This window comes from Ochotona princeps, chromosome 2, assembly GCF_030435755.1.
Source record: "Ochotona princeps isolate mOchPri1 chromosome 2, mOchPri1.hap1, whole genome shotgun sequence".
Taxonomy (NCBI): Eukaryota; Metazoa; Chordata; class Mammalia; order Lagomorpha; family Ochotonidae; genus Ochotona; species Ochotona princeps.
This window is the reverse complement of record NC_080833.1, coordinates 61,063,944-61,136,032: the sequence shown is the minus strand read 5'-3', so window position 1 is coordinate 61,136,032 and position 72,089 is coordinate 61,063,944. Positions and strand designations below refer to the sequence as shown.

Here is a 72,089-nt window from a genome sequence, read left to right as displayed (position 1 = left end):
CTTCTTGGAGCTTGTTATACACATCATTTAACATGTTTTACTTATGTCAAAGACATAAATTCTTTGATTCAAAAATAATATAAAGAGAATAGTTTTTGTGTATCCCATAGGTACAGTTCTGAGAAGAAGGAAGTCATACTTAGTCATGTAGGTGAGGTAATGTCTTACTAGGCTTTTGCACTGCACTGATACATTATTATTTGTTCTTTTAATATTTGAGAATATTTTTTCTTTTAATCTTTGAAATTGCTTAGAATCATACAAGTATCATTGATGTGCTGTACAGAGCAGCTATGTTATGTAACCATTTGCTTCTGAGCCCCTTTTCACTCGGGCATGCCTCTTTTTGAAGATTTAAGTGAGGCAACCCTTCCAAAATTTTTTCCATGAAGCCAAAACCTATCAAAGATAGATAGAGACAAAACACAGAAACTGAGCTACACGTTTAACTAGATGCAAAAATCCTCAACATAGCCAACAGAATCCAATAATACAATGCAGAGATCATTCATCTCAACCAGGTAGGATTTATGACTCACAAGTAGGGATGATTTCACCTATGCCAATCAATCAGTGTTAAATATCTCATCAATAAATTGAAGAATAAAAACTATATGATCATCTGAATAGATGCAGAGAAGGAATTTGATAAAATCCAACACCACTTCATGCTAAAAATCCTAAGCAAGATAGGCATAGAAGGAACATTCTGCGACACAAAGCAACATCAGCATCATACAGAATTGGAAAGACTGGAAGTTTTTCCACTAAGATCTGGAACTAAATAAGGATGTGCAGCCTATACGAAAGTTAGTATGAAGGGCACTAACAACTGAAAATTGTCCTACTATATGACTCAGCTATTCCAATTCTGGGACTCTATCCGAAAGAAATATAATCTGCATATTAGAAGGTGATGATAATCATATTTTTACTGTAGCAAAATATACAAGTATTGAGGACATGGAAACAACCCAGATGTCTGTTGAAAGATAAATGGATAAAGAAACAGAAGTATATCTACTCTATGGAATACTACTCAGTCATTAAAAAGAATGACATTCTACCATTTGGAACAAAATAGTCTCAGAGACAATTATGCTAAGTGAAATAAGTCAACCCCACAAGGGCAAATATCCTATGTTCTCTCTGATATAAAGCAACCTTCATTCAAAATACAAGGCCATTATATGTGTAGAGGTAAACATGCATATACACATATTCACCTAGTTGAATTGAATAATGGAGACTACCATGCCAAAAAGTGAAGATATGTCACAGATTTAATATCTAATCCCCTAAAAAAGAAGGACTCTTAATGTAACTGCTAAATATATTTTGATCATATGATGCTGGAATTTCTACAATTGCCTATACCTACAATGTCTTTGTATATATATACATATTTTTTTTACTTCTTTTTATAATACAGTTCCATAGGCCCTGGGTTTTCCCTTATCCCATCCCCAATTCCCTTCCTCCTCACTGAATTCCCCTAAATATTACTATAGTATAGTTCTTCATACACAGTCATGTGTCCATTATTGCGGGATTGCACAGTGGAAGAGATTCCAGCACCCTATTGTCATATAGTAAACAGTTTCATTGGGAGTCCATCTTTGTCTGGAAGTAGAGATACATACTGCATTGTATCCTCGCATCTGGATATGCTTGTCTCCATTACACAGTTACTGTGCATCCCCTTAAATGAAAAGCCATAAAACAAAATCAACAAGAGGAAGAAAAATACAAATTTGCAACACCATGAAGTTAAATAATATGCTACTAGATATGATAGTTTCCTTTACACAGTTACTATACATCCCTTAAATGAAAAGCCACAAAACAAAATAAACAATAGGAAGAAAAAAGGAAATCAACAACACCATGAAGTTAAATAACATGCTGCTAGATATGATAGTCTCCATTACACAATTAGTATTACATCCCCTTAAATGAAAAGCCATAAAACAAAATCCACATATACTTTAAAAGTAGAATGATAGACTTGAGAATGTTGTTGAAGGATTATACTATTGTAATAAAATGGGGGAAACTAGTGGGGGGAGCGGGGAGGGGATGGAAGAAGAAATCCCTGTGTCTAAAGAATTGTAAGATGAAAACTTAAAGAGAGGGGTAGGGGAGAGAGAGAGAGAGAGAATGAAACATTTGCTTGAAAGCACAAAAGCAGAAACAGTAGGAGAGGGGAATGTGTGAGGGAAACAGGGAGATGACAGACAGTAAGTTATTGAATCTTCTTTCCTCTGGCTTGGTCTCTTGATGATTGCAACAGTCAGGACTTGGCTTGGCCTGTGTCAAATGCACTGATTTCCAAACCACTTTCTCACATGGATAGTGCAAGTTCAAGTACATAATCCACCTTCCACTGCCTAAAAGTTCAATAAATGGGACTCATACCTGGACTATTGTATGAAATGCACATCCACACCTGACTTTCGGTCAGGCCTCCTAAGTTTTTGACAATAACTGATCAGTCATTCACTGTTCTAATTTTGCCATTTCCTATGTGCTGTATAAATTTAATCATTAATATGTAACCTTTTGACTCTGGCTTTTTTTAAGCCACAAAATGTGTTAATGAAAATTCTTACTGTGTGAACAAACAGCTCACTTCTTCAATCTAATTAGTTATTCATTATAAGAATGGGTAGTAATTCATGTATTTATTTCATATATTGAAGAGTATCTTACTATTCTCTTTGTGATCACTATCAATAAAGGTGTGACACAATCAAGGGCTGATTTTTTTATGAACAGTAAATTTTAATTCACTTCAGAAAATATCTATAAAGAAGAACATGGACATGCTTGGTAAATGCATGTTTAACGTAACAATAACTTGTGAATCTGTTTACCAAGATACATGTGCCATATTGATTTGATTTGCATAACCAGTAAGTGAGGATTCCACTACTCCAGATTATTGTTTTCATTTTTTCTTAACTTTTTTCAATCATTATAATATGCAGTTTGTGTTTAATCATTATTATGTAAATTTGCTTTTAAAGAATGATAAATACTGTCAAGCATTTTTAATTCATTTATGTACCTGTTTTTTAGGACAAGTGTTTCAGGATTTTTTCTTGACTTGTTTCTTTTTGGCTGTTAATCTCCACAAATTCGTAACTGTCATATACGTCTCTTACAGATGATTTGCAAATATTACCTCCAAACATTTGAATTGTGGGGCCCGGCAGCGTGGCCTAACAGCTAAAGTCCTCGCCTTGAACTCACCGGGATCCCATATGGTCACTGGTTCTAATCCCGGCAGCTCCACTTCCCATCCAGCTCCCTGCTTGTGGCCTGGGAAAGCAGTTGAGGATGGCCCAATGCATTGGGACACTGCACCCATGTGGGAGACCTGGAAGAGGTTCCAGGTTCCCGGCTTCGGATCGGCGCACATCCGCCTGTTGCGGCTCACTTGGGGAGTGAATCATCGGACGGAAGATCTTCCTCTCTGTCTCTCCTCCTCTGTGTATATCTGGCTGTAATAAAATGAATAAGTCTTAAAAAAATATATTTGAATTGTGCTTTTAATTACTTAAATGTTTATTTTGCACAAAATATGTTTTAATGTAATAAAATCTAATGTTATTTTGTCTTAATGAATAATGATTTTATTGTTAAATCTGAAAACCTATTACCTAGCTTTTGAACCCTAATTTTTGTTCTTCTCCTTTAAGTAGTTGTATACCTTTATATTTTATAATAAGAACTAATATTTGATTTGAACTATTATTATAGTAAAATATGGGACACATTTCAAGTTAATATTTTTGAATAGTCACTTGATGCATATAGTTTTAAAAATTCTTTTCTATATTGAAACACTCTGGATTCTTGGTCAGAAATAAATTTCCTTTATCTACTGTGCCTGTTTATGGACACGCAATCTGTTTCACTAATGCATATATCTATGTCCACCTAGACCAGTAAAGTTATGATTATTGTGATTTTACAGTAAGGCTTTAGATCAGATAATGTGAATCCGACAAATGCGGTATTTTCCCTCAAAATCCTTTTCCTCTTCCATGTCCTTCATACTTCGTTTCAGTTTTAGAACCAAAGTGCAAGTTTCTATGTAGGAAAATGTTTCTGTTTAAAATAAATCATTGAGCAAAGTGAGAGAATTGACATATTGACAACATTGTTTTCCAATCAATACCATTTAATGTAACTGTACTTATTTGTCTTTTTTTTACATTTTATTATTATTATTCATTTTATGATACTGTTCCATATTCCCTTATCCCCTATCCAATCCCTCCCCCCATCCTAGTTCCTCTATATCATTACTAACATATAGTTCTTCATACATGGTCATACGTCCATCATTGCGGGCATGGACAATGGCAGAGTCCAGCATCCTATTGATAAGATATAGTGAACAGTTTCATTGTAAGTCCATCTTTGTTGGAAGCAGACATGCATACTACACTGCATCCTCACATCTGCATGTTAGTCTCCATTTCACAGCTACTGTACATCCCCTCAAATGAAAAGTCATAACACAAAATCAACAATAGAAAGAAAAATAGGAATTTATAATGCCATGAAGTTAAACGACACATTATTAGATATGACAGTCTCCATTACACAGCTACTATACATCCGCTTAAATGAAGAGCCACAAAACAAAATCAACATCAGGAAGAAAAAAGAGATTAAAAACACTAATAACATAAATATCATACTATTAAATGACTAACGTGTAGCTGAAGAAATAAAAATCAAGAACCTTCTTGAAGAACATGATGCCACTGCATGATCTAGGAGTCATTGAATGATTTAATTATAAGAAAGTGTTTTGAGGAGATGAAACCAACAGAAAACAACAAAATCCATGCGATATAGTTTCCACTGATCTTTGTTGGTGAAGTGTGTGTCATCCAAACAATAAACAGATGGGGTTTGTTTTTTAATCCAGTCTACTAATCTACAACGTTTGATTGAGCTTATGCCATTTACATTCAGAGTTTAATATTTATGGATGGTACTTTGGTCCTGTCATTTTAGGAATGGGTTGTTCATTGGTTTAGTCTTCTGTTGTCATTTTACTGGGATCTTCTTTCCATTTGCCTTTGATTTTGGTAGGTGCTATTCCTCTTCTCTGCCAAGAGAACATCTTGAAGTGTCATTTGTAGGGCAGGTTTGGAAGAGGCAAATTCTTATAACTTTTCTTTACTGTGGAAGAATTTTATTTCATTTTCAAAGACAAAAGAAAGCTTTTCTGGATATGTTATCCTAGGCTGACAAGTTTTTTCTTTTAGAATCTGGAATATGTCACTCCATTCTCTTCTTGCCTGTAGAGTTTCCTGTGAGAGATCTCCTGTGAGTTTAATTGGCATTCCTTTATATGTCAATTGATATATTTCATGTGCACATTAAAGGATCTTTTCCTTATGTTCAATAGAAGAGAACTTGAAGATCATATGTCGTGGTGAAGATCACTTTTGATCAAGCCTGCTGGGAGTTCTGTGCCCCTCCTGGATCTTGTTTCCCAATTCTTTCTCCAGATTAGGGAAATTGTCCTTTATTATTTCATTAAATACATTTGCAAACTCAGCTTCTTTTTCTGCACCTTCTGGGATTCCCATAACTCTGTGTGTGTGTGTGTGTGTGTGTGTGTGTGTTATTGATTACATTGCATTATGTGACACAGCTTTTTAAATTAATTTATTCATTAATTACATTGTATTACGTGACACAGTTTCATAGGTACTGGGATTCCCCTCACCCCTCCCCAAACCCTCCCACCAAGGTGGATTCCTTCACCTTGTTGCAAGCATTTACGAAGCATAAAGTCCAGCATCTTACTGTCCAGACAAGTTCAACGGTTTCTTGGGGAGACCATCACTGGTCTGAAGGTAGAGCTGGCAGAGTATCATCCCAATCAACTAAAAGCCCCGACATAACATCAGTAACAATTTATAACATTAGAATTCCTATAACTCTTATATTTGGCCTTTTAACAGTGTCTTTCAATTCCTGAATACTTTTTTTTGGCCTGATCCAGCTCTGCTTCCAGCTTTTTGTTTGTTTCCCCCTGATGACAGGAACTATCGTCCAGTTCTGAGATTCTTTCTTCTGCTTGCTTCATTCTATTTTGGAGACTTTCCATTGTACTTATAATTTGCTCTACTGTGTTCTTAATTTCTGATATAGCAGCCTTGATTTGCTTTATTGCTTCCGTAAATTCTTTGAACTCTTGTATGAGCTTTTCATTTTTGATCAGAAGCTTTAAAATGAGTATTATGGATTCTGTGTGCCCCATTTTCTCCATGTCTTCCTCAGTTAACTCTGAAGTTGGCATAGGGTTTTGCTCTTTTGCAGAGGAATTTTCAGTCATATTCATTGTGTTTTTGTCTTTACTTTTGCTCCTGATCATTGTACTTCTGGTTAGCACAGTCTTCTCCTTGGAGCAGGTTTCTAAGCTGTGTCACCCACAGGTTTACAATGCGATTTTACTTATTGCAGTTGGTACACAACTCTGCTTGCAGCCACTTGTGCCACAACCTCCAGCGAATTCTATGTCTGGGTTCTTATGTCAGATTTCCACCATTGTCTCCACAGTCCCGGCTCCTGGCTCACCACTCTCCAGCTCCTGTGATACCGTGCTGAGGCTGCACCATTGTCTCTGCAACCTTTCTCCCACTTCTGGTTGGAGCAGGTCCCAGGATTAGAGAGACACCAGGTGACATATATAATTAGGTTGTTGGTGGCACTGATCTTGCTGGAACCTGTTGGACATTAGGTCTGGATGCCACATGGACCTATTTTGACCTGCACGATACCACAGTCAGTATTATTTCCCTGTGGGACCAGTGCAATCCATGGAACTCAGTGAGTTCTCAGGAGCTCAGCACATGCACAGTTCACGGTTGTCCCCTGCAGTCCTAAAGCTATTGCCACAGTGTACAAAATGGCGCCTGATGTACCACTACTATAGTTCTTGATCTGCTGGCTGTCAGATCTGAGGGCTACCCAGACCTGTCTTAGGTGGAACCTGTAGAATGCCATGTTGCTGCAGTTCACTGAGTCAGAAATGAGCTCAATCCCAACCCAGCGTATGCTCAGTCCTTTCCCTTGCCTTTGCCTCCTTACACAAAATGGCGCCCAATTCAACTCTAGGGGGCTGACTCTGTTATGAAATCTGTACTGTTCTGGCACTGTCCATCTGGGATCTGCTGCTCTGTCTCTGCTCCTGGTCAAATCAAGCGGACCAGCAGGACGTACACACAGTTCTTTGTGTGGGTTCACATCCCAAGTTCCCAGTGAAAGTCCCTTCCCACCTGGTTGCTGTTGGAGATTCGGCTGCTGGTGGAGTTCAGATCGCTGTTAGCTGAATGCCGCTGGAGTATCAGTTACTGCAACACCACACCATTGTGTCCGCTGCTTTCCTGTGTCTGTCAGTTTCCAGTTACCCCTCAGCTGTTGTTCTGTCCTTTCCTGTTTCCCGAAATGTGTCCTCTCTGCTTCATCCTGTTTAAATGTTTTTCCTTACCCTATTCTGCCATCTTGATTCTCCACTTATATCTCTTTTGTTTCAACTTTTCTTCAGAATATTGCCATTTTAAACACACTGATCTTGCAGACATTTAGTTTGGAATATCTGAATCTTTTGCTTTGATATTATAACACAGAATCGATGATCTGCTCATGTGGGTTTTGTAATGTATGGCCTGGTATCCCAAGCTCCTTAAAGCATCAGTGCTTGTCTGTATGAAAAGTCATGTCCTCTGAAAATAGAGATAGCTTTATTTATTCACTTTCTAAAGGTATGTATTTTCTTCTTAACTTATTCCATTACCTAGGAATTGCAGTGTCATGTTTAATAGAAGTTATAAGAGAGAATATGTTTATCCTTGGAGGTAACATTTAATATATTATCATTAAATTCAATCTTATCCATAAGTTTTATAGATGACTATTTTTAAAGCACTTTTATTTGGGTTTAGATTTCTAAAAGCAATTATGTAGCTTTTTTGCCTCATGAGCATATTCATGTAATTTTATCTTGGTGATCATTATCTTTCTTTGTTTACTTCAATGTGTTATTAGGGTAATCCACCTGGACTATGAGATTATGAGAGTTGCCTTTGCACAAAATACAGGCTGTGAGACAGTAGAATTTACTTTCTTACAGTTCCAGCACCAGAAGTCCAAAACAAAGTGGTGTCAGGTTTAGCTACTCAATAGCTGTCATGTTGCTGCATTCTTTTGTGTGTGTATGTGTGTATATTTGTGTCCGGGGGTGGTGGTGATGATATGTATCTATAGGTTCATTTATTTAACTCATAAGCTCATAAGCAAAATGGTCATTTTTGGAATAGGTTATTAATATCATTGTATCATTTAACCTTAATGACCATTTTAAAAGTCCTTCTTATATGTCCACATACATTCACATTGGGGTTTAGGGCTACAACATGTAGGTTTTGCGGCATAAAGTTTAATAGGACCCGACATGGTAGCCTAGTGGCCAAAGTCCTATCCTTGCATGTTCTAGGATCACATATGGGCACTGATTCATATCCTGGCTGTTCCACTTCCCATTTCAGCTCCCTGCTGTGAACTGGGAGAGCAGTCAGGATGATCCAAAGCTTTGGGGCCCTGTAACTACCTGGGAGGCCTTGAAGAAGCTCTGGGCTCCTGGGTTCAAACCTGTTCAGCACTGGCTAGTGGTCACTTTGGGAGTGGAACTAGCAGATGGATATCCATCTGTCCTTCTCTTTATAAATCTGGTTTTGCATTAAAAATAAAGAAATTATAAAAATATTATTAGCACATAATCTGATTATCAAACATTAAGCTAGCCTTACTATCTTGCAATTAAAGCACTTGATTAGCTTGCTTCATTATTTTCAAAATATGTTATTGATTTGATTTATTTCTATTCTACTGAGGATTATATACATCCAGGTTCATAATATGTACTGTTAATTAATTTATTCCCCTTTGGTTTAATATTAAGGTAAATCTGAAATTTTTTTTTTTAAATAAATTGCATTGGTAAGCATTCTTTTCCATTCTCCATTCTGGACAAGATTTCACAAAACTGATATTTCTTATTTTAAAATTACATATAATACTGCAAAAATATGGCCCTACATTTACCATATTTTCAAACACTTTTTAATTCATCAATGGTTATTGGCATTTCTGATTTTCATGTAAATTTTCAAAGTTATATGCACAAAGCTCCCTATGGCACTTTTTACTGTATTTTCAATGCCTATAAAATAATACTGAAATTTCATCTTTTATTACTAGCACTATTATTTATGCTTTCTTCCATTATTTTGTGAACTAGTCTGACAAGAGTTTCATTAACTTCATTAGCTTTTTTTTAATAATGTCATTTTGGTATAATTGTTTCTATTATTTCTCAATTATCACTTCTCTATTGCATCACAATTCTTGGCTATTCCTTTTACTTTTTCTTGTGTTCAATATTTTTTCCTTGTATGTTTCAGTTGAATAATTTATATTGATCTGTCTTTGGATTCATTGATTCATGTGTGAGTCAATTTCATTGTTGAACTTCTTGAAGCTATTGCCTACTCTCTCTTTTTAAAATTTTTTAAAAAGATTTGTTTATTTTTATTACAAAGTCAGACATATAGAGAAGAGGAGAGACAAAGAGGAAGATCTTCTGTCTGATGATTCACTTCCCAAGTGAGCGCAATGGCCGGTGCTGTGCCGATCTGGAGCCAGGAGCCAGGAACCTCCTCCAGGTCTCCCACATGGGTGCAGTGCCCCAAAGCATTGGTCTGTGGGCTGTCCTCGACTACTTTCCCAGGCCACAGGCAGAGAGCTGGGTGGGAAGTGGAGCTGCTGGGATTACAACCAGTGTCCCTATGGGATTCCGACGCTTTCAAGGCGAGGCCTTCAGCTGCTAGGCCACGCCGCCGGGCCCTATTGCCTACTCTCTTACTAGTTTTCATAGTCCAATCATTCCAGTTTACTTTTCACATAGGTTTTGGTTTTGTTGACATTGCCTATATCACTATCATATTGTGTTTATTGTGTATTCAAATGGTGACATATTTATCAACATTATTCTATGTTTTTTCTGTTGTGGTATATTAATTCAAGTGAAATATGTGGCTACCAAATCTCCAAACTGCTTTCTGTGTGTCTCCAGTTTATATGTTTTATTGTTACTGTAATGTGCACATTACATATTACTACCAGAAATGTTAAGTTTGTGCTTTCCTCAGCTTAATTCAGAAATAAAAAGCTGGGAACTAGTTGTGGACAGAGAATTTCATTTGTGAAGGGACTAGGAGGGCATGAAAAGAAGAGGGAAGAAGAAAATACCTCCAGAGAAAAAGCCTCCAGGAGGTGGGGAGAGAAGGAGAGACACAAAACGGGTCTTTGGAAGGATCTTGGGATGTAAGGCCTCCCCTACCCCTCCTTTTTGTGTGATGACCTACAAATAAAAGGTTCCTCATTGGTGGCTCTTAAACAGAAAATGGGTGGGCAATGCTTCTGCCACCCACATGAAGGTGTGGCCGAAGTTTCAGGGGACTCGGACTGTTCCACATATGGATACTGAATTACTTTCTCTTTCAGTTAGGTAGTCAAGATAGGAGTTTACTTTGGTCTGGTAGAGAATTAGAATATATTTCAAGTTTATTGTTGCTGTAATGTTCCTTCGTGCACCAGAAACGGTTTGCCAATATAATGCTGACATGAATTTATACCTTCCCTTCTGCTTCCCAAAGCAAATCAACTTTTCTAGTATTGTTTTATTATAAGTTTTAGCTCATTAATTTGCCATACACCTGGTAGTTACAAATGAAATTTTTGCTTAAGCTGTGATTCTAGGAAATGACTTTAAACTAGATATTCCTGACAGCTTACAAATGTAATTGTGGCAAGAATTCCTGTTCATCCCTCAGAGTAGATTTTCTACCATTTTCCCTGTTTCCAGCCAAAAACGACATGAGGATGTAAGTACAAGTTTACACATTTGGTTTTTTAAATTCATTTGCTTTTCATTTTCTTGGCTTTTCAGACTCAGATTCTATTCCACAGGGAAGATAGCTGAGTGATCACAGGAAGGATGTTAATAGTGTCTACCGATCCCCTTCCTCCTATCAGGACCAAGCAGCTTTTCTCTGATTCCACTTCTCTTCCCGATGGTTGTAGCAACTTTCAGAAAACTTCTTCAATGAGAAACATGGAAGTAATGGTGGATTGACTAGCTGCAACTAGCAGAATTTTAACATTATTATGTTAAGACTTTCTTAAGATTTCAATACAAATCTAACTAGCATATGTGGTGCTTTTTGGCCAGGGCTGTAGAGAGGCACATAGCCTCATCATTCTAGTCTCCTAGCACCCTGAAGATGGCTATTTGTTTTAATATTTCTGATTTTTCTCAGTTTTCTACTGGAAACAAACAAAAAAGAGGTTTCATTTACTTGCTTGGTATGATTTGAAAGCCATAATAAAGAGATGAACATACACACAGAGTGAGTAAAACAGAACACTTGAAATCGATAGCATTTGTTCAGGTCAGAATCATAAACCAGGAATCACTGTATATATTCTAAGTGGATGTCAGGCACTCAGTTCTGGGAACCATACTTTCTACCCCAAATATACATTAAATGGAGCTGCAGTCAGGAACCAAAGCCTGGTATCAGCTCTGAGGTTACTTCCCTCTCTCTCTTTCCCAAGTTTTCTTTTTATTAAATGACAGGATGACATTATATGAGGACTGTTAACAAGAATGAAAATGGTGTGCAGTATTCGAGAACTGGTGTTAGTGACTGAATAAAGCTCTCTTCCAACATGAGTCTTCATATTAATTTGCTTCCATGCTGTTCTTTCCTAAAGGTTTTCTTCTAATGAAATAATTTCTGTCTTTTTTGAATAACCATAGCTTCTTGACTATTTATTAAACTCTAGAAACTTATCATGTATGATTTACATGTTTTTGCTTTTTTGGATTATAAACATATTATGCAAATATTGCAAAGTTTTAAGATTTATTGAATTATTTTGCCATGTATTTTTATCATCATACATTGAGCAAAAACACTCTCCCTTTCATATATACATTATATTATCATATTATATATGCATATGTAATTTCATGACATATATTCCAAAATATGACATCCCATATAGGTTTATACATTGTATTATATTGTATTATGCTCTGTTATAAGTAGCAACCTATATATATATACACACATATAATTTCATAATGTAATACTAAATATTTTCTGATTTTAAGAAAAATATTAAACAAAAAAGGTGAAATTATATTGTGAATGCTAAGGATAATGGAAGAAGCTAACATCACCAAGTGAACACTTTGATGAACAACTCTGAAAAAAAGGAACTGAGAAAGTATGAACATGTATTCTCATAGAAAGAATCCTTAAGTAGTTAACTTTCTATAAATGCAGAAGACAACAGTAAAGTAAATGTTTCTGACCCACAACATTTTAAAGTGCTATTTTAAATTTTCCCCAATTTTGTAAAATGGTGTCATTTAAAGGTTTCAGAAACCATTTTCAATAAATAATAGAAAGACAGCTATGTATCACTGATAAAGACTGACAAGGATAGAATGTGATAGATGCATTCTTAGTTCCAATCCTATGATAACATCATGGAGATCATAGAGTACATATACAGTGTCATCAGAAAATGTATTTTTTTCTAAATATTTATTTATTTATTTATTTTGAAGGACAGATTTCACCCAGGGAGAAGAAAAGATAGTGATCAACCACTTTTGGGTTTATTTCCCAAATGGTTGTCATGCTGGCTGAACCAGACTGAGCCAGGAGCACCTCAGGTGCTCCCACATGTTTGTAAAGGCCCAAGCACTTGAGCGACCTTCAGCTGCATTCCCATGTTATAAACAGGGAGCTGGATTGGAAGCGGAGCAGCCAGTACTCAAACCAGCATCCATGTGCAGTGCTGATCCTGCAAGCAGAGGCTTACGCTACTACTTCACTGCACTGGTGCCAGGAAATGTAGTTTTATTAAACTACAGTTTTGTACATTGTTGATCATTCACTGAAACATTTTTATGTGTTGCATTATTATAAATGTCAAGGCACGTTATTATCAAGCATCTAGTTGCAACAGATAAAGAATATTCAAAGTCTCCATGCCCCAAAGAAATAACATATCATCTACATGGAAAAAATATTTGAATGGAACAAGCTTGTCATCAGAAACCATAAATATGGGAAGGACGATTGACATAGTCTCTGTAAGAGAAAAACTGTCAACTCAGAATTCTGTATTTAAAATATCTGCCAGGGTAGAAATAGAATCAACACACTGTCAGATGAAGGTAAAATACGAGCAATTGTTGACAGCAAATGTACCCTAAAAGTATGGCAACATGAATTTCTCCAACCACAAAGGAAATAATAGAAGAAGAAAACTTGCATTATCAAGGATAAACAAACAAACAAAAAAAATCAGTAGGTAGATGGCTCATGTGCATAGTTTTGAAATCAAGACCAGAACGGCCAGTTTAAAATGGAATCAAATAATCTCATAATACATTCTCTAAAAATACAATGGATATTTTTACTGAGTAAAATATTGAATAAAATATCAAAGACCACCAGAAAAAAAAAGGATAAACAAATAAGAGTGGAATGAGCACATATATAGAAAACACAATAGACAGTTCTTCCTGGAGAACCCATTTGGTGGCAGAGGGAAAAATATGTATATAATTATTAAGGGTAGCATTCAATTCATGTAGAATAAACTTTCAAGGTGGTCATCACAATAGGAGAGTATAAACAACATAAAGTAAGGTATTATTTCCGTATCTGAAATTAAAGAATGTTGATACAGATGATTTTAAGTTTCACAAGATAATATTTAGAATAGTCATTAAGTAATTATGTTAAGGTGTATACTCAAAATCACTATACGTACTGTCAAAGAATAGTATTACATGACTGTCTTATAAAAGAGTTTTTAAATAGCTTAACTCAGAGGAAAACATTAAACAGTGGTCTTTCATGGTAGAAAAATGGAGAAACAATTCTTCAGTGAAGATTCTTTTATTTATGGTTGAAGAATAACGTCTAGATATCTGCTGAGTAGCACAGTACTTATAATTAAAAATATATTGTACACCTCATATTTTATAAATATCGTGGTGGTCTAGGTCAGGCAGGCTGTACCACTCATCAGCTTATGTGTGGGGGCTGCTTTGAAGGGGAAGGGGAGAGGCTTCGTGCTGGCCCAAGGCTTAGCATCCACTGACATGCATGTAAGTCAGGATGGGGTGTGGGCCATGTATTCTAGGTTACTTCACCTGCTGGTTCATACAAAAGCCAAGGGCATGGCTAGGCTGCAGAATCCAACCCTTTGAATTGAACCTGGGGACATGCTGGGCCAGGCCAGATGGCAGCATCTACTGGCAAATGCTGAGACGGGATGGGCCATGCCAAGTTGGATTAAAATACCACTGACATGCACAAGGGAGCAGGCTCTGGGAGACTGGGAGCAGGCCTGGCACAGCAACTAAGGGGATATCCCTGCTAGGCTGTAATTTCCACTGATGAACGTAAGAGCTGGGACTGGAGAAGAACTGGTTTGAACATGGCCACAGTGCCCCTTAACATAAATTGGGCTGAGTTCTGGAATGCCCCAGACAAAGCCAGACTGCAGAACCAGCTGGCATGTGCCAAAAATCAGGGCTAAGGGTGAGACTGTCAGGTAAACTTCAGGGAGTTCCCTGGTAGGCCACGGTTCCCACTAATGAATGTGAGATCTAGGACTGGGGAGCAAAACACCCTGGACAGGATTGCAACACCTTTTTGGCATGCATTTGAGCTAGATTTGTGGGAGGGCTGTGCTAAGCTAAGCCACCATATCCGCTGGCACATATAAGAACCAGAAGAAGTATAGGGTAGCTGGACTTTGCTGGACCACGGTATCCCCCGCAGTGAGTACAAGATCTGGAGCTGAGAATAGGCCTGGCAGGGGAACTGTGGGCACTCCTCTGCTGAATGCAGCTCCTGCTGTGAACATGAGAGTCAGGTCTGGGATCAGGCCAGACTGAACATTGGAAACACTCATTAAAATATGTTCTCTGCCTTGGGGTGTGACAGGCTGAGCTAAGCCTATGAATGCATGCAAGAGCTGGATTGTATGTGGGAAAGGACATACTGAACCGCAGCTCAATTTGGCATGTTCAGAAACTGGGTCTGGGACTGAGTGTATTGGGCATTACTATACTGACTACACTGATGTGTATAAGGGCTGAGTTATCACAGGCTGCCCTGAGCTAGACCACGGTACACTCTGGTTTGTATGGTAGATAGAGCTGGAAGAAGAAAACCAGGAAACTGCATAAATCAGCTTGCTCAAAGGATAATGCAGGCAGACTGGAGCTTGTTCTATGTGTTGCATATGAAAGTCAGGTGTGGGGTCATCCCATATGAGGTTCTTGAGGATCTTCCCTAACTAGGTCCCTGGACTCAGACCCACAGTGACAGGGAAAATCACAGCATATGTGCTCTGTCCCTGGAGTGCATCTGTGGTCCTGGGCCTCTTCAGTTGCTGATGCCTATCAAGAGGGCAGCATGCCCTGATGAACATGAAAGGCATGACAGTCAAACATCAAGGACAGTGGAGAGTGACAAGTGTCTCATCAGAAAATGCAAGGCAGAACAGGTTGGACAACTCTCCTGGCCAATCTTTGCAGCAATTATCTGTGGATGAATTAAAATGGACATCGTCAACCAATAGACCTTGGAAAGCTTTTCTCAATCCTGAGACAATGAAATTAACAACATCTCAGAACTATCAGCTCCCATTAGAACATTCTGCTCCCCACTGGAGACTCTATGATGGCATCAAATGACCATGCTCAATTACCAGGTGCTGATGTAGAGCAGCAGCCAGGAGCAGCCTTGTCTCCTTCCTTGCCCCTGAAGATAAAAGAGATAAAAAAAAATTGAAATATTTTTTCCCAATCTTCTTCTTCCATATTTTGACCTTCCCATCCTAATCAGTGGCTCACATGCATCTTTATCAATTATGCAAACAAAATTTAAAATAAAACATATGAAACAAAGGAGAATGTGTAAATCAAGTTTGTATTTAAACACATGTGTAAAACACAAGCAAACAAAAAAAAGCTGAAAAATTGGAGACGAGGAAGAAAATGTAAGTGAGGGTTTATGGCCTAAGATAGCTGTAGCAACATATAACTACAAATGGTGTGCACACATTCTTCTAAAGACATATTACCAATTTGGGACAAAAACATGTACAATTACTTCACATCTAGTTTCTGTTTCAATCTTTTAGTTACATATGTAAAAGCACAGAGTGAAAAGATAAATGAGGAACCCCATATATAGCTGTTTATATTTTAAATAAATTTTATCATGATATATGATCATACTTTTTTGTTGTTATTATCATTTGCTGTTTCTACCTTTTAAATTAATTTTTGTCACGTATGCATGCAGATAGCAATGTTAGCTCAACAAGCTTGTTGAAAATTGGGAACAAACGATACATTTATTTGGACACACACACACAGAAAAATCTTGGGTCAAGCATTGCAGTGCAACAGCTTAATAGGTCAAGTGGTGTACACACATCCCCTATCCAGATGTCCAGGTTCAAGTCAGGGTTACATTATGCCAGATTATTTCCTGCTAACGAACATTCTAGGAGGTAGCAGAAAATAGGAAATAGTCAGTTGCTCTCAGATAAATAAAAATAAATGATAAACTTTAAAATCACATATTATTTAAAATATTAATATCATGGGCTGGTACAATAGCCTAGTGGCTAAAGACCTCACCTTGTATGCACCATGATCTCATATGGGTACTGGCTCTAACGCTGGTAGCCCCACTTCCCTCCAAATCCCTGCCTGTAGTCTGAGAAAGCAGCTGAGGATGGCCCAAAGCCTTGGGACCTTGCATGTGGAAGAGCCGGAAGAAGCTCCTTCCTGTCTTCTGGCTTCAGATCAGCCCAACTCCAGTCATTGAGGCCACTTGGGGAGTGAATCAATGGGAAGATCTCTGTCTCCCCTTCTCTCTGTATATATGACTTTGCAAAACAAAGAAATAAATAAATCTTTTAAAAATATTAAACCCAGAGTTTTACCACAATATGTTTATGCATGCATGCATGTGCACACACACACACGTGTGTGTGCACAGTCTTCAAAAACTTAAATGGAAGCAATTTACTGTTAAAATCTGCATAGATTTGCAAAAATTATCTTAACATTTATAAAGACACTAGAAACAACCTGGTTTTAACTCGATATGCCACTTTCTACTCATTGCAAGGCATCAACTTATTTAACCCTCTATATTGACAGTAATAGCACCAACTTATGTTTGCTATGAAAAGTGAATAGCTAAATGAACTAAACCATACTAAGCTTCAGGGGATAATTAACAAATCTTGACAACTGCCAGTTATAATTTGGTATTGTAAAGGCAGTAATTTCAAACTGTAAATAAGTTAAATAATGTTTTAAAGAGTATGTCATTTTTATAATGTTGTCCATCTTAAATCCTGTGTTTATAGATAAAGTTAACCAATTAATTGTCAAGCAATGAGCAGAAAAAATGAGATGAAGGGGCAGAGAGAAAGAGAATATGAAAGCCCACTCATTTTCAGTGAATGTCCATGAAATACGGGTTTTGCATAAGTTAGGGCCTGGAAGTGCAGTTCATGTTGCAATATGGTGGCAGAAAGCCAATTACTTGAGGCATTATTGCCACCCTTACAATGTGCATCAATGAAAAGCATGAATCAAATGCCAAAACTACAAAGCAAAGCAGATTTTCCATCGTGGAATGTAGGTGTGTAGGCCACCAAGCCACACTCCTGCTGTAGAGCTTCCTTTTTATTATACAATGCAGTTAGGTACATTTAAAGACTCATGCCTTTATTTAACATTATCCCTCTTGTTTTGTTTTTCATTTAATCTTCTTTCAATGTCCAAAATTAATAAATCCTTATAGACTAACAAGTCCAGGCTGCTTATTTTCTCCAATCTTGACAGATAAAAATTTTTAAGTACTAATATGCACAAAATCATATCAATTTTATCTGATATATTAACTTACTAATATTTATCAAGAATATTATTGTAGAAAGCATTGTCTAAAGACAGAATTTAGTATTACACAGCATAGATAAAGCTCCTATCTTAAGCTTTGGCGTAGAGAAATATGAATACAACAGTAATAATAACACATGGCTTATAAAGTTATGCATAAAGACATATCACGAAGCAAAAGAAAATAGCATTATTTTATAAACTGTTTAAAGACATTTTAGCTAGTTTGTTGCTAGATTTTCTTTTTGAGGAGATCACAAATATAAAGACACATGAATGAAGTAGAAAGGGAGTCTTGTTCTCAGGGAGAAAAGACAAATTGCTTACAAAAGGACTTAACTATCAAAGTGACATGAACTCAATGCATCACAGAAATCAGGAAATGTTAAGGAGTCTGGATGCCACTCAACATAAAATCCTTCTACAAATGAGGCATAGCACATGCTTCAAATTATAAGGATTCATATGACGTATCAATACTCAATTTTATATTAAATTTGAAAAAACTGAAAACATTTTCAATAAAATCTGAAATAAAACAAGAACATCTAAGACCTGAGATTGTGGACCTGGTGTGGTAGCATAGTGGCTTAAGTCCTCAAATTGCATTTGCCAGGATCCCACATTGGTGCTAGTCCAGTACCAGCTGCTTCCTTCCCATTTAGCTCCCAGCTTGTGGCCTGCAAAAGCAGTCGAGGATGACCCAAAGCCTTGGGACCCTGCATGTGTATGGGAGAACTGGAGGAGGTTCATGGATCCTGGCTCCTGATCGGCTCAGCTTCAGCTCTTGAAGCTACTTGGGACGTTAATCAGTGGACAGAAGATCTTTGTCTATCTTTCCTTTTCTCTGCATATATACCTTTCCAACAAGAATAAATAAATCTTTAATTTTTAATGTTTCAAAAAATTTTGTTGTATGATACAGTTTAATAGACTCTAGTACTTATTGTCTTCCTCCGCAAGAGCCCGCTCCCCCCTGCTCCCCATTGATTTCCTCTCTAGTTTTACAATGGACTGGATAAAGAAACTGTGGTTCATCTATTGTATAAGATACTATTCAAATATTAAAAAGAAAAAAGATACAATCATTTGCAGACAAACAGGCTGAATGGGAGACCATTATGCTAAGGGAAATGAGCCAATCCCAAAAGGACAGATATCATATGTTTGCTCTAGTATAAGATAACTTCCATTAAAAATATACAACAACAACAACAAAAGGCGAGCAAAGACACAACCACACAAATATGAGAGACCAGTCTACCAGAAATGAAAAATCAATGGAATGCATCTCTACTAAGGAATGAAGGTAGACAGATCCCAATGACACTTCAACATATACCTAGACAATAAAATCATTACAATTCCTACTACTCACCATGCCAACAATATCATGAGCAATATAAAGCAAACAGTTGGAACTGCTTCTCTTTCATCTCGAATTTTAGGACATTGTGCCCTGATGATGCTCAATGCTAACTAATATGGCTAGGGGTCGTTCTGCAAATCTTCTTTTTTTTTTTTTTTTTTTTAAAGATTTTTTATTATTACTGAAAAGCCGGATATACACAGAGGAGGAGAGACAGAGAGGAAGATCTTCCATCCAATGTTTCACTCCCCAAGTGAGCCTCAACGGGCCGGTACGCGCCAATCCGATGCCGGGACCAGGAACCTCTTCCAGGTCTCCCACGTGGGTGCAGGGTCCCAAAGCTTTGGGCCGTCCTCTCCTGCTTTCCCAGGCCACAAGCAGGGAGCTGGATGGGAAGTGGAGCTGCCGGGATAAGAACCGGCGCCCATATGGGATCCCGGGGCTTTCAAGGCGAGGACTTTAGCCGCTAGGCCACGCCGCCGGGCCCTGCAAATCTTCTTAGGGAATGAAACTTTCCTGTTTCAATTTGCAGTTTTGTGGTGTCAAAAGTAATTATTTTTGCTGTGAATTTTACTTTTTCACACTTTCCAGTTATTTCTATTTTCTGAATAAGTTCTCGTGATTCACTAATTGATCATCCATAACAGACTGCTTGTAAAGACCTGAAATTGATAATGTCCCATTTAACACTGTTTTTGCTGCATCTCATGAGTAATGATGCTCTAGTTTTTCATGTAATTTTTAAAAGAATAAATAAATCTTAAGCAACAACAACAATAACAACAAAAAACCTGAAATGTGAAGTCACTGGAAAAAAATAGGTAAAATACTTCAAGACATTGTTGTACTTTGCTGCTTCATGAATTAGCTCCACAATGTAGACAACAAAAAACAAACTTTAAATGCTATTATATTACAGGTTATGAAAACTAGTACTGTGATTTTGCCTTAGGATAGCTATGCCACTAATTTGAAAGATAACAAAAGCTCATGTTTCTGTTTGTATACTGTATTTGAATATTTCTCCCTATTTTAAAATTTAATTTGATATTTGAAATATGTAAATTACTTCCATGATGCCAAAGTCAAACCTGTTAAAGGACATATTCAGAGAAAACTGGCTTAGTTTCTGCCTCCTCTATTCCATTTTCTCAATTTCCACACAATTGAGGTATAGATTTGTTCAGATTTAAGTTATCTAGTCCGATTTACTTTGAAAATTTAAGCAATCACATTCAAACATGAATTTTCTGGTTTTCTTCTATTTTACTCAGAAAAGTTACAATTGTCTATATAAAATACCAGTGTCATGTATTGCACATATATACTTTGCGTATTTTGCCTTTTTTACCCCAACTAAATTTCTTATCAATGAATATATTTTAACTTATTGAGGTTTTTAGTATACTTGGGTTTTCTAAAAGATGTGTTTTATTGCATTTATTTTCTTTATTTTATTGACTAATTTATTTGAGAGGCAGAAGGGTAAAAATGGTACACAATTCCCTCCCCAAAACACACACACACACACACACACACACACACACACACACACTGAAAGAGACAGACAGACATTTCAAAACACTCAACTTTTGGGACCCAAATTACTGTGACCAGTGTGGCATGAACAGGGTTTGAGAGGGGATGATATGCAACTGAAAAAATAATTAAAGAGACGAACACAAGGTAAAAGCTATAAAAGCACTAAGCCATACAAGGTGGTCACCCTACAAAATTCCTTGCCTCAATCTTTTATTGAAATGCTTGGGGAGTCGAATTGAAGAAATTGATGTGGCACAAATATTGATAGCCATGTCCTATATTGATGATCAGGACGCAACAGCGTGATTGCATCAAAAATATCTTAAAACACACAATCCTTTGGCCTTGGATCATTGTCCAACTGTGGACACTTGTCCACAGGCCTTGGCTTTGGTTTTGGACATTTGCCCACTCACAGGCAATTGCCTGAAGAGTTTAACCTCAATCTCTCGCACCAGCACTTTGTGAATCCAACATTCCAGATAGTCTGCCTTGCTCTTGTTTATCAAGTTATGCTGTAATTTTTACAAACAACCAACAACTACGTTGTTAGATGACTATGTGCCATGAGAGTTGTATACTAACATAATTCCAAATTCTCTGCCACTATGATTCCTCTATAAATACTGCCTGAAATTTATACATATAAAATACTCAGCTTCCTAAAGGCAATTAAATAATACGAATTGCATATAAAAAAGGATTTGAGAAAGTTTGTATAAAATAAGTAAATATTATGAAAAAATTTCAACAATTTTTACATCAAAATAAATTTTACTTTTAACTCAATTATCTAGAAATTTTTCAATATCTGATAACACTTTATAAATGAGGAATTAAGATTATCATAAATATATATAAAAGACTGGCCTGACGCCGGGACTTAGAGGCTACAGGCCTCATCTTGAACATGCCGGGATCCCATATGGGCACCGGTTCTAATACCTGCAGCCCTGCTTCCCATTCAGCTAGCTGCTTGTGGCTGGGAAAGCATTTGAGAATGGTCCAAAGCCTTGGGACCCAGAACCCAAGTGGGAGACCTGGAAGAGGCTCTGGGCTCCTGGCTTCAGATTGGTGCAGCACTGGCCGTTGAAATCACTTAGGGAGTGAATCATCAGACGAAAGATATTTCTCTCTCTCCTCCTCTTTGTGTATATCTGACTTTGCAATAAAAATAAAATAAATCTTTAATATGTATATAACAGACCAACAAAAACAAAAACAAAACCCTCCTTAATGTATTTCTAATAAAAAAATAAGTAAGTATTAGCAAGTAGTTGTAAAATTAGTAGCTGGAATGAAAATCTAAATCAATTACAATTCAACATTTTTTGTAGTGATCGATCAAGAGTAAAATAGCTGAAACACAAATTTTAACTATTTTTTTTAATTAGTTAGATTTACTCCTACTGTTTTCTAAGAATCAGGACTAAGTATTTAGTGCTTAAGAAAACCTCATTTTCCCAGAATGTGTTTGAGGGATTTGTTTCTAATGTATCTAAATCTGTTCCTGAAATCTGGGAAACAAAAGAAGGTTAAATCCCAGAGCCATTTCCTCTGAAATTAAAATTAAAACAAAGGCTAGGAAATTTTATTATGCCCAATATTAATCTTTGATATGATTCGTTTTCAAGGATTAATCAGGGATATCATAAAAATCAGAAACATATAATGCACTTTCAATTATAGTCATAACTTTCATTCCTGTAGCAATTTGTAAATTAAAAAAATAATAATTTTGTAATGTTAACCTGTACCTTACTTATAGAAGATGAATCAAGTGCATTGGTTGTCATGGATACACATCTTTTGTTTACTTGAGATTTTCAGAAAACGTGCTTTTGAATCCTTACTTGCCATATCTGCTATAATGTCACAAGTATTTTACAGTAGTAAATAAAATGCGACAATGCTGAATGGATAAACACATTTATCTGCACACATTTAAAGATTTTTTAAGTACTTGCAAATACGTTCTTCCATTTTTATAAAAAAGATGCTTTAATTTTTATTGCAAAGGAAGATATACAGAGAGAAGGAGATATAAAGCTCATCCTTCTGCCGCTTCACTCCCCAAGCAGCCATGATGACTGAAATAGAGCTGATCTGAAGCGAGGAGCCAAGGATCTTTTCTGTGTCTCCCACATGGATGCAGGGTCCCAAGGATTTGGATCAATTTCCACTGCTGTCCCAGATCACAAGCAGGGAGCTGGATAAGAAGTGGTATGCAGGAACACAAACTGGTACCCATATGGGATCTTGGCGCTTACAAGATGAGAATTAGACAACTGAGCCATTGTGTTGGACTACACCTGCACATATTTTAATGAACCAGCACATGTTGATATTTTAAAGGAACAATAAATTACTGCATTGCCTGCAGAAGCGTGCTTCTCATCACTATGTAGAAAATCATCTAACCCTTGAAAAATAACACATAATACTTAATCAAATGTAATATTCATTCCTCCAGAAAGTGTTTTATTATAAAATTTATCAATTATACTATAAATATTTTACTTTCAAGATAGGCAATGCTCTATTTTGCATTCATTCTTATTTTCTCTTTCTTATAGGTAGCATTACTTTTATGTGTTAGTAGGAGCCCTGAAAAAAAATGTGTAATATAATCTGCAAATACTGAAAGAGTAAAACTTAAAGCTAGAGCTACATATATGTACATGTATGAACATCTAACAGTCACTGACATAAAAGAAGGACGATGAGCAAAGAGCTATGGAAGTGTGCTTCAGAATGGAGATACCGGAAGTGATATGTTATTTTTTTTTCAAAACGACAAATAAAGAAAAATGAATGTCACCCCTATGGAGAGGTCAGTGCTGTCAACAAACCTTGATTTTAGCACGTATATGTGCAGAGAGTGAGAGAGAAAATTAAATCTACAGTAAATCCACATGGATGTGTAATGTTTCTCAAGTACTGGGAAAAGTATTTTTTAAGGATTATTGTCAATAAGTATAAGCAAGATAAGGACATATTTTAACTGGTGTTATTTGTATCTTAATGCACTCAAAAATGTAAATTTTGAGTTAAAAAATTTAAGATGAGTTGTGTGAACATCAAACTGTTTAGTATTTTGATAGTGTTTGATAAAGTTTCTTATTTGCAGGTGAATTATGCTGACCTAATGTCTATTAATTTTTAAAGATTTCTTTCTTTTTATTGCATAGTCAGATATACAGTGAGAAGGAGAGACAGAGAGCAAGATCTTCCTTCAGATGACTCATTCCCCAAGTGACCACAATAGCCACAGCTGAGCCGATCTGAAGCCAGGAGCCTGGAGCTTCTTCCCAGTCTTCCACGTGGGTGCAGGGTCCCAAAGCTTTGGGCAATCCTCAACTGCTTTCCCAGGCCATAAGCAGGGAGCATCATCTAGGTAAGTCTGGTCGAGGTTTTGGTCCCGTTTAATTGTCACTCCAGTAGCTAAGATTTGCTTTGGGTCATTCACCGGGAATCCATTTTTGGCAGCTCTTGGACCTGTGGCACTCTGCTGCTGGGTGACTGTGGGGTAGGAACGCATGCTCAGCTTCTGACCTTGAATAACGAGTGGTGGGCCAGGCCTGGCAGGGCGAGTGCAAAATCCTCACAGCACCTGACATGCTGGAACTCTTGGTGGCTCCCGCACCTAGCTGCTGGTTGGTGAGTGAGTGATGTATCATTCCAGGCCTGGGGGTAGCTGGGAGACAGGTGCAGCACAGCTTAGTCCTGGCCCTGCGAGCCGGTGTACACCAGCATGGGGCGGTGTGTGTCCGCTAGAGCCAGGACTGTGGCCATGAGGGCCAGCTGCTGGAAGTCCAAGAGGCTAGGGCTCAAACTCCTGTTCACCTGGTAGAGGACGGTTTCTGGGTTGTGCTGCTGGTAGCGGGCATCGGAGAACGAGAGCGCCGAGCAGAACTGCTGGCACGGAGCCATGTGGCCACCAGGCACGAGGAGAACTCTGTCACCATCGGGTGCTGCGGGTAGTACAGCTGGCTCCCCAGGCCCCCGTGTGCAGGGCTGCAGAGCAGAGTGGGGTCGTACTCATCTGTGGGCTCTGTGTTGCTGGCTGCGACTGCGTGGTAAGCAAGGTGCTGAGGCAGACTCCGTTTCCTCTTGCCGTTAATGACATAGAAGTTCACCTTTACAGAGGTGCGGATGCTCTTGTTCCGATCGATCTTCGGGGATATCGACAAAAAGCATGTTAGGCTGGCACTTGTCCTTACCCGCAGTTGCCTCCATCTCCCATACTTTCCATCTGTGGTCTTCTTGGTGAACGCGACTTTGGACTCGTCGGTGAAGTTCTGTCCCGTGAGGATCATCTGCTGGCCGCCACAGGCCAGGTAGCTGTCAATGTCCTGTCTCTCCACCATGGGCAGTTTGAGGGCGGATCGCTGGGAACACTCAGTGGGGTTGGACGCAGTCTGCAAGGACACGATCCTGCTGCTCGCCTTGTCGATGTGCCCTCGGAACACCAGGCTCACCCAGGTTCTTCCTGTCCATCTCTGTCTCGCCTTTACGCAGCTCCATGACTGCGTTTCTCAACTTCAGGACCCCTGAACAGTTGATCGTACCCATATTGTTCTTCTGCTCCAAGGGGATTTCTAGGACTTTAGTTTTGCCCACAATCTTCTCGGAGCTGGTGTTGGTGACAGTCTTCCCCGTGATCCGGTGCACCTGGTAGACGCCGTGTAGCTTCATGATGCGCTCATCAGCCGTCCTGATGAAACTATCATTTAGGACTTATTTATTAGTGTCCTTTTTCGATATGAATACATCGACACCTTTTCAAACAATAAAAGTTAAAATTAGAGACAACTGAAATAAAAAATAAGTTCATTTGGAAGGACAATATTTACTGTCATATATTTCCCATTAATCTTTTTAAATCCCAAATGAACAATCATTGTATATATTGAATACTAACTGTTCTCCTTTATAGTTCTAGAAGACTTACAATTATGTAGGACATGAGTAGCTACAGGGTCATGCAAGGTTATTCCTTCAGAAGCAGCAGGTAAGCAAATCAGGCTATGCCACAGAGCCCACAAGAATACAAGAGAAGATCTGGAGGAAGATACTGTAGGGAAAAGCAGGGTTGCTTCTGTGCGAGTGCAGCACCTGTCGCTCATCGGTTTGTGTGAACAGCTGGGGGCTGTGATGGCTGAGTCAGACTGGACCACGGAAGTCATCTGACAGGAATCTATCTGACACTTGAGGAAGCTGGTCTGGTTTATGAAAAGCCTTATGTTGATCCTGAGATGCAAATATAATCTAATGCAAACCTAAGAGTTTAACGGTCTATGATGCTTGAGCTTCAAATCAAATCTTCGCTATTTATATGTCATTATGAGAGGCAGATAGAAGCCCAGAACCACATCTGGGTCTCTGATATTGGGAGCAAACACCCAAATTCTTAAAGATCACCTGTTCAGTACTAGGGAGCCAATTAATTAGAAATTGGAATTGAAAGTTTAACCAGGTTCAAATCCTGGCACTCTGAATTAGGGTGAAGGAATCTTACGTAATGACTAAGCCAAATGTCTACCTTAAATAGTTATTTTTAATTTAAAAAAATTGAGTGGATCATTGCTTTAGACTTTAAACAAAATGCAAACTCTTGCTGTGTGATACAGACCAGGTTAATTAATATATCTGTGTTGTGATTTATCAATAAAAGTGGGGTAAATCAATCTCCTCATAGATAGTCAACATGTCTCAAATGTACTTGAGAGGACTTCTCACCTCCATAATTACTGAAGGAATAAATTCAAGTGTATCATTCAGCTTAGTTCCCTGTAATATGTCAGCTGCTCACTTCATTAATACAATAATAAGAATATTAATGCAATAACTTTGGAACATAGAAGTACTCAGTAAACATTAGTTATTACTGTTGCTGATACTTTTGCTATTGAAGGTAGGCTCAGGTAGGATACAAAAGCATGAAAGCAAGTAACTGTTCAAAAAAGTAGTTGATATTCTAATACAAATTTTCAACTATGGGAAGACCTCTTTTGTGTAAGGGAAGAACACAATTCAAAGAAATAAAAATCCAAGTATAATACAAACATTTGAAATAGATCTCTACCCTCACTATGAACATTGATGAAATTTTGAATATGAGTCTCTTAAAAATGTGGATGCATAAACAAACTAGTAGTTATTATAAACTTTGGCAATGGGTTAAGTCTATATTTTGATTGCCAAGTCATTGTCAGGATCACAAACAATTGTTCTGATCTCAGCATTTTTTTGTTTTGCTTTAATTTTCTGTTAATAAATGCAAGTCTTGAATAAAAATCACACATAATTTATATGCTGTATGTTATTATATTTTTGTGTTGCACCATTTTGACCTTTTCAGAAATAAAAAATCAGAGATAATATCGTATTTAATTTGTAGCATGACATAATGGTATTTTCAGTTATTTCAATTTATTATTGATAACGTTATGGTTGATTTTATTTATTTTTTTTATTACAGCCAGATATATACAGAGGAGGAGAGACAGAGAGGAAGATCTTCCGTCCGATGATTCACTCCCCAAGTGAGCCGCAACGGGCCGATGCGCGTCGATCCAAACCAGGGAACCTGGAACCTCTTCCGGGTCTCCCACGCGGGTGCAGTGTCCCAATGCATTGGGCCGTCCTCGACTGCTTTCCCAGGCCACAAGCAGGGAGCTGGATGGGAAGTGGAGCTGCCGGGATTAGAACCGGCGCCCATATGGGATCCCGGGGCTTTCAAGGCGAGGACTTTAGCCACTAGGCCACGCCGCCGGGCCCATGGTTGATTTTCTATGCTAGTTTATTAGCTGACAATCAAAATTATTTTATGATTATGTTAATTCAGACTAGTATAACAAAATACAAGCTAAACAGGTTGAGGACCATATTTACTTATGATATGTTTGGTGGATTGAAAGTAGAAGATCAAAGAATTGGACTTCCTGAATTTTGGTAAGGGCTCCTTTAGTTTGCATAAGATTGCCTTCTTGCTTAGTTTCCTCAGAGCTTTTCCTGGCACATTTTTGGTGTAAGGGAAGGATAATGGAGAAAGAATGCTTTTCCACTTAATAAGAAGGATCAATCCTTTTAGAGAACTTAGGGTTGTGTCTTTATAACTTCATTTAACATTAAATTATCTGCTTCAAACCCTTAAGAATGTTGTAGAAATCATTTAGTCCACTATAGTAAGACTTGTGGTTTGGGCTGTTTGTTTTACACGGTAAATAATTGCAATGACATATGCAAACATCTCTTCTTTGCTAAGCACAATAGAAAATTATTAAGTTATTCATCTTTGATTGTCAGAGATCATCCTTCCAGTGATTTTTGACAATATTAAAAAGCTTCAAACATGCTCTTACAGAATAATCTCAAAATTAGATCAGCCTTATAAGTTGATCTTCTGAAAAATATGAATGCAATTTAAAAAATATAACTAATAGTATTTATTCTATTGTGTATGGTTTCTTCCACTTAGCATTTTTTAGAAGTGTATTCATTTTTATTTGGAAGGCAGAGTTACAGAGACAGAGAAAGAGAGAGCTTCCATCCACTGGTTCACTTCTTGAACAGTCACAATGGCCAAAGATCATCTCATCCAAAGCTTGGAGCCTAGAGCTGTTTCTGGGACTCCCACACTAGTGCAGAGGCCTAAGTACTCTGCTGCATTTCTAGGTCATAAGCAGAAGGTTGATTGGAAGCAGAGCAGCCCACTTCCAACCAATACCTATATAGGATACCAGCAACACAGCTGGAGAAACAGTTCATCACACCACAGTAACAGCCCCAAGCATAATACTTTAAGATCTCTTTGTTGTGCATATCTGCATGCTATTTATTTTTGTTACTGGATAATATCCCATTGCTGGATGTGCCATAATGTGTTCATGCATTTGTCATCCAGGGACTGAAGGAGTTGTTCCCAGTTTGGAAGCAATGAGAAAAAAAGCTCTTCACAAACATCTTAATTTGCTGTTTGTATGAATAGCTTTTATTTTACTCCTTGTGTAAGTAGTAGATGGATGATTGCTGGGTCATATTTTAATCTGTTTTGTTTTGAAATTTTTAGCTGGAGTTTTAAGTACTTTCAAGTCTGTAATACGTTTCCATCTATGTTAAGAGAAAACACCCCTTATTCTTACAAGAATTCTGACTTTATGTATTGTATAGAAGTGAAAGGGACCCAGTTTTCATCTACTGAATAATTTCCTACCATTTCCAAAATACTAGGATTCTAGAATTCATTCTGTGTTTTCGAGGTGAATGGAAGATAATGAAGTCCCTGAATCATCATTCTTTTCAGGGTGTACCTTCTGCCAAAACCGGGGTCAAAAGCAGAACCAGGGAGTCAATGCCTCAGTTTGCTAATTCCTTTACAAGCACCCGAGATCCCATATCAGTGCCAGTTTCTGTTCCAGATGCTCTACTTATTATCCACCCCCCTACTCATGGCCTGGGAAAGTGGTAGAGTATTGGCTGGTCTACACCCGCTGGGAGACCCAGAAGAAACTCCTGACTCCTGGCTTTAGATCAGCTCAGCTCTGGGTGTTGTGGCCACTTGAGGAATGAAACACTTCATTAAAAATGTTTTTCTCTACTTCTCTTTGTAAATCAGCCTTTCCAATAAAAAAAAAGAAAGAAATCTTAAAAAAAGACATTGAACGTTTACCCTAAACTAATATAATTATTGGTCATTTATTGTAAAAATCCCAAAGTGAATTGAACTTAAAAAAATCATACAACTCAATATGATTTTAATCCAACCTGTTCTCAATTATACACTTACATATTTTAATATAGACTGAGTTGTAGTTGAGACATATGTTCTAGATAATATCTTTTTCATTTGAAAGATTTTGTAAGTTTTCTGTGAATATCTTAGCAGCAAAGCTGAATTTAAACTAGAGCGGCAAAATGTTTCCATTTAAATTTCTTTAAAGATTTATTTATTGGAAAGGCAGATTTACAGAGAGAAGGACAGACAGAGAGAAAAATCTTCCATCCGCTGGTTTACTTCCCAAGTGGCTGCAACAGTGGGAACTGAGCCTATTTGAAGCCAGAAGCCAGGAACTTCTTCTGGATCTCCCAAGCAGGTGCGAGGGTAGCAAGGCTTTGGGCTATCCTACAGACTACTTTCCCAAGCCACAAGTATGAAGCTGGATGGGCAATGAAGCAGCCAGAACATGAACAGGTGCCCATATGGAATCCTGGCACATTCATCAGCAAATATTTTCATCTCAATTTCTACAGGAGCTTTAGAAATCACTACAAAGACATCTGTTTGATTGCATGAGTGAGGACAATCTATGTATAAATGGAGATGGTGTGGTGATGATGGTGGCAAAGCTGATGCTGGCAGTGAGCTTATTCTGGCAATGAGGCAATAAAGAATGTGATTACAGTGGTGGTGCCAGTAACACTGACAGAGCTAGTGGAGAGTTTATGCTAAGGATTATGATAGCCCATTGGGTAATGTGGTGATCCCCAGGGCAATAGTACTGATGGTGGCTTTGATGCAGTTACTGGAGCTATTGGTAAGATCAGTGGCTCTAGAAGTGCCTAGATCATGGTTACCACACAAAAACAGTTTTAGTATTGGAAACTTCCACTGAGAAATGCCAGAAGGTAGGAAAGTCTCAACAATTCTTACACTACAGAGTGAGAAACAAGCTATATAAAAATAATACTCACAACCTAACTGTGACTCTAAAAATGTGTTCCACACACAGATACAATATTTTATTCAAAGAATGACATAGTTATTGAAGAATGCATGCAGAAATAAAACTACTTTGAAGGTTGTGCCGACATGGAGAACAAACATACATTCAAGGGAGGGAAAACAGAGAAGTGTACACATCATTAAGAAGAGAATGATAACTTGCACATTATAGGTTGACATAACCAAATGTTCCTTATTAGTATCTGTAGAGGAAAGTGAAGAGAATGGCAGCTTTGCTCTTCTCCATCTCCTTTTTAAATGCCCATTAATCATGTTGAGCTTGTCTTCAATGCTTCTGAATATACTACTTCAAAGCACGCAACTCAAAAATGTGAAATGTTGGAAACGTTTCTTTCTGTATCTAGAGAAATGTGTATGAAGCCATTTGTGCCATGCTCAAACTGATTGCATGTGTTGAGGAATTATAATGGTAAAGAAATGTATCAAAACAGTTGCAATTATTACCTTTATTTTTGGTTGTGTCCACATTACCCGTAATGATAATCAAATATATAAAAGTTTGCAGAGATGCCTCTGATAAGCAAATCACTTATTTCCGTTTTCCAGGACTCATAAATCATCATATCAGGTTTCTTGTATATGACTCAATATGTAGCAGAGGACACCATACAAACAGATGCTGTCAGAAAACAGCTTTTAGTTTTTAGTTCTTGATTTGACACTAGAGAAATGTTATCTAGTTTTAAAATACATCAGAATTCCATGTAAAGTTCATTGTAGAAAACAAAGTGAGAATCAAGCTGTTTTTGTCACTAGGAACACTATGAACTATTATTCATATCTTCAAGCAATGAAAATTCAATTAGGTATATAGATGATTTGTGTTAGAACTAAGTAGAAAACTTCATGATTTGCCATCTTAGAAAGCCAGTGAAGGTACTCCTTCCACTTTTTATGTATCTCCCTCAATATTCTCATCCTCCTGTTACTCAAGTCTGAAAATATAAATACTTTACTTATGTGCCCTCAACAAGAGGCAGAATTGTCTTGTAACATATGAGTGAAGGTGGTTGACTTAGAAAGGCAGTCTAAGACAAACACAAACTAATGAGCATGAGTGTGTCCAATAAAACCTCATTTACAATAACAGGAATGTGTTAAATTTAACCCGAAGGCCATAGTTTGCTGATTTAAACTCTTTTTTTTTTTTTTTTACAAAGCTGTTTTGTCACTTCAACCTATTCAAATTGGAATCCGTCTTTTCATGTTTGTCCTTCCAGAGGTCCTTTACAGGGCTTAGATTTATGAATTGTTCATAAACTTGCTCATCTTTCCTATATTCTTCTTAATCTTCATGATCTTTCTTTATCCAGAAATCTTTGAGAACTCTATAACATGTATTCAAGATATAGAGATATCTTCTGAAATATGCACAAATGTGTGCTTTATGTCATATATCACAAATATGAAATATACATGCATGCAAATTTTGAAAGATGTATGAATGATTAAATTATACATTGAGATTCCATACCATGTCTAACACTATTTGTATCCATTACTTGAGTATTTCATTACCTGTTTTTTAAGAGTTCTTAGCTGCTGACTGAATGTGTACTTAGAGGCTTCTGTGTGTTTGTGCGGGGGGAGGGGGCGGGTGGGTGAGTGCTTGCTCCTATTTCCTTGAATATTTTGTTATTATATTCCTTATACCTAGTATGTATTATTGTTACTTTTGGAATATGGCTATTATTGACTGTTGAAAATAATTAAATTATTTTTTCTTTCTTTTAACGAGTGTTGATGAGATTATCCAAAAGATAGCCAAAATGAATGAAAAGTCAGTGGGAAACCCAGACCTATTTTCTTGATGGAACCAGTAGAACACATTCATTTTACAACATTCACTTTTCCAACATCCAGGTGGAAGCAGTGCTATAAACAACACACTAAGAAATAGAACTCAGTGGTTGAGATCCACTTCCCATCGTTTGTTTGTCTATCAGACAGGCCTCTCACCCAACATAGCCTGGAAAAACACAGAGAAACCAAGGTCCCAGTTTATTCCCTGCAGTGTCAATTGCAGATTTGTGTTTCTTGGCAAGAACACCATAGTGCAGATGGCCTATCTAAGCAGAAGTTGTTCTTTTTGTCCCATAGCATTTAATTCATGTTACTGAGGATAGTTTGCCTTTAGGGTTCCTAGCAATTAAAACTACCATTCTCTCATATGAATACTCTTCAGTTTGGATTGTAACAACAGCTGCTCTCCAACTCTACTAGACAGTGATGTTTGTTAGTGCATGTGCTCATTTGATTGTAGGTTTATTGTAAAAAAGATAACTAAATGTTGGAGTTCACGTACTCTACATTCTGGCTAAATGTTATTCTCCATTATCCTTCATTGCCACATGGAAATATTATCTCATGGCTAATCATGCGACAAATTGCAACAACTAGCAGAGCTCCAACAATTTCCCTGAGTTCACCATGTCTACAAGCCCAGACAAGCTCTGAATGCCACACAATACTTACTTTCTGAGAAGTAGGTGTTCGTACAACGCTGTGTTAAAGTTGAGATAAAAATCTAAAAGTCATTCACAGGAAGTCATAGGATTTCATTGCCTATTATAGAAGTCTTTGCTTTTTAGAATTCACTTCTTTTGATATGTCATTTGTAGTTATCCTGTGTGGAGCTTGATAAGTTATTTACACAATGCCTTATTTTATAAAGAAATCCCCATGCTGTGACATGGAACAATTCCATCCTGCTGAGTTTTGAAGAGCTCATACAGGGGCAATAGCTCAACATATCACTCTCATTTTGTATCACAGGAAGGAAATTACTCTGGCATGATTCATGTGATTTTAAGCAGTATTATTTCTCTTTTGTCCTTTTCTGCCTCTGCTCCATACTCTCCTTTAGAGTAATGCTGGGAAGTAATCTAAATAAATAAAGTTTATCTTAGCCATAATATATCATTGAGATTCTATAAGAAGCTGACAAAGGTAACTGGAAAATGGGAGGTGTGGCAGCCTGTAGACTTTGTCAGTCTTGTAGATTACATTTTAAAGAATCTGAAAGATGCCGTCTTTAAAAATGGAAAATGATGATGATCTACTATTGTTGCATTTTTAGCTTATAAGATTTTATTAAATGGAGGAGGGAAGATAGGAATCTGCATAAATTACTGTGGGGAACATCCAAAACTGGCTGTAAGGGAACTGCAGGATATTGGTGATGAAAAACCTTCTGTACCAGTTCTCAGTGTATTTGTGTTGTTCTAACGCAATGTGGATACTGTCATTCCAAATAATCTGAGTCTAAAGGACCTTGCAGGGATTGTGTTATACTGAGAAATCACAGGTATGATCACGTAACATATGTTTCTAATTCATTTTTTGCCTTTCTCAAATAAACACAAGAAATTTAAAAATAAGTATCAGTAGAGGAATCAAGATGGCGGAATAGGATAAGGACACATTTAAACAGACAGAAAAACATTTAATCAAGATGAAGCAGAGAGGACATATTCCAGGAAATAGGAAAGGACAGAACAACAGCAGAGGGGTACCTGGAAACTGACAGACACAGGAAAGCAGCGGACACAATGGCGTGGTGTTGCAGTGATTGATACTCCAGCAGCATTCAGTTAACAGCGATCTGAACTCCACCAGCAGCCGGATCTCCACCAGCAACCAGGTGGGAAGGGATTTTCACTGGGAACTTGGAATGTGAACCCACACAAAGAACTGTGTGTCCTGCTGGTCCATTTGATTTGACCAGGAGCAGAGACAGAGCAGCAGATCCCAGATGGACAGTGCCAGAACAGTACGGATTTCGTAGCCCAGTCAGTCCCCTAGAGTTGAATTGGGCGCCATTTTGTGTAAGGAGGCAAAGGCAAGGGAAAGGACTGAGCATACGCTGGGCTGCGAGTGAACTCATTTCTAATTCAGTGAACTGCAACAACATGGCATTCTACAGGTTCCACCCAAGACAGGTCTGGGTAGCCTTCAGATCTGACAGCCAGCAGATCAAGAACTGTAGTAGTGGTACATCAGGCGCCATTTTGTACACTGTGGCAAAAGCTTTAGGACTGCAGGGGACAACAGTGAATTGCGCATGTGCTGAGCTCCTGAGGATTCACTGAGTTCCATGGATTGCACTGGTCCCACAGGAAAATAATACTGACTGTGGTATTGTACAGGTCAAAATAGGTCCATGTGGCATCCAGACCTAATGTCCAACAGGTTCCAGCAAGATCAGCACCACCAATAACCTAACTATATATGTCACCTGGTGTCTCTCTAATCCTGGGACCTACTCCAACCAGAAGTGGGAGAAAGTTTGCAGAGACAATGGTGCAGCCTCAGCATGGTATCACAGGAGCTGGAGAGTGGTGAGCCAGGAGCCGGGACTGTGGAGACCGCAGTGGAAATCTGACATAAGAACCCAGACCTAGAATTCGCTGGAGGTTGTGGCACAAGTGGCTGCAAGCAGAGTTGTGTACCAACTGCAATAAGTAAAACCGCATTGTAAACCTGTGGGTGACACAGCTTAGAAACCTGCTCCAAGGAGAAGACTGTGCTAACCAGAAGTACAATGATCAGGAGCAAAAGAAGAGACAAAAACACAATGAATATTTCCAAAAACTCCCCTGCAAAGGAGCAAAACCCTATGCCAACCTCAGAGTTAACTGAGGAAGACATGGAGAAAATGGGGGAGCACAGAGAATTCATAAATCTCATTTTAAAGCTTCTGATCAACAATGAGAAGCTCATTCAAGAGTTCAAAGAATTTAGGGAATACTTTACACAAGCAATAGCAGCAATAAAGCAAATTAAGGCTGCTATATCAGAAATTAAAAACACAGTAGAGCAAATTAAAAGTACAATGGAGAGTCTCCAAAATAGAATGAAGCAAGCAGAAGAAAGAATCTCAGCATTGGATGATATTTCCTGTCATCAGGGGGAAACAAACAAAAAGCTGGAAGCAGAGCTGGATCAGGCCAAAAAAAGTATTCAAGAATTGAAAAACACTATTAAGAGGCTAAATAGAAGAGTTATGGGAATCCCAGAAGGTGCAGAAAGAGAAGCTGAGTTTGCAAATGTATTTAATGAAATAATAAAGGACAATTTCCCTAATCTGGAGAAAGAATTGGGAAACAAGACCCAAGAGGGACACAGAACTCCCAACAGGCCTTCAGCAAGACACATGATCATCAAGCTCTCTTCAATTGAACATAAGGAAAGATCCTGAAATCTGCACGTGAAAAAAATCAATTGACATATAAAGGAATGCCAATTAAACTCACAGGAGATCTCTCACAGGAAACTCTACAGGCAAGAAGAGAATGGAGTGACATATTCCAGATTCTAAAAGAAAAAAATGGTCGGCCTAGAATAACATATCCAGCAAAGCTTTCTTTTGTCTTTGAAAGTGAAATAAAATTCTTCCACAGTAAGGAAAAGCTGAAAGAACTTGCCTCTTTCAAACCTGCCCTACAAATGACACTTCAAGAAGTTCTCTTGGCAGAGAAGAGGAATAGCACCTACCAAAACCAAAGGCAAATGGAAAGAAGATCCCAGTAAAATGACAACAGAAGACTAAACCAATGAACAACCCATTCCTAAAATGACAGGACCAAAGCACCATCCATACATATTAGCCCTGAATGTAACTGGCTTAAGCTAAATCAAATACTGTAGATTAGTAGACTGGATTAAAAAACAAAACAGCATCTGTTTATTGTCTAGAAGAGACACACTTCACCAATAAAAATCAGCAGAAACTATATCGCATGGGATTTGGTGTTTTCAGTTAGTTTCATCTCTTCAAAACAGTTTCTTCCGATTAAATCATTCAATGACTCCTAGATCATGCAGTAGCATCATTTTCTTCAAGAAGGTTCTTGATTTTTATTTCTTCAGCTACACGTTAGTCATTTAGTAGCATGTTATTTAACTTCATGGTATTGTTAATTTCTTTTTTCTTCCTGATGTTGATTTTGTTGTGTGGTTTTTCATTTAAGGGGATATATAATATCTGTGTAATGGAGACTGTCATGTCTAGTAACATGTCATTTAACTTCAGGGCATTGTAAATTTTGTTTTTCTTTCTATTGTTAATTTTGTATTATGATTTTTTCATTTGAGGGGATGTACAGTAGCTGTGAAATGGAGACTAACATGCAGATGTGAGGATGCAGTGTGGTTTGCATTTTTACTTCCAGACAAAGATGGACTTACAATGAAACTGTTCACTATATCTAGACAATAGGATGCTGGATTCTCTGCCATTGTCCATGCCCGCAATGATGGACATATGACTGTGTATGAAGATCTATATGTTAGTAATGATATAGAGGAACTAGGTGGGGGGAGGGGTTGGGTAGGGATAAGGAATATGGAACAGTATCATAAAATAATTATAACAATAACAATAACAACAATAATAAATACATCTAAAAATAAAAGAGTGTCAGTTACTAGAACTTAAACTGATAATGTTGAATTTAAGATGGTAATAAATTTAACAAATTACAATCCACTCTATTCACCGAAATGTCGTTAGAAAGGGTTTCTAGTTAGCTTTCATATAGTCATTTTAGATACAGTAATAATAAAAGTAAGCATAGACATTTTTAAGAAAATGAGGGCACAGAGCTACCATCTCTATCTGAAGAATATTTTTTCAGTATCACTTTTAGCAAATTTTATATAGCTTTTGGAGAAATATGAATCAGATACAGTGTAAGGAGAAAATTACAGTGCAAAATGACATTTTTCTAGAGAGCCTCCATATCAGAAACACTAAACAGTTATAAAGCAATAATACACTTTTTGTTTAAGATTTACTCCTCCTTTCTCTTTGCTGTTTATTCTCCCTAAAATAAAAGACACATGATCCCAAAGCAGAAACATATAGAAGTATCTGCACATTTTATTTTTTTTATCCTGTAGCTACTTCCACATTTGGTATACAGCTTAGTTTGAAAGGAGAGTATTTAAGAATTTTAGACTTAATATATTAAAACTGATTAGCTTATTAAGCACAATTTACTTAATAAATGTTATATACATTTTAATTGGTTGATAATACTGTTTTAAAATAGTTATTCATGCTATGTGATGTCTGTTGATTTTATGTATGGCATTTCACTTAAGGGGATGCATTGCACCTGTGTAGTAGTGACTATCACATACAGATGTGGAGATATGTGCAGTGTACATCTTTAATTAGATAAATCAAAGATGCAGTCCCAGTGAAACTGTTGAATGTATCTTTACAGTAAGATGCTGGACTCTCTGACATTTTCCATGCTTACAATGTCAGGATACACTTAAATAGCAGAATGATGGACTTATGACAGATTTTCACGGATTATACTATTTTAATAATATGGGAGAAATCAGTTGCGGGGAGCGGGGTGACCAGAAAATTGAAGAGGGGAGGGAAATACTCAAGGCTATGAAACTGTATCATGGAATAACAAAGTGAATAATAATAATAATAAAACACATTCATGGGCCCTATACAATTTACTAGTGGGTCAATCATGGCTTTAAATGCACAGGGATTCCCTGTGGGAGCTGGTTTAAGTCCCGGCTACTCCACTTCCCACGCAACTCCTTGCTTGTGGCCTGTGATCCTGTATCCATGTGGGAGACCCAGAAGCTCCTGGGTCCTGGCTTTGGATCAGCTCAGCTCTGGCCATTGCATCCACTTGGGGAGTAAATCAGTGAGCAGATATCTTTCTCTCTTATCTCTCCTTATTTCTATAAATCTCAATTTCCAGCTAAAATAAATAAATTTTAAAAAATAAATAAAAGCATATACATTTTATTCTTGAATGCAATTCATCAGTATTGTTAAGTCTTTAAAAAGTACACATAAACATAACAATGAACACAAAACAGTCCATAATATTGAAGCCCAGTAATAACTAATTATAACACTTGGCATATTTTTTTATGGGTGTGCATATGCACACTTAAATATAAATGTTAAAATAAAATGGACTTAAATTAGATATGAAGCACAACTTAAACCTGAGGCATTCAACGAAACTAAACTGTTAGCATACACTGAGATTTGCACATTGTTGTAGCATCACATTTCATCTTGGTGTTTTCCTGTAATGTAGGTGGAAGCTACAGGCACTTTGGAATATTTTACCTATACTGAACTGCCTTTCTGCTTTCATCCAATTTCTGATATTTTAATTTCTGTAACAAAGATTCTACAAAGCTGGAGCCAATGCAATTTGCCATAATTTTCATTGAAGTTTTTTCCAAAGTATTGACTTCATGTTTGTGATTAAATATTCATTTTAGTATGTGTTGTAGATTTTTTTTCAGTTTGTTTGTCTTTGCATTTTAAGATATTCTATTTTAGGGCCCATTGCAGTAGCCTTGTGGCGAACTTCCTCGTTTTGTACATAAACGGATCCCATATGGACGCTGGTTCTAATCAGGATGGCCTGGGGAAGCAGTCAAGGACGGCCCATAGCCTTGGGACCCTGCACCCATGTGGGAGACCCTGAAGAGGTTCCAGGCCCCTGGCTTAGAATTCCTACTGCTTGGGGAGTGAATCAACGGATGGGAGATCTTCCGCTGTGTCTCTCCTCCTCCTCTCTGTATATTTGACTTTCTAATAAAAATAAAAATTATTTCTTAAAAAAAAGGTATTCTATTTTAAAGATACCTGATCATTTATCTACTTCTCATATTATTAGATTAGTCTCTATAATTTTTTGTTATTGAAATATTATTTTTGATGAATAGTTGTTTTTCACCTAAAACTTCTCAGAGTTTTTTGTTGAGACAGTTTTTCGAAATGTCTTTCAGTGTTCCTCTGTGTTTTCTTCTAGTGATTCTATGTTCTCAGAGCATTGATTTATTAAATATAAACATATAAAATAAAATTAAATATAATAAAATTTAACATATTATATATGTTACAGTTTCCTACATGTATTAAAACATATATTAAAATAAATATTTTACAAGCATTACAATGTCATATTTTACCTTTATTTTTTGTATCATTGATGCATTTTCAATAATATATCTTGTAGCTTTGATATTCTTACTTCTGCCTTACCAATCTGTCATTACGATTTCTATGATATTTTTACTTTATATAGCAAATTCTTCATTTTCAATATTTTACTTTGGTTTAAATTTTCTTCAATGTCTGTATTCTTTGACAGAATTTATCATCCATGTCTTTGTCAGATGGTGTTAATATTTTTGCTTTTCTTGGTTTTAACTAATCTTTTTTTAAGATTTATTTATTTTTATAAAGTCAAATATACAGAAAGGAGGAGAGACACAGTGGAAGATCTTCCATCTGATGATTCACTCTGCAAGTGAGCGCAACAGCCAGTGCTGTGCCGATCTGGAGCCAGGAGCCAGGAACCTACTCCACGTCTCCCATACAGATGCAGGGTCCCAAAGCTTTAGGCCTTCCTCGACTGCTTTCCCAGGCTACAAGCAGGGAGCTGGATGGGAGCTGGGATTAGAACTGCGCCTATATGGGATCCCGGCGAGTTCAAGGAGAGGACTTTAGCCGCTAGGTCACCGCGCCAGACCTAGTTTTAACTAATCTTACTACCATGATTTTTTTATTAGAATTTTTTTTTCCTTCTCAGGGTTTCATCAATGAGCATTTTTTCATAAGTTAATGATGAAATTCTCTTTTGTTTCTTTTGTGGCATTATAGTGTCTTCTAATTAATATTTCTTTGTATTTCTACATTAGTTTAAATTATATACTAAATTATTATATTTATTTAAAGTTAACATATTTTCATAAATTTCTAATATGGATTTTGAAGCATTGCGGCACATCTCATCCTGTTCCCTCACCTGCCACTTTCAGCACCCACTCTCCTTCAGCAACATTTCTTAAAAAAAAAAAAGTTTTTACAATAGTGTACTATCAGTTCACTTTGTAACAACAGAGTTGACATCCTATTAGGCAAAAAATTAAACAAATAGAAAGTAGAAAACACACTTTTCCTCAATAGTAGAGAAAAACAATACTCCAACCCCAGCATGTCAGCCATGCTCTTACCGCTAACATGCTTCGTTTTTGCTGTAAAATGCCGTATTTTGCAATTGGAATTCATTACAAATAAGCCTATCTATGATTATTTTTATACAACTGATTAAAAATGCTGCTTTTTCTTGAGTACTTTTCATCACAAGAATAACACATTACAGAAATACAATTGTCTTAAAATTGTTACCACAGGATTTGGAAAATTATCACCATAAGCAAGTATGAGTAGATTATATGAAAGATTAACGATAGGTTACTTAGAAAACAATGCTGCATTTTAAATCTTCTATGAATTTTATTGAATCCAATACACTTTCTCCTTTTTTATATATTGAATATGTCCAATATTTCACATTAGTAATCAAAACACCCACATCTCTTATATTCTAAAGAAAGGTAAAACAAATTACACCCCCATTTACTAGTGCATCAAAAAAAACACAAAACAAAATTTAAAAAATGATTTTAAGAGAGAACAATAAGGTTCTGAACCACAGCATTTCTCATGAGACTTCATTCTTTTGGGGATACCATCAATCAAGACAATAATAAGATTAAATAAATAAGAACTATGAAAAAAATCAACAAGATAGTATTTGAGGAGGTTCCATTAATCTGCAATTTGAGTGACAAGAATATAGGAAGGAATGTTATCTTCAGAGACTTGGAAAGAAAAATAAGCATAGTCATTAATTAATGTAAGAATTAATGTCAGATGAGCGTGTCTGTGAGAGAAGGATGGAGGGAATCATGATGCAGAGTAGCTCAGAGTGTTAAGGAGAAGTCAGGTTCCCAGGCTTTTACCAAGTGCTAAGGCTTTCATTTTCCCAAGTATAGTGGAGAACTACTGAGAAGTTTTAACCGGATTTGTTAGTGATCTCTTTGTATATTTAAAAGATAATTTAATTTAGCAAATTGGTGCTTGGGTAGGCTAGAATATTTTCTATTTTCTTATTTCCCTATTAATGGCTGAAAGGGTAATGCTTTGTGTTTTGAAAATATAGCACAGATGCTGGAAAAATAGTTAAGGTCTATTTCAAAGGAAAAAAGAACCTTAAGATGTACAAAAACCACAAAAGCATATTTAAGATCCAGAAGATAAAATCTGTAAAAACAAAGCTGTGATGAGGCTGGGGTAGTGAACTAGCAAGTTAAGCAGCCATCTGTACACCTGCATCTGACATGAGTACTGCTTCGAGCCCCAGCTACTTACTTCACTTCCGCTCCAACTTCCACTTAAGAGCCTGGGTTAAACAGCAGAAAATGCTCAACAGCTTTAGCCTGTACTAATCATGTAGGAGATGTTACTCCATCTTGTGAGGTGTTGTTCAATTTCTTTTTTAAGTAGTTTGTAGTTTTCCTCAAATGGGTCTCCTACATTTTTGGTTAGGTTTATTCCCAGATACTTCATGCTTTTCTCTGTTATTTTGAATGGTATCTTGCTGGTTAGATCTTTTTCCAACTTGGGGCTGTTAGCATACACTATGGCTGTTGATTTTTGTTCATTAATTTTGTACCCTGCCACTCCACCGAACTCTCGTATAAGTTCATGCTCCTGGATAGGTAAAATCAATATCATTAAAATGTCGATATTGCCAAAAGCAATATATACATTCAACGCAATTCCAATCAAATTGCTCAAAACATTCTTCACAGAACTGGAAACAATGATCCAAAGGTTCATCTGGAAACACAAAAAACCATGAATAGCTAGAACCATCCTGAAGAACGGAAAGTTAGCAGGGGGAATCACAGTCCCGGACCTCTGGATATACTACAGGGCAGTGGTTATCAAAACAGCCTGGTACTGGCACAAAGATAGAGAGGAAGATCAATGGAGCAGAATAGAAACACCAGAAGGAAACCCACACAGATACAGTCAAATAATCTTTGATAAAAGGACAAACGATAATCCAGGCAAATGGGAAGGTCTCTTCAATAAGTGCTGTTGGGACAACTGGTTGATAGCCTGTAGAAACAAAAAGATAGACCCACATCTCTCACCATATACTAAGATCAAATCTAAATGGATAAAAGATCTAAAGCTGCATCCAGGAACCTTCAAACTTTTGGAAGAAAATGTTGGAAATACTCTGCAAGATCTAGGGGTAGGTCCCTACTTCCTAAGAAGGACACCAAAAGCAGTAGAAATTGAGACCAAAATAAACAAATGGGACCTCATCAAACTAAGAAGCTTCTGCACAGCAAAGGAAACAATCAACAAAGTGAAAAAGCAGCCCACAGAATGGGAGAAGATCTTCGCGCACGACATAGGTGATAGAGGACTAATCTCCAGAGTATACAAAGAATTACAAAACAGCCAAAACACCAAAATAAACAAGCCACTCAAGAAATGGGCACGGGAAATGGGCAGACATTTCACAAAGGAACAATCCCAAATGGCAAATAAACATATGAAAAAATGGTCAAGCTCCCTGGCAATAAGGGAAATCCAAATTAAAACATCAATGAGGTACCACCTAACGCCAGTAAGACTGGCCCACATGAAAAACACCAACAACACTTGCTGGTGAGGTTGCGGGGAAAAAGGAACCCTACTCCACTGCTGGTGGGGCTGCAGATTGGCACAGCCTCTATGGCAATCAATATGGAGAATATTCAAACAACTCAAAATCGACATACCGTATGACCCAGCTATAGCACTCCTAGGAATATATCCAGAACACTTATTTTATGAGAAACCAACATGCACTCCTATGTTCATAGCAGCACAATCAGTAATTGCAAAAACATGGAAACAACCAAAATGCCCATCAGCAGAGGATTGGATAAGAAAGCTATGGTTCATCTACTCCATGGAATACTACTCAGCTATTAAAAAAAACAAAATGCAGTTCTTTGTGGCCAAATGGGCCAAACTGGAAACCATAATGCTAAGGGAAATGAGCCAATCCCAAAAGGTTAGATACCACATGTTTGCCTTAATTTAAGATGATATGATGTTAAGCATATCATGTTATGTTATGGATATTATGTCATTTGTAGCATATGAACTAAAATTAAACTGTGAATGGGGGGTCACAGAAAGTGGTTAAGAAATCGCATTTATTTTTAACATGTTGACTGCTCAATACCATGTCAATTAATTCAATAACGATGTTAATTGTTGCAGATGGTATATTAGTGCTTTTATTTGACCGGGAAGATACTCTGCTGACTCTGCCCTCAGACCAGAGAGGGTCTTCCCAATAAATAGTTGGACTTGTCTGGACTATGGGATGTTGGACTCTATGCTTGGCAAATACTTGCAGGGAGGGAATTTCAACTGAACTTGAACTATGCAGCGGGGTGGAGGAACCCACCATGGGGTGGGGGGGAGAATCCCAGATTCTATGTAATTACAACACAATGTAATTAATGAATAAAAAAATCATGTAGGAGACTGCCCAGTGAAGCCCCTGACTCCTGGCTTCATTCTGCCCAAGCAATGACCTTTGTGACATTTGTGATTGAGCTAGCAAGTTAAAGATATTACCTACTCATTGTTTCTTAATCCCTTCCACTATTTAATTAATGTTCAATAATTAAAACAGTTCTCCTTTTACTTGTGAAAGCCTTGTTTTTCCATAGGAGCAAAAAGCAGTTTTCAAAGACCTTAACACACTATAAAATGTCTTGTTATACACAACATTAATGGGAGGCATTTTAAATAGAGGATGATTGTTTAACATGAATTTTGGGAAGTCTTGATAAAGAGATGATATAAAGAGACACTATCTTATGTTTAAGGAAAATCTGCTCATTTCAAATACAGTGATTAGTGGGATGTGTGCCTCACAAAGATGAATCTGGTTGCTCATGGCCTATTCTATAATCTGCAAAATCATATTTCTTTATTAAAACTACTTTCTCCCATGTCTTCAATGATTTTCCTATTGCTTTAATAATATTCAATTCTAATGAATGTAACTCAACCCCTGTATCATTTTCCTATTGTTAGGATTCGGCAGAAATAGTCAGTCTCTTCTTTTACTATGCAGTGGGCTGGACTTCCAGGAAACCAGCCTTGTCTTCATTGGAATGAAATTGGTGTCGTCAGAAATAATGCCTTTTAAGACTATTTGATGCTATAAAGTCACTCAATTTGAATGAAAGCATTCATTCCCATGGAGGATTCAGTTTCCGTTTGAAGTCCTATATGAAGTTCACCATCTCTCCTGCACTTTAGTACTACAGATTCATGCATCTTATAAGCATCTTCATTATGATATTCCTTCCTCAGTCACCTAAGAAATATCAGAAATAAATATGAATTTGATTTCTGGTGCAGTTCTTAGTGAAAACAAGCTAGATCTTTCTACCTGACATGATGATTGATAAGCAGAGGGGGTCACAGTAGGCAGGGCCATTACATTAACTAGTGTTTGAGAAACATATCTGGGGGTAGATACCGTGGGAGATGTGTGGGCCACACCCTGTGGAAATTCTAGTCCCACTGGTTAGCTTCAGAATTGGGTGATGATGGACTAAGCTAGGTGTGACCAAGGAGCCTGCCATCAATTACAGGTAAAGGAACCCACAACAGTCTGGACTGGTCAAGGCAGCAGCACCCAAATGTGCATCCTGAATAGGGTGTGGGGTGGGCCGGGCTACTACATTCACCAGCTCATACAAAGCCAAATGGAAGGCCAGACTGCGCCGGGCACTGGCCTAAAACCCAAGGGCATGCAGGGGAACTGGGTCTGGGAGTGGATCAAGTGGAGGAACTTGGAAAACTCCCCTGGCGAGTCATCGCTCCCGCTGGTGAACATGTGGTCCACACCTGAGGGTCGGACAAGCTGGGCCAAGTAGCTCCAATAGCTGGCTAATGTGTGAATTGGTAATGAAACGGGACATACTGGGCAGGACTGAGCAAACCTTAGCCTACAAGTGAAACTGGAAGCCAGGATGGAGCACAGGTCATGCCAAGCTGGGCTCTTGCACCTACTGGTCTGCATGAGTCAGGGACGCTAAGCCACAGTGTCTAAGGCAGAGGCTGGGACAGGTGAGGGGCTAAATCAAGCTGAGTCAGAGCAACCACTGGCATGTCCTTGATCTATGGCAGGAAACAGGCCTGGTTGGGGAGCTAAGGGAACAACCCTAACTGGGTTGAGGTTCCCACCAAGGGGCGTGCGGGCTGGAATAGGGGCTGCGTTCTAACTAGGAAACAGTTGTAGACTCTCTTGGCACAAAAGTAGACTGGGACTGGATGCACCAAGCTGGGTCAGACCCCAACACAGTCTGGTGTCCTGCAGGATCAGGGTAGATGTGGGATGGACTAGGCTAGGTCTCAACCCCAACTGAACCATGTGTGAGCCATATGTGGGTATGGATGAGCCATGGCTGGGCTGAACCATCCAACTGCAAGAACCAGTTTGGATTGTAGACCAATCAGGAAAAGCCACTGTTCCTGCTAGGACAGGAGGTGAGTTGAGTAGGGTTGGCTCCTGGATACCCTGGTATGTGCAAAAATTGGCATTGGGAGAGGTTCTGATAGAGGAGCCTTGGCAATTCCTCTGGCAGGACACAGATCCAGCAGGTAAGCGCAAGAAGCATGATAGGAAACAGCCTAAAATAGGCCATGGACAGTTTCCCACTGGCATACATTTGGCATGGGTCAAGAGCAGACCAGGCTGAATCAGTTCGCGTCAGCCACTGGCAAATCCGAACACCAGAACAGAGTGTGGGTCAAGCCAGGTTTGGTCGCGACAAAAACTAGTGCACAATACGGAATGCCAAGGTGAGGTTGCCTGTACCAGATGTGACTGCAGTGCCCAACCAGCACACATGAGAACCAGGAAGGGAGGGGGTGGAGCTGGCAGTGGAATAAGGGGTGGTTCCCTTGCTGGATAGCTACTCCCATTGGAGAGCATGAGTTGGGATGGGGGCAGACCAGACTAAGCAGGGCTACAACACCTGTGCACCTCATGTGTACTAGATCAGAGAAAAGCCAGGGTGGGTTGATTATTCCTACTGGTGCAAACAAAATCAGAGTGGGTGAAGGTTGTTTGGGCTTAGCCATAGCATCAGCTGGCTTGCACTGGGGTCTAATTCTGTCAAGTCAAACCACAGAACTACCTGGAGAGTGTATAATACGGGAGTGAGAGAGACCTGGGAGGGAAATAGTGGGCTCCTCCCACTTGGTTTACCACTTCCATGGGAGGACACAAAAACTAGGACTGGGGCTGGGTTGGCTAGACAGAAAGGCACTCAAAAACATCTGTGAGGGTTGGATAGTTGAGCTGGTTAGATGGAACTAAGCTTCAATATCCATCGATGTGTATGAGAGCCAAATGGGATGTAGGACAGACTGGACTAGTCTGCTACACATACTGGCAAACCAGGGTAGGGGGCAGGCCTGGTGGGGGTTATGGTGGGTCGCTCTGACTAGGCTGCAGCTAGCACTGGTTGATGGGAGGGCCGAGTATGTGATGGGCAGAACCGGGCTGGACTGCAACACCCATTGGTTCCAATGGAAGTTGAAAACAGAACCAACCCAGCAATTGCAACCACCAGCTGATCAGGGCGTTGGACTGTGTTGGGCCCTATAGCTGCTGGTACAAACAAGAATCTGTTCTGGGAACACCTCAGACAAAGTTTCTTTGGGGATCTCCCTAACCGACTTGCCAGACTCAGAACCCTAACCAAGAAAAGACAGAAGGCAGAACAGGTCAATTAACCACCTCAGCTATATGTTGGCAGCGAAATACTGGACAAATGGAGATTCTATGATGGACTATGTCAATCAGTGGATTCTTCAAAGACCTCATCGTGCTTGGAGTAGTGAGATTGGCAGCGATTCATAACTGTTGAACTATCAAAATCACTTGAGCAAGTATCTCAGAGCATGCCCCACATTTGGGACCTGGGATAGGTGGGAAATTGGGTGGGGCTTTTCCCCCAATATCCCCTTTACCTCAGATATATGATGGAAACAATATGAAAATAATAGTCTTCCCCACTTTCCTATAGCCCTTGTACCTTTTTACCCTAATTAAATATGTTAAAAATATAATAAAAAAGGAAAAATTAAATAAAAAGACAGATCCTTCTTTTCTTCCAGTTTTATTCTATCACTTTTTAGACCTAATTCTTAACTATATCCCAAATTGTTCCTCAGCATACTTTTAGCCTCATCAATGGTATGAACCCAGTTTAGGAACAGCTATTCCTGCTATCTCTTTACAACTTACTATCTTGTTTCATATAACCTATGAATATATCTCATATTATTCTTTGTAATTATAATATAATTTAATCATAATATAATTTAAATATAATTCTTTATAATTTTATATGTCATAGCCATCTGAATTTATAGCTATATTTTAAACTTCAGAAAACCGTAGTCACATCTACTTGTTTTATGTTATGTTGTCAACAATAATGTTCAATGGAATACTACAGATGGAACATATCTTGAATAAACTAACAGATGTATAAAACAAGAATTAGGATTTTAATTGGTTTTAGGATGAAATATTTGAAGTAACATGAAGATGTACTTTTGTTTAGATTATGATTTATAAATGTACTAAAACCAGCCTAATTATATGTGCAGTATAATTATATTGCTTGTTCAGTCCTAATTTCTTAAAACAAGGAAATATTACTAAAACTAATTGTTTACACTGATAGCAGAGTCTGGAGGAAGAGGGGAAAATAGAACAATGCCATCCACAGTCATTACCTGAAAATGATTCCTACTAAAGGCAAGGCATTAGTTAGTGGTCAGCAACATTTGTGTCAAAATAGTTCTCTCTAGAAACATCACAGTTGCCATTCTATGAATACAACTTCTTATGAATGCAACTTATGTTGTATATTGAATACAGCATAGCCACACTTGTTATGATGACCTTTTTGTGTAAGTTACTTTAATCTTTATAATTAATACCTTTTTCTATATTAATTGAAATGGAAAAAAATTCAAAATGCCTTTTAACTAAAAAAAAAAGCACAATTTTTGTCATATTGACTTAGGAAAAATGCCCTTCTAACACCAAAATAGAGAAATAATTTGTGGGTGTTAAGAATGTAATTCATACTGAGTGAGTTAAGGCTCATTTTGTACCATTTTGGAAGAAGTAGGTAATTGAAATGCCTGTATCCATTCAGTAACTCACCCAGGATTCAAGGGCTCATTGTAACCATCCGAGCTTTATTACTTTCTTAGCAGCTAAGGTGGGCTTTTATTTGAAAGTAGTTTATGATGTATAGTGTAGTTGTACAATATAACACTGAGAAAACATGGAGGCCTGCCACACTACTATTATGTTCAGATTATAGCCTGCTTGGTCCATAGGTAAAAAACAATAACCAACAGCAAAGTATCATTCTTGACTAGGATATCCACCTACAGGCTACTTACTTGAAATTCTTAATATAAACAAAAGTTTGAGTCTATAATCTAAGATAAAATGTACACAATTACTAATCAGATTGTATTTATGTGTGTGTATTTTTACATATGCTTATACAAATAATAACACAGAAGAGGTTTTGGCATAAAAACTTGCTGGTTAAACAAAACCAGCATCAAACACATACCTTGCAGTAATTTTTTTAATAAATATGGTTGTGCAATAATTTTAAACTATTTTGTTCTGAGTCAAGAATTGCATAAGTTTTTAATTGCTTCGCAGCCTTTTGGCTAAGATCATGTGAAAAATTGCATAAGTTTTTAAAAAATACATTTCCTATTTAACTTCATCACAATGCTAAAAAGCAATCAACTCTGACTCAGAGTAATTTTTCTAATCCTATCTAAACTCGGTACTTTTGGGTCCTAAAACACCAGCTTTTCTTTGAATATGTGATAGCACAAGTCTCTGGATGATCTGGATATAGACGAAGACAAAAAACAAAACAAAACATTACAATTGTGCTAAAGTACTAATTTCAGACAATTCTGAGCCTCCATTTTTATCTGCAATTGTCAAATGCTTTCATCTAAAATGTAAACCTAGAGTCAATGAAAATGGCTCTAATAAGTGGGTTTCTCTCAGTTCACAAATGTACGTTGCAAATGGTGTCCATTTGGTCATTGTGTTTCCTGTTCATTTGGCAAGCAAATTGTTAATCACTCAGTGTTAGGTTTTGGAGAGTGGGATGCCAGCCTGAGGCAAAGTGACTGTGACTCCACAATGGATCATCCTTGTTTTTTACCTGGCACTGCCATCTTTTTTTTTTTTTTTTGTAAGATTAATTACTTTGATTGGGAAATCAGATATACAGAAAGAAGGAGAGATAGAGAGGAAGACCTTCTGTCCTCTGATTCACTCTCCAAGTGACTGCAATGCCGGAGCTGCGCTGATCTGAAGCCAGGAGCCTGGAGCTTCCTCCGGGTCTCCCATATGGGTATGGGGTCCCAAGGTCTGGGCCATCATTGACTACTTTCGCAAGCCACAAGCAGGGGCTAGAAAGGAAGCAGGGCTGCCGGGATAAGAATCATTGCTCATGTGGGATCCCGGCATATGCAAGCTGAGGACTTTAGCCATTAGGCTACCACGCTGAGCCCCTGGCTCCTCCACCTTGCCCCCATCCCCTCTCTCACAGCCCCCCATCCTGCCACCATGGCAAGAGATGTTTCTCTTCTTGTTCTCTCCTCCTTCACCCCTACTGCTATTCCTGCCCTGCTGGAATAAAGGACCTCCTAAGCACCTCCCTCTGTCTGGCATTTTGGCTTACAGTAAACTTCTCCTGAAAAGAGGACTTGGCTGTGGGAATTCAGCTTCATGTAAGAACTTAACTGCACTTAAAAACGTATACCATAGTACTTTATTTTCTGTTTTATTATAAGGTGATATTGTATTCTATGGATGTACCTTTTTGTAAGTACACAAATAAATAAATACATAAACATGTAAATAAATATAATAGAATAAAAGAAAACAATATATATATAGCTATATATATATATAGAGAGAGAGAGAGAGAGAGAGTGAGAGAGAGAGAGAAATGGAGAAATACTTCCATTCACTGGTTTATTTTCAACTGGCAGCAGTGATAAGGAACGGATCCAGAACTCTTTCTGTGTCTCAAAGGTGGGTGTCAGGGGAGGAGCACATTGTTATACCCGCTTCTGCTGCTTTCCAGTGTGATAATCAGCAGCTTGATTGAAAGCAGGGTAGGCAAGATTCAGACCAGTTCTCCGTTGTGATACTGTTGTTTCAATTGGAGGCTTAATATGCTATGGCACAACCCACAGGCTTATTCCCAATGTTTTCACTCCACACGGAGTGCTGTAGCTTGAATATTATTTGACTTCCAAATCTGTGTAGACATGAAATCTCAATGTCGTAAAAGTGTTCCAGAGAGATTACAGACTTAGTCACAGATTTAGGAGGCGAGCCTCATGGAGAACTCCTTAGTCTTGGCAAGTTTACTGTTGGAAGGTAACTGTCAAGGGAGAGTCAGTTACAAAAGCCTGAATCGGGCCCAGCCCCTCTCCTTCCTTCCTACTTTTTCAAATGACAATCACTCAGCAAGGGTCACCATTGCCATCTACCACCTCATTAAAAATCCTGTCAACGGAGCTCCCTTTTCTTAGGCTTAAAAACTCCAAAACCATGAAATAAACTTTTCCCCTTCTTAAAGGCATTTGTTTTGGGTGTTTCATCGAAATTTACAAAGGTAATTAAAGCTGCAATTTTCCAACCTTACTTATTTTTCACAAGCAGATCAATAATCCTCTCAGCTTTTTTCTTAAGAACTGATTATAAAATGATTGAATGTCATTGAATCGACACAAGATCCCAGCAAAAGAAAACTTCATAATGATTTAGGAAAGTTATGGTGGATTCTTTTAGTGAATGCCTAAAGAACAATTTGGCCATTTTACACTATTTCTAAGAAACAGGATCCATTGTCTCCAGTGGTTGGTAAAGAGCAAGGAACTTGAAGATAAAGAACTCATTGATTTGCTGCACAAGCTCTGAGAGCATGTCATCAGCCTGGGTGAGTTTGGTGAAGGCAGAGCTGTGCAGTGCAGCATTTCTGGGCAAGCTGCTGACAGGAGCTGAGGTAGATACTTCAGGGAAGGCTGCTCAGTGAGCTGTGACTTGTGAGCTCAAGCATTTGTCCACATGCTTTCTGTTATGTGACTGTTTATCCTCTCTCTCAGCAGTTGATTTATGAAGTTTGACAAGGCACTATATAAACACTACACTGTGCTACTTGAAAAACTAGAGAAAATGATACATTAAGTCACAGCGGCGCAATTGTTTTCAGATCTGAAGTCCCATGCCATAGCAGGACAAATGAAAACTCATTAGACGTGAATATTTCTGTCCTTCATACTTGAAAATGGCCTTTTGAGCAACTGCCATAAAGATCTCTGTGGATTCTAAGTTTTGATATCCTGTGCATAAGCATTTTACACTTACGTGACTGACATTCTGTCACTATAGCCTGGTACCTCATTTCCCGCTAATCCCATCAACACAGCTTTAAAGAAAACTCAAACAACAAAATACAGGAGTCCAAGATATTGAAGCTCAACATACAATGTAAGGTTATACACAAAAATAATGTAAGTTTTTCAATTTAGAACATTTTTTTATTACATTCACAAGCTATTTTATATAAGAATGAGAATGACTCTTCAAACACATTTATTTTGTTAAATTGATGAGAAATGTTCTAGTGAAATCAGAATGATAGCTGGTCTTTATATATCTACATCTACATATATATATATGCATGCATATTTATGTAAACAAGTTTGAAATCATTTGTAACTACATTTTTTAAATGTACATGTAACTGATACAATAGTCTTTCCATAATTGAATCAAAATATTTTTGAGTTCTTATTACAGTGGAGCAAAGAATTATAATCTTCATAAATTTCATGTGTTACTATTCTGTGTGGCAAAGTTGTGTCTGGTTTTGTGGAGCCTTGGCTGTGACACAGGAGAGGAAGTGAGTGAATGTGGACCCTACAAGCACATAAATATTATTTTATCCACCAAAATGCCCTCCTTCTATTTGGACTTTTTCTTTCCTTGCTATATACTGAAGGTAAAACATGACCTCTTCTAGTCTTTGTCCCCTTTATCTCTCAGATACCACTTTGTGCTCTCTGAGGAACATGATTAATCTTTATTGTTCCCAAATTAGTTTTGAATCATCAGGAAACATGTACAGATGAAAAAAATTTAAGACCAGTTTTTCCACATTCTACAGACTAGAAGTTAAAACACAAAAAATGAATATTGTCTATTTCCTCAGCATTCAGTGGGAAATGAGCATGGAACATTCTTTGCTCATCAACCTTCCTAAGTTTTTTGGAGACTTCCAAGATATGTGCTTATATTACATCTTTTGGAAAGGTGAGACTGCATAAATGCAATAAATTTTCTTGAATTATATAAATCAAAAATGGACCTCTTAAAAAGGAACCTTAATATATAAGAATTAAATTCTACTGTGAAGAAAATAATATCATAGTTTTTCTGTTTGTTCTCTAAAATTTGTATTTTCTAAACTTAATTATTCAAGATAGAACAAAAGGCTGCTACTGTGTTTCTAAAGAAGTTGCATTTTAGGCCTCATAGTCAGCATTCTTATGTATTATATTATTTTCCTTCACACCCAACAAGAGAAGTAGATACTTTTTATATACTTATTATCAAACTTCATTATATTGACAAGTATGTCAAAGCTCTGTTACATTATGTATTGCTATTTTAGTGTTGCAAGGTTAATAATTGGTGATTTCAGGATTTTAATACATATCAAATTGACATTGAAATCTAACTTCTCGGTCATTATTTTAGATAAAAGTTATTTCAGAAGGATAGACAAATGTTTAAACCAAATGATTTAAAATAGATTCCTATTAATGTATTTTCACTGTGCCAAAATTGTATAGTGGAAAAACAAATAATTCTATGGAAAGAGTCATTAATGACTTTGCACTTAATCTTTGCCAACTATAATTTGAAATAATTGGGGTGGGGACTATCACACTTAAACAAGTCAACGGTGGGACTTTAAATTCAATAACATAGCATAATCATTGGAAACTTTCCCAGTGATTCCACTCCCCAATTTGCATGTCATTATAGGACCACACCACACTAAACACAGGTGGAGTCTACATGACCAGTAAAACTCAGTGGGAGTGACACTGCTATAATTTCAAGATGGAATCTTTGCAACTTTTTTCTTGGTGTTACAGATACCTTATTTTGAGAATATTTCTCTTAGAATCATCTGCCATCCTATGAGAAACTGAACCCATCTGTAAAAACACTTGTAGGCATGTTTCATAGTCTAATCCTGAGCAACGAGGAGAAACTAGTACTGCTACATAAGCAATCTGCCTTTGATATTCCAGTGCAAGCGTGAACGGAGTGTTTGTAGAGATTAGCAGCATCATGTGGAACAGCTGATGCCAATCAAGCAACCAAAGCATGGAAAAACAATAAAACTGTATTTTTTAAGCCACATAATTCTCAAAGGAGAAAGGGAATTTGTTTCATGGCAACAAATAAGTATTACAGCCAAGAAATGTGACACTATCTTTAACTCTTCATGTGGTTTTCAAAAACTCACAAAATCCATATCAAATTTGATTTTCTTATTTGTAACTTCTTGAAATTATTAATTATTCAATAAGGATGGGATGGAATGGAACATTATGTAAGAAACACTCTGTAAATTATAGTGACCCTAGAAGTATATGATAACCAATTTTTATAGTTTGTTTGCTTTTGTTTTTCCTGGTATGCTGCCATACTAATAAAATGTATTTGGTTAACACCAAGAACTAGTAAGCAAGTGAATCAGAAGTGAAGCCTAACGGGTTCATTGAGCAATACTCTGTATTTCTTGAAGTGTCCAATAGTGTCCAGTGGTTTAAACTTCTGCCCTATCACTGCTGGCCCTGCTCCTTTGTTTCTCATGTTTGGTTGTGCCAGGTATAGTTCATCTAACTGACAGCATTTTTATTATGTTATGTCACTTCATTCTGTCCTGCAAAATTTCTCTTGAGAAAGTTGCTGGTAGTACTTTCAAGATTCCTTTGCATTCTTTAATTGTATTGCCTTTAAGGTTTTCATTTCTCTTTGTCTTTTTGCAATTTATTGTTAAGTATTTTGTTAAGTGTTTGGTTTGATCCTACTTGAGATCTTTTGAGCATCATGGATCTTGATATCAACATACCTCCAGAAAATGCCAAATTATTCTTTAAATAAAATAGTCCCTTTCTCAGACCTCAATATTTTGTAGATTGATGCGTAATGATGTCCCATTAAGGTGTTTTTTTTACTTTATTCATTTCTGTTTTTTTCTTTAATTATATTCCATCATATATACATCTAAAAAATCAAAAATCATTGCTTCTACATGATTAAGTCTGTACTTGAGGTTTTATTGGATTTTTCCCATTTGTAATTTTATTTTCAGATTCAGGATTTAAATGGTTTCTTTTCATAAAAGCAAAATGTTTCTTATAGGCAATAGATGTATAACAACAGGAAGAAATATTTGCTCCTGTTGCAACTTCTGACACTACACCCAGTGCCAGCTTCAATGGCCAAGATTTCTGAAGCAGTTTTGTCCATCTGTGAGCAGAGGGGATACACTTCTGCTTAAGGAGCAATTTATTCTTGTGCAATTGAAGAAGCACAACATCTTTTTCATTTTTTATAGATTGGTTGCATGGAGAAAGACCTTTCTCTTAGATTTCTACACTTACATATTTAGCCACAGGATTCCAGTAACATGATATCTGAGTCACAACACGTGACTGTTGCTCAATTCTTACAGTGGTATCATTGTCGGGACTGTTACCAGGGTTTTGACAGGTTTGGATGATCTCTGTTCCCTAGATGGAATGCCTGCACTGAAGATATTAGACACTGGGGCTGGCATTTGAAGACAGATCCCTGCCAGAATCTACGGACAGTGGGTGTGCAATTAGGCACAGAGATGTGTAGCTCATTCTGCATCCCCAGCAGAACTCCTGCCATGTCAATATGTGGCTCTCCATGTAGGAAATATTTGGTATGGAAGCTGAGAATCAAAATTAAGTATCAAAACTGCTTCAGAATTCAGAGCAATGTGAGATTCTGCTTGTACACCTTTGGGTATTTGTCTATCTTTGGGTCTTTGTACAGGAAAAAACCCATTCTATACCATGAACTGGAGAGGTTAAATCCAATTTATATAATGATTTCAAATGATGTATATTGGAATACGCTTGGCAAGTTGTTATCAGGACTATGGACAGTCAGATGTCCCAACAGGTCCGTACGTGGGCAGGACTACTCTAAGTCCATACCTGAGAGGCCCTGGAGCCAAACTGTAGAGTTTTTCTGGGGTCCTCATCCAACTCTAAGTTTAACAGATCAATCAGTTGGGGCATCAGTGAATGTTACTATTCCTATGTGCCTTGGAGGATGGTTTTGGAAAAAGCACCAAAGAAAAACAAGAATGCCATATATGAAAGTAATGGTGTTAGTTAACTCTAGAAGATTTTTGTTTCTGATTGGGAAAAGGAGTGTAGAATTTCTAATTCTCTAACCTTGATAAAATTACTTCTGCAAAGTTGCAAAGTGAAAATTTTGGAATATGTTGATTTTTTTCATGTTATTCATTTTCTTTTTTCTAAATATTTATTTATTTTATTGGAAAGTCAGATATATTAAGAGGAGGGGATATAGAGAGCAAGATGTTACGTCCTCTGATTCACTCCCCATCTGACTGCAACAGCTTGAGCTGAGCTGATTCGAAGCCTGAAGCCTGGAGCCTCTTCTGGGTCTCCCCCACGGTTGCAGGCTCCCAAGGTTTCAGGCCATCCTCAATTGCTTTCCTAGGTTAGAAGCAGGGAGGTAGATGGGAAGCAGGTCGGGTGGGATATGAACCAGTGACCATATGGGATCCTGGGCATGTACAAGAAGAGGACCTAAGCCACTAGGTTACTGATTTGAGCCCATTATTCCCTTTCTTAAATCATCTGTGACTTCTCATTGACTTCAATTTAACCCCATTCACCCTGTTAAATAAATACATTTTGCAATGCCCTCAACATACCATATCTTTTCTCATAGACAAATTCATTTTCTTTGTAAAGGCTCAAATAATTATTTTGGTTTAAAATACACATGTTTTAAAAGACTGTATTGATAGTTGTTGAATACAATTTTCTCCAAAACATGGCAAAATATGTAGTTTACAATGCACAAAATAAAATTGATTATGATATCTTCAGTCAGAACACCAGACTGTTACTATAAATTGATACTATGTTCTCACAAAAAATCATTTCAGGTTATCTGCGTAGAGATAAAAGCAAAGATCTCCAGTTTGTTAACTGGAGATTTCATGATCAAATTTTTATAGATAGCATTCAAAAACATCCATCATATTAAAGAACATTGAAGATATATATAAACAGTATTTGTAAACAATAGTGATTTTGCCAAAATATCTTTTTTAAAAAAGCCCTTCTTATTTAAAATTAAAAATGCAAAATCACAGCAATAACTAATAAAATATACTAAACTACTAACTGTGGAATAAAGTTTGCCAGGATCTAATTAATGAACAGAGTAATATGTATTAAATTTTATTAAAAGTGTCAGGGAGGGTGTTTGATAAAATTAATCCACAGAGCAGATGTAAGATGTAGGTGCTTTATCTATTGACATGAATTAAGCCAAAATTATCATTCAACTACAAATCTAACCTTTATTTATGTACAGACATAAAAATATGTCAAATAATTTTTCTCCTTTCAGTTCAGTTTAAATGTTTTTGTAATAATTTAACAAATTATGAGGTTTATTGAACAGACCTTCCCATTTGCCTGGGTTGTCGTTTGTCTTTTTGTCAAAGATTATTTGGCTGTATTTGTGTGGGTTCCCATCTGGTGTTTCTATTCTGCTCCATTGATCTTCTTCTCTATTTTTTTGCCAGTACCAGACTGTTTTGATAACCACTGCCCTATAGTATGTCCAGAGGTCTGGGACTGTGATTCCCCCTGCTAACTTCCTGTTCTTCAGGATGGTTCTAGCTATTCGTGGTTTTTTGTGTTTCCAGATGAACCTTTGAATCATTGTTTCCAGATCTGTGAAGAATGTTTTGGGCAATTTGATTGGGATTGCATTGAATGTATATAATGCTTTTGGCAGTATAGACATTTTCTTTTTTATATGTAGAGCTGATGGTCATGCTTGATGCTTTTTTTAAAATTAAAATTAATTATAACTACTGTGTTAATAGTATGGGGTTATTTAAAAAAATAAAGGATTTTTCATTTTTAAGTGTCTACATCTTTAGACTCAATCTTTGCATTTTGCATTTTGAATTTTACATTTTGAATAAAACCACAATGTGCAATAACTTTGTGGTCATTGTTATGTATTAAAACTTATTGTGATCAATTTATCTAAATAAATGGTTGGGTGTCAATGTTACAATAACCAGAAAACTTTGGTATAATTCAAGCTGTTATTTATAATCTCCCAGCTTTGGCAATCCAATTTTGGAAATTCTTCGTTGATGGAGGAAAGGTTAGTTGTATCCCTTATATATATAATTAATTGACATTTATTTTCTGCATATGTTTATTTTATAACTGCCATTTTCTTTTTTAATTATTAAAATTTGTTGAAATTGACCATACGTATATGCACGTGTGTTTGTGTGTGTGTGTGTGGGGGTAATGTAAGGTCGCAAATGATATTCCAATCCTTGCTCCCTCTTCATGCTTCACTTTTGTTGTATTTTCCAGTTAATTTTCACAATAATATGATTCTTGTTTGCTTTATAATAACATGGCAAAGCTTCCATTAAATAAACAGTCAGCAGTAGGAAGTAGATAAATCACTATTCCACAGGAGTATGGATGAGGCAATAGTCAAGTCTAAAAAAGACAATTTCACTTATATTCAGCAATTTTTTTTGTATTGCATATATTACCTACAAACCAATAAAAACATATGCTTGACTTTTTGGAACTGGATTAGCTCATCATTGTTTCCACTTGTATCCCTCATGTTTCAAAAAGCAGGATCTCACTCCTTTTTATAGCTGAATGATATACTAGCATGTATATGTATCAGATTTTTGTTTAGCCTTTGCTTTAGGTAATGCACATAGGAATGGATTTTATATCTTAGCTATTGTCAATTGAGTCATAATAAACAGATGTACAAATATCTCTTTTATATGTTGCTTTTATGTCCTTTGGGCAAATTCCAAGGAGTGGGATGGCTGGGCCATGTGGTAAACCTATTTTCAGAACTCTGATAAATCTTCATACTGTCTTCTTTAATTGTTGTATTGATATATACTTACACAAATTGTGCGTTGGGGTACCTTTTTACTCCATTAGCTATTTATTTATTTATTCCCACTCTGCCACTATTTTGGCTGTAAACAACCCCACTTTTTATATTGAGCTTCAATCTGTTTCTGGATCACATGGCCACCAGTCAGAAATATAAACTAAACAGAGAACAAAGAATAGTAAGAAATATATGGACATTCCCATCTGTCACTTAGGTAATTCTGAGACTCTTCATAGTAATTTTATCTGTTCATTTTGGCCAAATCACTTTCTCTTTACACTTTCAATTTGTTCTTACAAATGTACCAAAGAAGGATTCTGGGAAGTAGTTGACAAACTTTCCCAATTTGAAGTAGTATGATCCAGGACGCTCTTTGATTAAGTTTGTTTCAGCTGCAACTACATATTGAGAGCAAGTTTAAGACGAACAATCAGTTTAAATTATCTGATAATCACTCATTACCTATAGCGTGTTGTCCTTAGTTCCTACTGCATAAAATATAAAATCAAATAGATGTGTAAAGTCTGGACAAAATTGGTATCCTGATAGTATACTAGTAGAGGAAACAGGTTTCCAAAACATTGTATCTAATCTATGTATAGTGATCAGAGAATGTGTCCCCAATTCAGGAACTTTTAAACGAAATGTTTGAAAATTCAGACTGTATTAGAAACACATGTTAGTGTGTCTGTCTGCCTATAAATGGGCTATTATGGACAGGATAGGAAATAAACAATACAACATGATTGCTTCTCAAATAATGAATATTTTAACACATGCAAACATTCTGTAGCAAACATGAATTTGTGCCTGGAGGCTTCTGACCACAAGAGCATGTTTATCCTAGGGCAATACGAACTTCTGTGAATTCCAGACTGACTAATTGGCCTTTGTGAGTTCCATCCTCCACCAACATTTTTCAGTTAGGCTTACACTTTTTACTATGTTGATATATATATATAGATAATCCATCATAGTTTCGAGAATTTGAGGCTAAATTAGTAATTTAACCATAAGTAGTTTTTTGATTTTTAGTAGTTTTTTCATATAGTCAATTTTCAGATAGAAGGTTGGAAGTTTGTGTAATGGAGAATAACAACCATTTAGCTAATTCGAAGGCAAGAATTATTTTGTACAAAAAGAAATGTATGGGCCCTGCGTGGTAGCCTAGCAGCTAAAGTCCTCTCCTTGCACGTACTCAGGAACCCATATGGATGCTGGTTTGTGTCCCAGTGGCCTTGCTTCCCATCCAGCTCCCCGTTGTGGGCTAGAAAAACAGTTGAGGACAGCCCAAGGCCTTGGGACCCTGCACACACATGGGAGACTCAGAAGAGTATATGGGCACGTGGCTTCAGATTAGCTCCGCTCCTACCATTGTGGTCACTTGGGTAGTGAGCTAATATAAGAAAGATCTTCTACTCTGTCTCTCCTCCTCTCTGTATATCTGATGTTCCAATTTTTTTTAATTTGAAAAGAAATTTATGATAATTCAAATTTGCAAATACCCTTCAGAGTTGACTAGATAATTGATTAACGTAATGATAAATCTTTAGAATTTTAATCATTGCTCAGAAAGTTGTAATTTCATTTTTCCAAGTGAGTTTTAATATTTTAAATTATTTCTTAATGAAATTATACATTAAGACTTAATGCTTGTTACAAACCAATCAAGACAATGGTCTTAATAAATATGGTTTGAAAAATCAATAACACACAAAAACACACTAACAATAAAAATAACTAATGTGATTGAAAAAGTGGGCAATGTTCTGTCTTTTTTTTTAAAAGATAAGATCTAAGTTGCTACTTACATAAATTTTAAAATAAAACATTTCTTATTTTAACAATTTTATTCAATTATTTAAATGTACCTCTATTTATTTAGGTGTTTTTCTGTAGACAGAAAAAATTGAGACAGAAAGAGATCCTCCATCTCTTAATTCACTTCCCAAATGTTCATGACAGTTAGAATTTGGCCATATTGAAACCAGTAACAAAACTCGAAACAAGTGCATCATGTGGCTGGCAGAGATCCAACGATTTGAACTATGTTTTTTATCTCCTAAAGTACGCACTAGTAACAAGTTGGAATCATGGGCCCGGCAGCGTGGCCTAGCGGATCCCATATGGACGCCGGTTCTAATCCCGGCAGCTCCACTTCCCATCCAGCTCCCTGCTTGTGGCCTGGGAAAGCAGTCGAGGACGGTCCAATGCATTGGGACACTGCACCCGCGTGGGAGACCCGGAAGAGGTTCCAGGTTCTCGGCTTCGGATCGGCGCGCACCGGCCCGTTGCAACTCACTTGGGGAGTGAATCATCGGACGGAAGATCTTCCTCTCTGTCTCTCCTCCTCTCTGTATATCTGGCTGTAATAAAATGAATAAATCTTTCAAAAAAAAAACCAAGTTGGAATCGTGAGCTGAGCTGTTTATGTCATTATATTCTAAATATCATCATATAATTATGATATTCTAATTATGATATATTATTATGATATTCTAAAATCTTAGATTGAAAATGTAAAGATAACCTTTCATGAAGGCAAGACTTCAGCACAAAAATTCAGAATCCTAAGCAGTGTCTCAAGAATTATACAAAACTGTCACCCTCTTTTTATTAAAACCAAATGAAAACCTTCAATCACAAAGATAATATCTACCATGGATAGTCTTAGTATCTAAAGGCTATTTTCTCCTTCCACTTTTGTCAGCATATACTTTCTGGAAGCATTTAAAAATGTATATAAATAAATGCAAAGGTATATATGCCTTAAGATTATAAATTTCTACAGTGATCATGGAAAATCTGCATATTAAATGAAAGAATATGAAAAAGATGATGTATTTAGTTCTGTTCTATAAATATTTTGAGATACCCTTTTGATTGAGAAGGTAAAACACTGCAGAATGAGAAGATTAATATTTTAGTCACAGTTCTTCGGTGATTTGACTATTTTAGAGCAAATATGATATTCTAAATTATTATATTGGGAATGGAAAGGTAACCTTACACCTGTGGGATAGATAAGCAGTACTTTAGAATAAGTCCCTGAAAACTACTAGCTGCCCAGATGTCAGCCGCTCATTATCCATGTTATTGGGTCATTTGAACTTTGCTTTTGAACAAATAGGCTGACTAACTGATGTGAACAGTGACCTTGGATAATAGGCATACTGTTTCATCCTCATATTTAGATTTCCTGTGAAACATGGCTTCTAGGAAAATATGACATATTTAATGCTGTTGGAAAGTTTGCAAATAAATCTTTTTTCTTTTTTTTAAAAAAGATTTATTTTTGTTAGAAAGGCATATATACAGAGAGGAAGATCTTCCATCCGATGATTCACTCCCCAAGTGGCCGGTACTGTGCTGATCCGAAGCCGGGAGCCAGGAGATTCTTCCTTGTCTCAAAACATCTTAACAGAAATAAACGAGAATACATGATTGTTAGGCAGTTCCAGATTTAATGGTGAAGATGTTGGCTGAAATCCTGTGCCTTAAATCAGAGCGCCTAAAGTTTAGTCCAATATCTACTCTTGATTATAATAACATCCTGCTGAGAAGTAACATGTGAAGGTGCAAGTACTTGGTACCTGATACGTGTGTGAAAAACCCAGATTATGATCTGTGTTCTGGCTTGGCCCTGGTCCCTTTTGAAGTATTTTAGCCATTTTAGAGGTTAAACAGCAAATGGGAGCACACTCTTTTTCTCTCTCAATTTCTGACTTTCTTTCTCTCAAGTACGCTTTAAAAAAAGGAAGAAATGTTTCATGCAAAACATAAAATGCTTCATGCAAAATATAAAACATGGAAATCTTTATGTTTATTAAAGCTAGTTTGATTACTATTGTTAAAATGTGAAGTAAAGGAAAATATAGGTCATGTCAGAAGTTGAGTTTGGAGAGGAATAGATTTTCAAGGATTAACCAGAATGAATTCAGACTCTGGTCTGCCAAGCAGTGTTAAATCATGAAAAGATACTCTTTCTGAGATACGGTATAGTAAAATGTAATATGTCTGCAGAAATACTGCTGTAAAAGACATTGTCCAAAGATTTGAAGGAAGTAGGATATTTTAAAATTTTATACTCAAATGACTGACATATTATACTTACACTCAATGGGCAATGATTACTTTTAGAGTATCTTGAGAGGACTACTTACCTCTCCACAAATGGATTCAAGATTCTTCTCTTCATGACTGCATTATTTGCCGTGCCTACTTACTTAGGATTATGTAGCTACCACTTGCTAGAAATTTCAAATATAATTGACTAGGACTATTGTTTTTCCCACTCTGTATGTGTAATGGCATTACATGGCAATTAGTAGCTTGCACTTAAATTTTTTATTAGCTTTTAGCCATGTGCTTGCTTGAGTTCATCTTTTGATGTACTAGTGTGAAACATATAGTATCCACATGCTTACTAGTTAATTTTTCAATCGGATTGCAAACAAACAAACAAACAAACAAAACCAAATAGCTTAATCATTTTGCTTCAGGATGAGAGTAATTTTTCTAAGTCTTGGGAAAGTTTGACTTGCTAAAACAAGTCTTGGAATATAGTCAGGGAATTTAAAAAAAAGCTGTCAAATGTGATCCATCTGCTCACATGCAGGTTATTCAATATTAATAGACTTGGAAATTTGGAAATTTATTTAATTAGTCTCCAAGGCTAGCACTACAAGTAATAACAATTATGTTTACTCTTATCATAGCATTACTCTGGCAATTTAATGTAACAGACTGCTATAACTATCAGTAAAGCAAAAATATTGATAAGAAGAGCAATTCAAATTTGTCTGAGAACTGTTTGTACCAACACAAGCTTTTGGCAGTTATAGTTCTGCAGTCGTCTCTAGCATTGTTTTATTGTTATTATTATTTTTAATTTTGCCTCACTTCCTGACACTCAGAGATACATTGTGGGAAAAGCAAAGATGATGAGATGACACAGTTATGTGTTCTAAAAATAGTTATACTTTAACACATGTCTGTTAAGAGTGAAATATTACAAATTAGTTCACAATTTTGTAATAACATTTAGAATTGCAGAACAAAATTTGTGCAAAGCAAATAGCCACAATGTGGATGGACTTCAGCATGTCAAATGAAAGCTTCAACAGAAAGATACTCACGTTTCTCTAGAAGAGTGCATTGCGACTCCAGAATATTTCTAACATTTTCTTTGGTATGTTAGTCTATTGACCTGTTCTAAAGAATTGGTAGTTTCCAATCCCTGGAAGTCTATACAAATTTCCGTACTTTTTTCATATCCAGCTGATTCTGTCTGAAAAGCTGTAGTGTAGTAGCTATGTGGGATTGGAAAAGATATTAAACCATCGTTTGCTTCAGTTTACCTAAATACTAGATTGGAAAAACTACATGGAGTTATGCATGTCATCATAAGGAGTAAATAAGCTTGCACATCTTTAGCATGCACATAGTAGAGGAAGACATATAGTCAATATTTATGTGTGTTTGATATTATTTCAAAGTATCTGGGCAATGATTCCTGTTGCAAGCTGCCTGCTAAGCAATTTCTTCCAGTAAATTCCTGGCACAGTACAACTGCAATATTTTTTTTTCTGAGAGTATAGATCTGAAAATAAGAACACATAAACTATATCTATGTTTGTCTTTCAGTCCACACAAGGCCTACCTGCTTTGTTCTCTTGTCTGTGATCTTTAAATTACAGCATCTAAGACTCAGAGGGGGTGTCTGATTCTTGAAAACCTGAAATAGTTTATTCTTTAATTGTGGACAAGACCCACAGTCAAAGCAAGCAGCATATCAAAACTAAACACAATATTTGATTTATTCTCAGAGGAAAGGGACTGATATTATTTGAAGAACCTTCATATGACAAACAAATGAGTGAAACATTTAGTGAAGAGTATATGTCCCCTGAGTTACAACACAGCTAGCCTAGAGGGTAAAATCCTTGTCTTGCATGTGCCGGGATCTCATCTGTGCACTGGTTCATATCCCGGCTGCTCCACTACTATTTCAGCTCCCTGCTTGTGGCCTGGGAAAGCAATTGAAGGCAGCCCAAAGCCTTGGGATCATACACCTGCAAGAGAAGTAGTTCCTGGCTCCTGGTTTCGGATTGGCTCAGCTGTGGCTTTTTCGGCCAGTTGGGAAATGAATCAGCAAACAGAAGAACTTTCTGTCTCACCTTTTCTCAGTAAATTTGCCTTTCCAAGAAAAAGAAGCAAATTTGAAAAGAAAAATGAAAAGTCCAGTAAGGATCAAGAAGCAGAAATAATAAAATGTGGCTACCAGGTCATGTAAATTAAAGCCTCTTTTTCACCATGAAAATTTACTTAATAAAGGCACAATTCACTTACACTCCTAGCCAAATTCTATCATGTCTGGATCATTTCTGTTACATACCAGCTATTCAGACACCAAATCTTTTTCACAGGAAGATCATTATCTACATGATAGTGTGTTATATTCCTGTGTAAAAGAATATAAGAAAAGGGAAATGGAAGGTAAGACACAGTGTAGAAGGAAGCCAGACGCATTCATGCAATTCACATTCTTTTGCTCCGTAAAGACTGTTTTGCCCTTAGTTTCCTTTCCTTTTCTATGATACATTAAATCATTTAAATTCCACCCAACTTACAGTCCTCTTCCTAACATCCTGCTATGTCTATCTGCATTCCCATAGCTCAATGTGAAAATCTTCACTGAGGGCGTTTGCTCGCAAAGCATTTCGTTACTTTTTTTTGCAACTCAGTTATTTTTTGATATGCTTTTCTTTATGCATAAAATGTACTTTGCCCTTTCTTGCTTAAAATGCTGTCATTAAAGTTTCATATTTTTATTTGTTATCAATATAAAATAATTCCATTAATAATGGTGAACTACTTGCTATAACACTCCAATATCTCCTCATTAAACAAATTAGAATACACACTATATATTTGGTAAGCTACTTCCCACATAGTTGTTAAGGGACTGAGGAATGTTTTATCTCCATGAAATAATTTGCTAAGGCCTCAGAGTCCTCCACTGGATCATCTGTAGCAAACTGCAATTTTCCTGGGGAGGAGATGCGACCTGAAGAATGGGGAGACAGTACTCTCTTTTGGCAACTGATAAAGTTTTTTTTCCAGGGTTTCAGTTTTTATATATTTCATGAAACAATGGTTCAGACATAACTCAGAATTAGATCATGTCTAAGAACACAGAGACAACAAAGAAGCTAACAAGACAACTTAGTCAAAGAGTTATTGAAACAGGGAATAGATAATACTGTCCGTCCTTGATTGACTAGACAGAGCACAGATGTCCACCTATCTTCAGGGTGAGCACAAAAACACATCCAAGGACTAACTGGTGAGGCAAGAGCACACTGTGGGTGAGAGGCCTTCCGCTTTCTCTTTCCTGGAGCCTCTTCTCAACAGGGTCCCACAGGCCTCCGCTGTCCCAGCTTTCCTACGGGCTGTATTCCAACAATAAACCAAATACTAGGAAATGACAACCTTATGAAAGGTCTTTAGAACCACTATGAAATGGTCCATAGCACTGCTACATCATTTGGTGAGGTGTAATCTTGCAGGGCTAACAATTTGGTGTAGCAAGTTAGTCTTCTACATGCAGTGCCATCATCCCTGACAGGAATCAGTTCCATTCTCGACTACTCTAGTTCTAATACATCTCTTCGATAATTGTCTGGTAAAGAAGTATAAGATGGCACTGCTGACTGGGGCTCTAAACCCACATGGACGTCAAGAAGGAGACTCCAGGCTCCAGGCTTAAAATCATTCCAATTCTAACTATCAAAGCAATTTCGATAGTGAACCAAGGTGTGTAATCTCTCTCCTTCTTTCTTGCTTGACTTTACTTTTCCAATAAAAATAAGTAAATGTATCTTTAAAAAGAAGTGATCACACAGCCATATTTATATACAATAACCCTGAAAATGTACAATATTTCCAGTAGAAAGAAGTCAATGGTGTAAGCATAGGAAAGGAAGTGAGTATTTAGAGAACTAAAAAAACAAGTTAAATTTTCTCTCATTGTGACTTTCAACCTGTCACTCAGAATTAATTGTTGATGAGGAATGCTATTCAGCTATTTCACATGCACTAATAGGAAGTTAATATCATTAAGCAGGATTTGGGAAGCAAATTTTCTCACTTACAATTTTACAAAGGAGTTCATATTCCATTGTCAAAGAAAGAGAAAAGGATAAAGGAAAAAGAAATGATGAAGCAACGCTGTGGGAATATCAATGGATTGCTCTTTTGCATTTTAGTATTTCACTTCTTTATTTTTGCAAGTGAATACTGCAGGCTACTAAATGACTGGGAATTGCGGATGGAAAAGCTATCATTTAATTTAAAGAAGTTTAAGGAGCTGCATTTTAACAAAGTCAGAGAAGAATTGGGTTAGGTCAGTAGAGTTCAATAACTCAATGTAGCATTTGATAAGAGCCTTATTTGGGGTTTGTGAATCAGGAATGTATATTTTAATCTAGGAGCCATTACAAATATTATCAAACATTTTTATGTAGTAACATACTGTTCCTACATACTGTCTAAATATCTATTTTCATAGCATTGTTTTATTATAATATATAAATACTTACATAAATGTTTCTTGATATTGATAATCACCTATAAAAGGATGCAATCGTTTTTAAACTTGATCTTAGCCAAAAGGCTGAGTGTTAGTTGCAACCGTTTTTTAAAACCTTAGATTTATAAAGCCAAGACAATTAATTGCAGACAAAACTAGACGAAATAGGACAATGGCATAAGTATTAATAGACCTAACTTCTCAATTCTGTAGATGACTGATATGGAGATTACTTGGCTAATTTTAGGTGGATATTAGCGTAACATTTCAAAAGAATGTAACTTCATACTAGTTTTTTTTTTAAAGATTTATTCATTTTATTACAGCCAGATATACACAGAGGAGGAGAGACAGAAAGGAAGATCTTCCGTCCGATGATTCACTCCCCAAGTGAGCCGCAACGGGCCGGTGCGCGCCGATCCAAAGCCGGGAACCTGGAACCTCTTCTGGGTCTCCCACGCGGGTGCAGGGTCCCAAAGCTTTGGGCCGTCCTCAACTGCTTTCCCAGGCCACAATCAGGGAGCTGGATGGGAAGTGGAGCTGCCTGGATCAGAACCGGCGTCCATATGGGATTCCGGGGCTTTCAAGGCGAGGACTTTAGCCACTAGGCCACGCCACCGGGCCCAACTTCATACTAGTTTTATAGAATGCTTCCATAATGAAATACCATAAGCAGTCACTGAACTAGAAGACTTAAAAAGTAGAAATTTACCTTTCAGTTTGGACAATATCCTTGCTGTCCTTGAAACATCTAGAGGAAAATATTTCCTTGTGTCTTCCAGTTCTTGATATACTCATCAACCCTTAGCATACCTTGATGTGTAGATGAATTACTATAATCTCTCTGACCTCACATGCTGTCCTATCTATGGGTATGTGCCTGTTTCTAAAGTCTTTCTTCCTGTAAGTATACCAGTTCTATTCAGTGGAGTCCTGGTGTAATAAACTCATCATCACTTGATGAAGTCTGGAAAGAGAAAGACCGTTTACAAATGAGATCAAATTTACAAAAGGCATACTCTAAGGTACTATTTTTGGTGCCACACAATTCAACAAATTACAAAGCATAGACTAAATCATACCCAGGTGATTGTTCCATCTTTGTCATATTTTCCCTGCTTTCCAGTTATAATTTTTCTTGCATATTATGATTTTATGAATTTTTGCTAACAAGGTAAGGGCATTTTACATTTTGGAAACTCTTTCATGTAACTCTCTTCTTTAGCTCCTTTAAGATCACAAACTTCCCACCTTGCAGTTGCTAGCAGCTTTTAGTTTACTATGTACACCTCATGAGTGCAGCTGATGTTAACACATTAATCACCCAAATAATGCTAATTTCCAAACACTGCTTATGATTTCCATAACCCAAGTCCTGTAGAAACCAAGCATTTTACTCTTATAAAATTTATTGTTACATTTTTAAGTTTGTTTTCTATAATGATTCATTGGATACAGTAGTTTATGAGAACACCAAATCCACAGTTGGAGCAACTCCACTTCCTAAGCCTAGATACCCTCAAGTATCGTGAATGTGACACAAAGTCATTTCTCAAATACCTTATTATTAAAATGAATCAACAGATTAGTTTCTTTCTACACAAACTTTCTGTGTAAAAGGCAATTTAAATGTGAATTTTGTCATTTTTCTACAAAAGTGTTGGGTTAGGAATTCAAAGCCATATCTTGACCCTCTTTTTTTGGTTTCCTGCAGGAAGAAATGAATCAAATTGTTCAATAAAATATTAACATCACAAAAGCAAAAGAATAAAGCTTCATATTGCTAGTAAATTAAACAATCCAATACCTGGGAGGGATCATGCTGGGATAGCTAATTAAACATTTGAAATATTGGATGCATGAATTTATAATAGTTGCTTCAAGGTTCATTGCCTTTCTGGTTGTATTTAGTATAACTCACCGACATTAGAGTCATCTGATTTAGCTTATTAAATGCATGAACATGCCCACAAACAGACATGCACACAAAATGGCACTCACACTCATACATATATGGTCCCATAAAGATGGCATAAAAGGCAGAATTGATAAAGAGAACAAGATCAGAAAGCTATCGATTTTAAGTACCTCTAAAAACAGGTTTTCTATTTTATACAGAGATACTAGAAGAATATAATTTATGTGGAAGGTACACTTCTGTGACTACCTATTCAACAATGTTTTAGCACTTGCACTATGCATAATCTCACGTTAAGTGCTACCGTGGACAAAAGTGTGCAATTAGAGACAAAGACAACTGTGTTTGAAAATGTGATGGAAATGTCAAAGATGAATGTAATTAGATATGTAGTTATGAAACATCAGCCATCATTACTCCATAGCTTCAATGAGAATTTAAAATTATATCAACTCTAAAGAAAGAAAGAAAAGAAAAAGAATAATCAATTTGTGAGTAGAAGATCTTTCTCTTGGTGTTTCCCTTCCCTTTCCACTCTTACTTCTGAATCAATGAAATAAACCTTTAAAAACAAAATAGCTAAGAATGTAAAATGCTGTATGTATGCAATCAGTGCTACATAAATGTTAGGAGTTTTTGATTGGGACGTATTATAGTGTATGTCTTAGCAGAACACATATGTTAAAATAGAATCTCACACATTTTTCATTTTAATAAACTCTAAATTATTTTTGAACTTAAGATATAGAGACATCACACACCCAAGCAATATGCCATACTGTTTTTTGTGTTTCCATCTAGGAGCTAGATTTAAACAAATTTCCATTTTGTTACAAAAAATTGAAAAAAAATATTGAGAATGTCTATTTACTACTGATATTGTTGTCAAATGTAATTTAGATACTGGTGTTGGTTGGCTAAAATATAAATTTGGTTGAAATAAATCTGAATGTCTCTTTAAATTTCTTATTTGTTATTGGAGATGCATATGTTTTTATATGATGACTGGTAATGTGCATTTAAAGTCTCCCCTCCTTTCTTGTAGGAAAAATACAACTTCACATGATAAGAAATATTAAGGGTAGGAAAGGGAAGGGAAGGGAAGGGAAAAGAATGGAAGGGAAAAAGAAAATAAAACTGGAATAACGAAGAGGAAAAAAGGAGGGAGGGAGAAAGGAAGGAAGAAATGCTGCTGTCATACAATGGATGGAATAGCACTGATCTTTGTTGTTTTTGTTGTTAATAGCTCTGCTCTTGAGGGACCACAATTTAGTTTGAAAATTTTAGTATCCTTTTTAAGTTTTGGTTTAAAAAAAAAGAGAGAAAGAGAGAAAGAGTAAGTATGATTAGTAATGATAAGTAACAAAGTATTATAATGGGACATGAGGTAAAAGAACTATGGAGAGGACTCATATATGTTTGGAGAGACATGAGTGAAAAAAGATTGTGATAAAACCCATATAGTATCGCAGAGACAATGCCACAATAGCAAAGGGAAGAAAAGGATTGGAGTTTGTATAGCTTAATACCTGAATTGTTTGGATGGGGTTAGACTTAATTGGAAAAAGGCACAAAACAGTTTTTATTATAGTTGAAGTAAATTAATCATGAGTGTTGTGAATTAATCATGAGCCTTAACATCAACCTGAAATTTTTGCATTGTGGGAAACCTTAAAGCAAAATCTCCTAAAACACAAAGAAGGAAGACAGATTTTTTGTCACCATCTTAACTCTAGTGTGTAATTATATTATGATTACTAGAAGAATAGCTTTGTTAGTGTAGATTGTCATCATATCCCATTCTTGCTCATATTTTTATTAGAGGAAAAATATAATGTGATTTGCAATGACATCAGATTTATCTCAGGATGTATCTCGCAGAAGAACTGGGTTTAAGACCATTGGGGCTATAAGTTGTGGGTTTAAAATCATTGGGGCTATAAATTGTGCTTGATACAATGAAGCATTTCAGTGAGAACACTTATAGAGCTGAAACACAAAACCATAAAAAATATTAAGAATATATTGGAAATCTTACAGTCCTCTGATGAGAGATTATGTTAAACATTGCAAGATTCAACAAATCCAAATTTGCTGACTTGTTAAATTTAATCACAGCCAGATTAAAGGTTATGCATATCCAATTTATCTAAACAAAATTACAAAGAAGAAGAACATTCAATAAAAGAAGTTATAACTGATATGATAAATGAATATTTAGTATGTCCTTATTGTTTGTTGCACTCCTACAAATAAATTAAAAGTAAAATAAAGAAAATTGTTGAAATAGTAATTGGGTTATTCACAAATAAGAAATAAAATTAGTCAATAATAGAAAGAAAATGCCTTTTTTGGTTTAATTATTGAATCAGAGTTTAAAAAACTGCAAGAGAGACTGAGATTATTACATAATAAGTATTATATTTCAAAAGGCTGAAGATGTTTGATTCTGGAAACAGTATGTAGCAAGCATTCTATCGAA

General features: G+C 36.9%; 1 pseudogene; it reads right to left on the bottom strand.

Annotated features, from left to right (window-relative positions):
- Window positions 1-21,385: 21,385 nt before the first annotated feature.
- On the bottom strand, window positions 21,386-63,294 carry LOC101520699 (nuclear factor of activated T-cells, cytoplasmic 2-like; annotated as a pseudogene).
- Between the last annotated feature and the right edge of the window lie 8,795 nt (window positions 63,295-72,089).